Below are 72,089 nucleotides of genomic sequence, written 5' to 3' on the forward strand. Positions count from 1 at the left end.
AGTTGTCTCCCACGTCAAGTTTAAATTCCTTTGACACCCAATGATCTGAAAGAAGCCTCGTTCTCACTTTATTCCTGGACCTCACTATATTGCTGTCCTTGAGTATTTCTTTCTACCCATCCTCTGCACCTTTTACAGCCTTCTTTGACTTTTCCCATACCCAAAGTAGTAACTTTCCATCGTAGTCTTCACAATTATTCATAATTATATGTATGTGCGTGTGTATATATATATATGTATTTGCTGATCATTCATTAGACTAAGTTTCAATGTCCTGCTCAGCACTTAATACATGATCAACTGAAGTAGATTCTAATATGTAAGCACATACTAAATGAAAACTTGTGATCCCATTTCTGAGGGAGGCTGAGGCTGACAGATCTCTCAAAATCTTGAGAGTTCTATATTGAAGGAAAATATACCTATCAGGGATCCACTTGAAGTTCACCATCAGTATCACGAGCTCTAGAAAGGTAGGCCTTAACTGTCTCCTAGAGAGTAGCAAACTGACCTTGGTCAGAAACAGAACAGATCAAAGCTCCCAAGAAAATAACTACTAGGATCAGGCCTATGAGTATCCTTTTTACTTCTAGTCTGGGTAAGATGTGGAGACCCAGGCTTAACAGTTTATGATTTGACAGTCCATGGGCTATAAAGTGAAGATATCTATTTAGATGTTCCAGGAAGAGATTCAAGTCTAAAGATGTCATGTAAAATCCATTTCTTGCCACGTGAGCTTAATTTATGGCTTTATTTTCATGGGAGAAGAAAGATTTTGTTAAATGTCCCCTTGACCAAAAAGGCCTGTTTTAAAAATTAACTCCAATTAAAAACAATCATAAATCAGCTTATCTGTACAATATTGTGATAAGGCTAGAAAAGAATTATGGTGTAAGTAGTCACATTTGTTTAACGGAATGTCTCAACATCAAATAATGTTTCAAATATTTACTATTTTCTCTCAACACTAACCATGACATAGAGAAAATCACCTTCTGAGAAGCACCTTTGTAGCCTGCCAGGAATCAACAATGCAACAAGATGCAGAAGCATTTTTGCTTATATTAATAAAGTGCTAACCACTATAATTTGAAGACAGATGCTGGTCTGTAGACTCTGCTGTAAAAAAAAAAAAAAATCCCACTAACGTTTTAGTAAGAAAGATCCCTTTTTGAAAAATAAGGTATAAACACCTGAATGAATTTAAGTTCATTCAAGGAGGCTTAGCCATGGTGAGAGAAAAAAATGCAACTATAAAAACGTCATCTTGTGATATAAAAACAAGCATTAATGCTCGTATGTACAAAGTAGGCAGTTATGTACCAAGTATCAGAAGTAGAGGGAAAACCACAATGTGGCAAAAAATTTAAACACTTATTTCTTAAAATAACTTCAAAACCATTTCCAATGTTTAAAATCAACTTCATTTTTTAAAAGTTTTAGTTATTTTGGAATTTAGGTTTTGAAGAAATGCTTTTGTAATAATAGTTTAAACAATAATTCCCTGACCCCACTACCTAGGGCAGAAGCTATCACAATAAAATCAGAAAGATAGCACCACTGCTCCCCTTTCTTTAAAAAACTCCAAATTTCCTCAAATAACATAAATTGAATTACTCCTGAAAACAAGCACTACACTGAATTACAGTAATAGAGGAGAAAGGGATCTTAAATCATTGAGTCTACAACCCTCTCATTTTACAGGCAAGGAAAGGGAGGCCCAGGGAAAAGCCTCCTCCTAATACCTTAAATTGCCTTTTCCAAACTTTTGATTGGCCAAGATTACACAAGCAGTAAGAGGCAAAGCTGTGTTTTCACCCAGGGCTTCTTGTATTCCCAAATCCATTGTTTTCCCCTCACTATACTACACTGCCTCCTAACAAGCTAAAAAGAATAATCATTTGAAATATGGTACAACAAAACTTTAATGAGAACCCAATTTGAATTGTCAATCTTCTTTTCCTATACATATACAACCTTAAATAAAACAAACTAAGAGGGATTCATTTTTTAAAAAGACTACTTTTACATGAAGTTTCTGTACAAATTCAGTCCAGAATCCTACCCACAGATAAGTGATTTTCAAAATGATTGTCTTCAAAGAAAACACTCAACCATACTTACTAAAGAACCATGTAATAAATATCTAATATTTTCAAAATAAGGACTAAAAAAATTAAAGGTAATCTGGCTAACCTAGAGCTTTTGCCACTTTAACAATTTGATGCTATTTTCAAATATTTCAAGAAACGCTGGTAAAGTGGTTCTGCAGTCCACTTAAGTCCATACATTTCAGTATCTTCTTCGAATTTTCTTCCATCTATGCAATATACACTTTAAGTAGCAAGAAATCTTGCTGATTCCTTTCTGTAACTTATAATAAACCAGCTAATGGTCCATCGGGTAATATCTGTTGCAATGTATAACCACTGAATTTCTCACTTGAACAAAAAAAAAAAAAGCTCAACTGTGCATTTGTTGATTTAGATTGTCATGCGATCAGTTATCTGGACTCCAGTGTAACGACAGTTGACATTACATAATTCTTTAAGGCTAGCAAACTACATAAATGTAACCCTATTTTAAATATCCTCTCATAATTTTGAAATAGTTCCTCTATCTTTAAGAGGAAATAATCTTGGGAAGTGATAATTAAACTGCACTGAAAGTATAACAATTAGCTGTCATGAATAACAAGGCTGTTAAAGATAAGTTGTCTGCCTCCAAGAGAATGCGTAAGGTAGTAAGAGTGAAGTGTAATCTCTGGAGAAACGGTTCATGAGAACCCAAACTGTGAACAAGCTTACCTATCTTTATTCCTAATGAAGACTTAAGTCTGTTGAAAATTTTTGAGGTGATCTGAAAGACTTAAGTCAAACCATGAGAACATAATTGTGGTACTTGTGATTCTGATATTCTGGAGAAGTCAGAGGTTGCATCTGTTGGTGAAAAAATTTTAGTAGACAACTTCTTTTTCATTATTTTTGGAGGTCATAGAAGTGATCCTGGCTGTGCTCTTACTCATAGTCAATACATTTGTTGGTATTAACATGTTATACAGCCAGCAACAATAGTGTTTCTCTGCATCTATGAGATCGGGCTTTGAGACTAAGGGGGACAAATAGTCTATGACCGATTTCCTCAGTATTTCTGGAGTGGGAGCTTGAGCTAATTTATTAAGAAATTTTCCATTATTTAGTAATTTATTAAGTAACTGTAAAACAGTAAACTCCTTAACTGGCTTTGAACCTGGGCAAGGAATCAGGTAATAAGTCAATAGCAGACTGAGTGAATGGGAGGAGTAAATTGCTAAGGAACCAAACAACAGCATACTACTCCCTAGAAGCTCTGCCAAAAGCCTGGCACATGGCTATTTGTTCTGGAGATTATTTTTGATCCTCTGGTCTAATATACCTTTACAAAAATTCATACAAAGGATCAATTAAAAATAAATCTGGGTTATTAGGGGTTCAGCCTTATAAGCCTAATTCCAGTTTTTGTTGCAAACTGACACAGGAAAAAACTCACTGAAAACAGATCCATAATTTGAATCCCTTAAAGATTTTCGCAGACCATCTCTAACAGTGCATTGTGTTTACTTAAAGCAGAATAAAATTGAGTTTATAATTCTCCCCCTAAAATTAATTCTATCAAAAAGTTATTGGGAGCCATGGATGGCACAGAATATTAGTTTTCAAATTCAATATTACGCTAATTTTAAAATAGAAAAAAATTAAGTGATTCAGTAGCACTAATTACATTATACCTATTATTTAAAGTAATTTCCACTACCTTAAAAAAAATAAGGTATGTAGAAAGGCAGTTAGTGCTTAAAGATCAGGACTCCCATATTTCTACTTAAGGTGTCTTTAATGCCAACAAACAGTAGTTTAAAACTTCCGTAAAAGTTAACTATCCATCTTCTTACCCAGTAACCACAGCTAGGCTAGTCACAGTGAACATGTAACTAACAGTATTTTGCATTGTTCACTAATGCAAAAATTCAAGCAAATAAAATTTCTCCAATTAATGTTATATAGTTATTTGGTGGGTTTTTCATATTTCTTTCTTTCTGCATATTATCTTTCTAGGTGACTCTTGAGAAATAAAGCAAGATAATAGACTTTGAGAGCTAGGAGTAATCTTATTGGTCAACGTGGTTACTCCTCTTACATTACAGATGAGGAAATGGCAACATGAAATGAGTTGCCCCCAGACGGGTTTAGCATTACATCACAGACTAAAACCTAAGCATCCAGATTCCTAGTCCAGTGAACCCTCTACTCTTATCAAATGGCCTTCTAATACTAGCATCCTATACTTCCAATACTAGCAGTCCTAGTATGAAATAATCTTATTTCTGATAACAGCATATAATTTTACTTCATAAGTTTTACTATGCAATGCCAGTAGTGCATGAATTATTTATGACTTTACAAAATAATGTTACAAGAAAAACTAAAAAGGACAGACTGCAAAGTATTTATCAAAACTGTATTTTATTTTTTCAATACAAGATAAATACCATGCTTGTTACTACTGCAGTTTAAGGCCAACAAAGGCCATATAGCAAACTGCTGAACAGTCACCTAAATGCAAAAGAAAGAAAAGTAAAGATGGAAAGTGGACATTAACACAAAATTCCAACTACAAACACTTTTTAAAAAATGGAATGAGATTTCAAAGAAGCTAACCTTAAAAGTCTAGTTTCACCTGGACACGACGTTAAAATGATGTCCATTTGATCAAATACCACCTTACCTTTGCACAGATATCTTATGAAGTCACCATATATTGAATAGCTAAAGATGAATGACTTTCTTTGGCCTGCTGGTATTAACTTATTATTTACAAACTCTTATTCAGGAATTCAAATAGACACTGGTTACATGGGGTACAATTTTTCATTAGGGGCTTTCTAACACAAATCACACAAAAATTTGAGATGGTTGTACAGTACCACAAACATTTGGCTATACAACCTGGGCCAAGGTGACAATATAATGATAAACAGGTAACTTTTAAGGCTAGCCATCAACGTTAGATGTATCCCTTAAAATGATTATTTACTGCAAAAGATCCTCTCTTTATTTACCACCTGAGTACTATAGGTTTTCCTTGAAACACACCAACAAGCAAAATGAATTTACCATTATATTTTCAAACCATGTAACATGGAACGCCAAGGAGTATTATGCATATTATGCAGCAACAGTGTGACAATAAGAACCAGTGTTCAAAGACATCCTTTACACTAACTGCAGGCACCTACCTAGTTATAAAATACTTAACAGTAAGACATTAATTCAAAACGAAGTTATATGATATATCCATGTGGAAAACTTGGTCATATTTTAATACATTAAATTGCCTTTTTGGAACATTTGTGACTTCATTCAAATTGGTTCTACCTGAAGTCAGATTTTTGAAGATTTCCATTCACAAATGCCCAGTGGAATACGAAGTCCTTTAGTACTATCAGATCAACAGACTTTTATGTCTGTATCTATACCAAGTGTATTATTTCCCACATAGAAAAAATAAGCAGTTTCAATTGTTGCACACTGAAATAGCAAACGTCAACCACCCAAAGTTCTAAATAAGAAACAATGGTTAAGATAAACACTAAATCAATCCAAGTAGGATAAGTATAACACAATTACCTGAATATTTTGAATATTCATAAAAATCCACGTAGCTTCTTCCCAATGCTAGGAAAGACAAGTATAAGAATTTCCTCCCAGAAGCCTAGACAAAGTTTTTTCTTCATATTTTCTACCTCTAAGATATTTTCAACTTTTAACAATGAATATTTCAATTGGTCTATGTCAGATATTTTATATCAGAAACATAAATGCTACACTTAAGGCCACATCTCAATTTACTCCATTCTTTTGTATAATGTTCATTGTATAAGAAACTAGTCTAAGGCTTCCAAGAGTCAATTTGTATAAAAAAAATTTTAAAGGCATTATTTTTGAAAAAGTGACAAGGAAATACATTAATTATTGTAGGAATAGGAAATCAGAAATTCTTTCTGAAAGTCACTACATATACTTTTACCATAAATGGCAAATATATACAACGTATGTCTGTAGTTATCCACATACAACTGGGAAAAACATTTACAGAGGATATAGGGATGCAACTAGTCATTATAACCAATTTTTAAAATACAGTCTTCTGAAAACTGTGAGAACATCAACAACGTATTCTCAAAAATGAAATCACAACATAAATGTCCTCTTTAAATAACTTAATCTGAAGCTTAAACAGAAAAAAAGACTTCCTATCTTACAAAGTACAGAAAATGTAATGATCATTCAGGTGTGACAGCCAAAATGCTGGGAGTACTCTCAACAGAAAGGCCTATCAGCAGCATCTCTCCTTGTAAAATGATGTGTATTTTTAGGTTATTGGCACATTGAAATACACGGGGGAGAGAGGGGAGAAGCTTTCCCCTTTGAACACCCCTTCATGACAAAAGATTGTACAGCTTTCTATTAAAGCCTCCATGTTTATTCAGAAATTAGTGACCTTTATAATGGCAAGAAACATTCTCCACAGGAGACTAATTAAAAATTATAATCTTAGCTATTTCACATACCTTTTTTTGAATGGTTCTCAGAATTTGAATTAATTAAGAACCACCTTTGTAAAGGGATACAGAATGAAACACAAGTATAAATCGATGTTACCCTTTGACACATATTTTACCTAACCAAATTCCACAAGCCAATAAGCATTTGCAATTTGATGATATCGTAAAAAAACAAAACAAAAAAAAAACCTGAAAATCATATTATACACTTAAGCAAATAATGCTCAAAAAGCAAATAAAGTACCATCCAGGTGCTACAACAGCAATGGAACTGGCCAATAGCATTCTGACTGTTTAAGATTAACAAGCACTATTATTTTCAAATTAAACTAAAGCTTGAAACCGCATTCTTTACAATTATGAATCAAGAAACAATGAAAGGCTCTGGGATATTTTTCTTTTTGGTGTCTACAAAAGGGCTGACCTCTTTGGATTCTTTTTATATGCAAAAACAAGAAAACAGTTTTCAATAACATTAGAGTTGATGAAATAATTTGCCTAGCCCATAAATAGAACTGAGAGGGAGATGGAAGGAACATTGAAGAGAACATTCATTCTATACATTCATGAGAAACTAGGTAGTAAATAAGGGTCAACTGACACAGTTCAACTGTAAACCAAATTGGACTTCTTTCTAGCAACAATTACTTAGGATAATGAATTAGCATTTTGAAACAACATTTGGTACACTCTGCCCACAGCACAAAAGCCATATTAAGAGAAAGTGGGGGTGAAAACTGATTAGCAAAGATCTCTTGCCAAATATGTAATAAAGACTAAAATATGTATAAGTTTCCGTGTGAATACTTGTAAAATGTTTTGATCTTTATGATTCCATTTTAACATTAAGACAAAACTCTATTCTTATGGACACTTTAACTTACCTGTGAGTTGTCCTTTTAATATTAACTACTCCCTTGCAATAGGTATATATTCAATATTAATTTCATTATGTATTTTGAATGATATTTTAACAAAGATAAGAAAGAACATCAAAACTATTTGAAACCCCTACATACAAACTAGGAAAATAAAAATCACATAACCTTAATACATCTTCCAAGTTACATTTTTTTTTAAAAAGGAAGCATCACTTTTAAACAAAATCAAATAAACATATAAAAATTACTTCTGATAGCAAAGTTTTGACAAACATCAATGATCCCATGCATGAACATTCCAGTCACAAAAAAATTTTTTGAACAAAAATGGGAAAGAATATGTGGATAATTCCCAAAATAAAAAGCGATTTGGGAGGAAATGATCTGATGTTAAAGGATCAAAGCCAGTGGTTTGCAGCTGCACATTACACAAGTTCTCAGTAAAAACTAACTTGAATCTGTGTCATCGGAGAGTCCCTCTTTTTAAATTAAGGCCCTGAGGACTTAAAACTTATGCTAAAAACAAAAGCCAATATTCTTAGGCGGTTTTAAGAACAAGACACAATTCTATTAGTGATTTATACTGTATTCAAATGAATGACTTCCATAAACAAAAATCTAATTAAGGTGACATTCTGCTGATGCAGAACAAAGGTCATTTTTTTTTTTGCCATTTTTTCCAAATCTGATAGGTCATGAGAGCCAGTTGCTTTGTAAACATACCTTTGTTAAGTCATATAAAACAATTTAGGGTAGGCTTGTGAAAATCTCAGATGACTAATTTTGTAGCATAAACCAAAAGGCTGCATGAATGTAAAAGATGTATGTATATATTCCCTAATAACGGGAGGGAGGATGTACATATTAAAAGGAATAGGTGAGAATAAAACTTTGTATCTTAAGAAAACATATTACGGTCATGAAAAAAATCCACATTATTTGAAAAATCAAAACTAAGGCTCTCTTTACTCACATTTATCTGGTGCACAGCTGCATATATACTCTCTATGGCTTCAAAATACACCAAAAGCACCTTTTCAGATATAAATCTGCAAACAATGGCAGCACCTCAATTGCCAAGATGTTTCTTCAATGATAATAGTTTACAATTAAATGTTCCTTTATACATTCGTGTTATAATTAAGTTGCATACCATGGCAGATGATACAGGTTTTACTAAGATGTTGAACCCATAGATTTTTGACCCCTAACATTGACTGGATTACTTGGATCACAATGTTAGTCAAACTGCAGTTTTTACAATTTTACATACCATTTAGTAAATTCACAAGCCATCTAGGTAAAAATAGCTAGAAAAGCAGAATATAGAAATATTAAATACTCCGTGTAATCACCTATTCTAATATCAAAATCAAGTGCAAGAGACACTTAATTAGTATGTTTAATCCACTGAACGCAAGATTAGGTTGATGCATATCCAAAAACTATTGCGATGCTTTTTTTTAAAGAACAGTATAAATGTTGTCATAGTAACATTATCTTCAAATATTGCTGAACACAAGACTTTCCCTGAGGTGTAAACATCAAATAACTTGAACAGCTTTACACATCAGCCCCATTAAACAGTTTATTACAACACTACATCTATTGTAATCAAAGTGGTGCTGTTTACAGACATTATCATATGAACATTTTAACAAGAACAAACTACTATAAAAACAAGCATTTACTTGACTTTTTTTCCAATTGCTTGCACATTATAATGGCCAAATGTATATAACCAGTAATAAAGTTGCAAAAGCTATAACTTTTAAATCACACAGGTTTCCTTCAAATAAAACAGTTAAGCAACATAAAAAGTAAAAGTAGAGCTACTGGTTACCATTTATGCAGATTTGCTTTATTCAGATCTATTCCTGTTCATTTTATCCATGAATCCTTACAGGTTCAGTTCAATCACAAGAAGCAAACTGCTGGACAAGCGTCATTTTCCCCCATGAAGAATGTTTCTTGTCTTGCAAGGTGTTCCTCTTCCTTCAGCTGTAATGTGTCAAAATTTGTGATGTAGATTTTGCTATTCCCCATAATACACAGAAAAAAATGTTGGCTTAACTATACAGACACAAGTCGTGCATCTACTTCACCATCATATAATCTAACACAAAATAGGCATTATGGAAACAGTAGCTGTTTGTCCACTGGCAGAGAAACTCAAATCAATAGATCATCTAACCACCTGCATTTTTCTCCCACAACATATTCTTTCTCCTTCCCCCCCAAACAAAATTTTAGTGGCTTAAAAAAACCATATATGCACCAATAACAAAACAGCTACTGTCTCACTGTGATGATGGAAACATTTAGACCTTTTCCTAAAGGTATACTACAAAAGTAAATGAATGTGTGCTTGGATGATTTGACTATGTATTTTCATCCACCTACATACCAATTCTAAATTAATTCATATAACAAATGAAAAAGCTGAACTGAAAATAAAATTATTCTTTACATTAATAAATTATATTTATTTAATAACATACAGGAAGAATATCTATAATCATTATAAATCATATGCTGCTCCACATTACAAAAAGTATAAATAGAAATCAATATGGGCAATATAACTAAATATGATGACATCTAAATACAAATTTTTAGACATAATACAAATGGAAAACATTTACTTAAATTTCCACCCCATTCCACCCAGACAAATTTCTAAACCAGCATTATTGGCTAAGGATAAGACAAAATTTAATTTTTTAAAAATCTACAATGTTCACTTTAAATAACTGACTTTAAAATCTCACAAGTAAATGGCATAATTTGATGAATTTAGAAGTCAATAATAATCTATTACATAAATTTTCATATTTCAGGTAGTCACAGTTTAAACATTCAACAATTTCATAAGTATTAAAAGCAATTTTTTCCAGTGACAACATAAATTTGTAGTTTTAACACCAAATCTTTAAGAGATAATTCCATAAAAGACCATCCAAAAGTTCTTGTAAGGACTCCTTCAATAATGGAGTTGAAGGAATCATAGGAATTATATATTTAACGCTAAAAAGGTAGTCTTTGTTTTAAAATACTGTGCTGTGTGGATCTCCTTAAGTCAAAATTTAAATTTATTACTATTAATATACAAAATGGATCGAGAATTCCTGTCAATTACTTAGAAGTTTCCTAAATGGATTTTAATTACTTTTTGTCTTCCCAATTAATTTGGAAGATCTTAAAGTTAAGGACTGTTTTCTCATCTTTGGCTCACGCTTGATGATAATGATGATGATGATGATGATGAGTCTGATTATAGAAGCATATGTGTGTTTGTGTGTAGAGGGGTTGGAACTTGATAATTAGTCTGTATTTTCTTCTCTAAAACACAGTTCCCAAGTCCTCAGAGATATTTTTGTAGACTTTATATTCACTCTGCAAAAAGTTACTAAAGATTTCTAGTGTTTTATTTTATTGCATTTCTAATTATGGAACTTCTGAGAGAACTATAAATTGTCAATTATGAATTAAGTCCAAAATTGTAATTTGAAGTTTATTTCACATTTTTTCATCCTTCACATTGCATATTTTTGGTTAGGGCAAGTATTAAATGAATGCAATGCAAAGTATAAAGGTAAAGCAAATGTTTAGATCTGACATGTTAAATAACAAAAATCAATTGGGGGGGGAGGGATGGGAAAATAACATGTATTTACTACCCCTCCACACACACAACATTTTACTACATACATTGATTGGCATTTTATATTGTTTGGTATTTAAACATGATATTATTTCCTGACTTTTCTAGAAAGGCCTTTAAATGCACAGTACAAATTTCTATATATAAAACAAGGTTGATTCATCATCTTGTAAAAAAAAAAAAACCCAACCTGAACCCTTTAAAAAAAATCATACAGAACATAAAAAATTAGAACATTCCAGTATTTTTTAATCCTTGTTTCTAAACACTTCACACATTTATTAGTCACTTAGAAATACAAATTTCACAGTTATCTCAGAAGAAAGCAAATTTAAAAGTAAATTACAAATGTTTCCATTAACCCATTCAACAACTTTTCAGAAATACTTAAGTAGACATCTACATGAACAAAGAATTAGAAAAGAGCACAGAAATTCCAAATATTTTCTATGTCCGTGCTTTCAGGAAGGTCATTCTGTCTTATCAGTAATGACTATGCCATGCATGATAACTGTGTCATCGACCTTCCACAAAAGCTAGGATTATGACAGCAGTTATAATACAAAAGCTATGGGAAAAATTTGGAGTTCATCTAAATGAATAAGTGTATTAAAGTCCATACACAAAGAAACAAGATTCATTAACATTTTTTGGTAATGCAAAATCATAACAGTTCAACAATTTCATTTTTTAAATTACGAATTTCTGTTTAAAAAAATCTCAACAAATCCATCAGGTATCTTTAAACTAATAAGGCAATTTCACGTGGCTAATAAGATTTTGGTAATGCAAAAAGAAAAGCACTATAATGGTGGACTTTGTTCAACTCAGTGGACCCAAAACTCTATGACTGAACCTTTCCTTTCCCCTCTAGCTTAAAAGTGTCCTGGAGTAGGAGAGAATAACGAGGGCACTAAACAATGGGTACTTATATTTTGTTATTAACACCCTAAATAAAAAAGGACTGTAGGTCTAAATTCCTACATGTTGATGTACTTATATAATACAAACAATTCTCTGTTTATTGTAGATGTTTACAAAAAAAAATCCCATTATTAAAACAACAATTTTAAGATTTTTCCCTTTTGGCCCTTGAATAGTACTTACCTCTCCTTTAAACTAACGTCTTTTTTTATAAGGTACAGGGTGGTATTCTAAATTGCCTCACAGTGGCAGCAGATTAATTATTTGGCATTCTAATCATATTCAAAGTCAGTTCTAACACCCAAATAAGGCTCATAGCATGTAATCTCCCCCCATCCGATTGGCTAAGAATTACTGTGTAAATTTAAAATCTGCTACCCTTAAGGCAAGCTTTGAGATTATGAAAACATAAACTTTTGTTCTGAATAGTATTAACTAATCATTCAATATTAATCTGAAACACTCATTTAAACAAATCTACACTCTAGTTTACAAACTAAACAGTGAAAGTAAGTTTCACATTGAAATGAAGGTGAGGAGATGCAGCAACCCACAGTCACTGATAAATAGTATAAAAACGGGAAACTCAATGAGTTTTTAAATAAAACTATACTTATTCTCAAACCACCATAAGCAAAATATTTACAACGCATTCATGCAAATCACCATTTTACAAATAATGTACCAAGACATCTAAAAGTCCTTAAATTTAAGAGAATATTACAAATAGACATACTTTTTAACCATTATTGGTCAGAACTTTCATTTTATCTGGGGAACAAAAAGCGTATGCAATAAAATGTAAAACACTTGAAGGACAAAAGAAACAGAGGGCTAGATTATCCAGTTTTTAATATGCTTTTAAAAGTTGAAAAAACTTATTTAGCAGAGTGCTTGGTATATAGCAATTGCTTTAAAAACGTTTGTTGAATGAATTTTTAAATATTTAAGTACCAAATATAAACATACATGAGGGATCCCTTTCTCTAGCTCTTTCTTGTTTGTCAGTTCTAGTCTAACTGCAAAATAATTGTGACAAAGCATACAAAAATATTTACTTCTCCCCCTCACCCAATAAGCCAGGTCTTTTAAACTTGTTTTACAGCTGTTTCCTGGGCATTAGGTTTTTTACTATACTGCTATGTTTTTAGCAATTTTGTACAACCACAGTTCTGTACAGAATACTAGAATGAAAGAAACTTTGAAGTTCAACTATTCTAAATATTAGGAAACCAAAAAAATCTAGGATCGTAACTTTAGAACTAGAAGATACCTCAGAGGTCGTGAATATTAATCCTCTCATTTTACACATGAGGAAACTGAGACTCTCACAGTTAAAAGCATCTTGCTCAAGGTCATAGCACTAGTAAATCCTTCATGACTCAAAGTCCAATGCTCTGTTCCCTACAACATGCTGATAAGGTAACGTTCACTATGTGAACTTTACAGACGTGAAGTGACTGGAGATAAAACCAGACTGATTAGAGCAATGGGAAAAAGGGCAAAGATCAGTCAGAATTTGCCAGGTCAATAAAGAGTTGTACTTTTATTACTCTCAAGCATATAAAGCCCAAATTAACATTTAATGTTCTATAATGTAGGGATGTTACCAGAAAGAGGTCTTGTCAGAATAAGTGAAATTTGCTATCAGCATTTTTACTGTTAGAAAGCAAAAAGCACTGCTAAATCATGTGTCCACAATAAGCTACACCCCACAATCTTGTTTCTAACATGCTTGTTTTTCATAGCTAGTACAAATAAAATATAGCCCAGCTTAGAATAAATGACCCCACATTCCCAATTAGTATACTGTGAATTAGTTGAATTACTACACTATAATAGGGCTGACAAATTATTCAAACATTCAGGTTTTATTCTTTTCTTTTTAAAACAATTTCAGATCAAATTTATTTTTACTTATCTTTCAAAAGAAAAACATATCAGTAGTTCGACCTCTCTCATCCTGATAAAGCTAATCACTTCTGAGATGTTTTACAGGGAAAAGAATAGGGACAAAAAGAAAAATTAAGCGACCCACGATACTTTCCTTTACAAAAGATAAAGGAAATTCACATCCAGAAAAGAAAGGGAAGATTAGACTATTAATAACAACTCATTTTTTAAAAAACTATGTAAAGCAAGCGCTATGCTACTTATATTTTGCTTAGAGTGGTTTGAGAATATTGATGAAGAAATTACAAAAAATGAAGCACAATGCAGTTACACACCAAAATTTACAATATTAGAGGTTTTCCCCTCAAACTACTAATAGTTTTATAAAGGTAGTTACACAATTTTAAGAAATGAGTGAATGTACTTAACACGTTACCAACACTTTGAACACACAAAAAATTAAGATGGGACAGACAAATAACAACTTGTTGACATCCATCAAATTAACAATTAAGAAAGTGCCTGGCTTTTGTATCAATGTGTCACTTTTATAAAAATTCATTGCTATTTTATTTGCATACATAATTTCCACTGACATTCATTTGGCTTTCAGGCTGCTATCGATCCATCAAGTACATCTAAAATCTTACAAGAAAGCTCAAGAGGACTCATGAATTTAAAAGCTTCAAAACAGGTCAACGGCAGACCTCATTTTTAGTGGGTTAGCAATAATTTCTATCATTAAGGTTTGGGGTTTTTAAATTTTGCCAAGATTCTTTGGCTGAAATATTTTACTCTGCTCCACAACCTTTTAATTGACTTTTACAACCGTAATCAATAATTTTGGTACAGCAAAGAGCACACTCTATCTCAGAAATCCATAAGAAATGCTTTTTTCTTAGATGAAGGCACATATTACAACTCAGTTTGGATTAATGTACAAAAATAAAATGAGGGAATTTTGGTATGATACATCAGAATTTTAAGAAAAAGATTTCAATAACATGTTCCCGGTTCATAGTTAATCGCTTAATGTAACTTAACTCATTAAATACCTAGGTGATTAACGTTGGAATATAATATCAAAGTATTTTAAATTTACAATGGACTTTACATGTCAGGAATTTTTGCTGAAAAGAATGTATATTTTCAAAATGTCATTAAGCATATTTAAGAACAAAAAGAAATAACCAGGCACAAGGCCTTTAATGAGGATCAACAAATTTAACAATTAAATCCTAACAGTATTCGAGTTTTATTATGGCTATGCTTTCATTAACTAGAAGCTTGCTGATGCTAACTGACAAAATCTAAATAACAAATTAAAACACAGAACCTGTAGCTGAGCATAAATTAAATATGTGGTTACTAATATGATTCTTGAAATGAGATTGACAAAACTCAAATCATTAAGGATTACAAGCCATATGATGGTCACAACTTACTTCAATATTTAATTGGCACAGTAAATAGTAGAATTTTTCCTTGTTAGTTTGGAAAGTTCTCAAATTTGGGGCATAAAAAAACTCATACTTCTTAAGATACAGATTCACAAAATGCTACAACATTCAATTTCTACCCACATCAAAAGTAAATTTATTTTTAAAATCTCTGTATTTCTGTATATATGAGGTCTGGAATTTTTTTTTAACCCTCGGTAATTTGTTTTTACCTCCCCTTAAGGGGTTGTTTTGCCCATTATCTATACATACATACTGAATTCACGAAAATCTGCATTTTCGGTAATTACGAAACTAAAAGGCCAAGGAAGAACATTAAAACTAGGCAAAATTTAAAACCACTGATATGTTGGTTAAAGTATGTAACCACTATTCAACTTAAATGGGTCACTTTCTACAGAGCAGTAGAATTCATGAATTATTTATTTTAAAATGTGAAAACATCTGAGGGTCTAGAAAAAAAATCTATTCTAGCTGTCTATACTAGATAAAGTTTGAAACTTGAACATTAAAAATTATACCTGTATCCAGACAATAGTGATTACATTTCCTAGGTGTACCAAATTACTACTAAAAGTAAGCTATTAGAGGATAGCCCTAGATAAGAAAGGGCTTAATTTAGTTAAATATGGATCCACCATCAACACAAGGGCAAATATGCTATTGATAACAAAAAAGTAACCCTTTATGTCACATGCATAAGCCATGTAATACCTTTCCCCACTTCTCATGTTATGAATAAATGCTAGTTACAAATATAAAATCAAATTATACATGAAAATGAATTATACATAGACATTTCTTCTATTAATATCCTTAACACATACAGAAGAAATTGTTTTAAAGTACAGAAAAAAAGATAAGACAAGCAATGGTTATGGCTTATGAATGACACATTAAAGCAAATTGATTTCTGGCCAAAGGCTTTGTCTCAAACTGCTAAATAAGGATCTTCAATTTTTTTAAGTTTTATTAATCTATTGACATTCTAAACAAATCAGAATTAAGTCATTTTTATATTTATTGCATTATGAAATAGCTTTTTATGATTCTAACAAGTTCTGTGATTGTGAAATTATATGCTTTCTATCGAAAAGTATTTAATCTTGTCGTAACCATTTGCTGATCCTCAAACTAATTATGATACCAAAGTATGTGCTTACCCATGACAATAACAATTAGGGGGGTAAAACTCAAAAAAAAAATTTTAAACCTTTTTAAAGAAAATCTGGTGTGTAGGTATTTATATCTTATAGGAAATTTCAAACAATTTCTTTTAATTTACTGAAAATGAAAACTCTGAAAATGATTTAGGGGGATAACAAATTTTCAGATTTTAGTAGTGGAAAATGAGACCTCTTGATTAAAGTAGTTAAGGTATCTTCCTTTTTTCCCTAAAAAAGAATCAATCACATATCAAACAAATTAACATATTCATGCAGTAAGAATATTTAAAAGAAGGGAGAAGAAATATGGATTTTTATTTTACCTGGAATTGCTTACCTGGCATTACTGTCTTGTGTGTTTCCTGAAGAACAAATCCTGTACATGTAGCGGGACCATTTAATATGTAGGTATTTACTGTATAAACAACAGCCTTGGAGTTATATTTAATGTTAATACTACTACAGACGCTGACATACAGAAGGAACCAGCAATACCCACCTTCTTTTAACGGTGGCGATATTCTCGCTCTCTATCACGTTCTCTATCACGGTCTCGGTCACGATCCCGATGTCTTTCTCGTTCTCTGCTTCTCTCTCTATAATAATCATCATGACGATCTCTACTGCGGGATTTGTGACGTCTGCTCTTTTCTCTGGATCTACTGTGGTCCCTCTCTCTTGATCGTTCACGTCTTCTAAAAGAAATTACTAGATTAATACTCTTCTTAACTAGGTCCCTAAAAAAAATGCCGATAGACAAAAAACCCTTTCAAATATTGTTTAGATCTTCTACCTTGTCCCATCCCTTCCCTGTATTACTTGTCTTGTGTCACAAAGAGCAACATAAGATTATATTTTTATTAATGTCACACCACGAAGTACTAAGCTATATATACAATTTTTAACACAAACTAGCAAACAAATCAATTCAGCAAATGTTAAGAATTATACTTGGCTAAAACAAAGTAAAGATGCTATTATAGAGACAGATAGCTTGGGTTATCAGCAGCTCAACAGAATCCTAGAACGCTACTCTTCCAATTAATACTGTGTATAATGAAAGCCTGAGCATTTTGGGTTCTCCCTCTCAATCAACTAGGTTTATCCTATTTGAACATTCTTCAATCAGATTTTTCTGACACAGCAAACAACAAACCAAAGTTTCTAACATTATTTTAAGACAAAATTACATTTTGTAACAAGAGGTATTTTGGTTAATTTTTTTAAGTCAAGAATGAATCAGAAATATAAGAAATCGAAAACAGTCCATGAGAGGAAAACACACACACACACACACACACACACACACACACGGGTAGTTTTAGGAACGGGTACTCAGTGCTAGGGGGAACAGCATCTAGTCTTAAGAATTTGAGATTAATCCAGGGAAGAGATTCTTAAGGGATGTTTTTTTCTTTCCTCCTATTGATCTAAGGAGTATGAATCTGACCCAGGTAGAGAGCATTATAATCGTTAGATGAGTGCACGTTCACAGAAGTTGGATTTTGCTGTTGCTGTTGTTGAGTTGTTTCAGTTGTGTCTGACTCTGTGACCCCATTTGGGGTTTTCCTGGCAATCACTGGAGTGAGTGGCCATTTCCTTCTCCAGCTCATTTGACAGATGAGGAAACTAAAGCAAACAGGGTTAAGTGACTTGCCCAGGGTCACACAGCTAGTAAGTGTCTGGGGTCAGATTTGAATTCAGAAACATGAGTCTCCCTGATTCCAAGCCCAGTGCTCTCTCCACCATACCACCTAGTTACCCCTTACAAGAGTTGGATGAAGAAGCACAAAATCTTAGAGCAGGAAGGGAAGTTAGAGATTATCTACATTAGGTAATATAAAAATTGCTGGGTTCTAAACCTATTCTCCAGACATGGTTTTGGGCAGAGAGACCTACTTAATTTCTTGGTATCAGTTTCTTCCCCCATTCCTTTTCTCTCTCAAGTTCCATGGCTCTAGTGACATAGACTATAGGATGAATTACGTTCCAAAGACAAAAGGAAATCTTTGGAAATATTTTGTTGTTTCTACTCTCCCCCTTCCTTCTCTGTGATTACTTTTTCCCATTTTCCATTTTCAACAGATGTAACATGCTATCACAAATAAGACGGTGGACCTGGAGTCGGAATGATTTACAAAGAATCCAGGTGTGACACTTGGGTATGACCATGGACAAGGCACCTGACCTATACCCACTTCAATTTCCTCCCCTGTAAAATGGCTTGTCCTTGTTAGCCCCACTTCCCAAGGCTGCCGCGAGTCACAAATGAGGTAACAGAGAAATCTGCAAAGGCTTTAAAAGGTTACTACGCTTTTGTAAAGGCTCAATTTCAGGGACTTACGTTAAGTTTTTTTTTTTCCTTCTCTGCCCATTACTGTGAATGATGTTAGTTTTCTACCCCACTTGACCAAAAGATAGTAATAAAAATGGAAGTAGCAGAAAAATAAAAAGTAATTTCAAACCAGCTATTTTAAGCCTGAGAAAACAAAAGGTACAAATAGCTAACATTTATGCAGCACTTGTACATGCCAGGCGCTGTCTGGCACTTCATAATTATCATTTCATTTGATCTTCCCAATAATCCTGCAGCACAGGTGCTATCATTATGATCCTTATTTCAGAGCTGAGGGGCCTGAGGCAGCAGAGATTAAGTTGCCCAGGATCACACAGCTACTCGGTGTTGGAGACTAGATTTAAACTCAGATCTTCCTGAACCTAGGCCTAAAACCCTAATACTGGGCCACCAGCTACCTAGGTGCACAAAACACTTTAGGTTCGCAGAATGCTTTACATTTGTTACCTCATCTAACCTTCATTCATCTTATTTAGTGTACATACCTTTGGTAAAAGTATTCATCTCACTTTACCTGTAAAGAATCTGAGGTTTTAGGTGATTAGCCCAAAGTCACACAATAAATAATAGTGGAGGAACTTAAATCCAGTTGTTCCAGACTTCAAATTAAGTGCCAAACTTGGGCCAGTAGGTCAAATTGCCTCCTATTCTATTATTCCTTTTGAGCAGATGTTGACAACATTACTCCAACTAACACAGTGCTACTATTATAACAAAAAGAGGAGTGACTCAGTGGCTATTCTTCTGTGGCTTACATGGTATCCAAGATTTGTTCCCTTTAAAGCTTTTGAAGGATACCAGTTTAGTACATTCATCAAGTTTAATATTAAAATACTTCTTATTCCAAGAGTTACTTTTAGAGCTTTTCTACTACACTGCCAAAGATAGCCATAGGTAAGGTAAATCACACCTTCTAGACATATTTCATACTTGAGGACTAGAATTTCCACTAATTTGACAGTTAAATCTATGTACCGCACTTCTCCTTTGCAATTTGTAAATAAAATAACATTAAAATTATTTTCGGCAAAAATGACTTATACAAATGTCACAGTTGTTGACCAAGCACAGACTGACGATCTGAGGGAGTAAGAACAGCAAACTGGCAGTGCATAGTCTTATGTTCCTTTTTAGTCTTCCCATCTCCCAACTAAGGATTTGCTGTGGTTAAAAGAAGGACCATCATATGCCAGAGATGTATCTAAAACATTAATATTTCTACACCAGGATACAGAAGCTTCTCATCAAGCAAACTTCTAACCATTAAGAACCCTAACCAAGAGAGAAACTCTTCCTTGGAAAATGAAAAGCTAAAGAGAACAGTCATGTGAACTGCTAATCAGTGTGGTCAGTGGCTACGGCACACATAAAAACTTTAGAAAATTAATTAGCATCCATTTTCCTCAAAAATTACAATTTCTACTCTGGGCTTAAAATGTAACAATCAGTCAAAAAGCATTTGCTAAACACATACTATGTGCCAGGAACTAAGCTAAGCCCTGGGGATTCAAAGAAAGTACCCCCCGCCCCCACCAAAAAACAAAACCAGTCCTTGCTCTCAAGGAACTCCCAGTCTAATAGGGGAGACAGCATGCATACAACCAAGTTTATAGGTGTGTGTCCCAGCACCTGACACAGAGCAGGCTCTTAATTGCACTTGTTGATCAAAAGATTCCAGACCCTTCAGTAGTGGCTCAAAGAAGGTAAATAATGACTTTGCTCAAACTCATACAGATTGTGAAGAGCAGAGTCAGGGTTAGGACTCAAGGACCATGGAGCCAAAGGCAGGGCTCTATCCACTGCCACATCAAAGGTACACTACTGCTTAGGACTCACTATTCCAGAAAGAGATGATGCATCCTTTGTTAAAAGTAAAACCAAAAGCTTTATTTTAAATCCTAAAAAAAGACTGCGGTAATTTTGTATTTGTAAATCAGTAGTTTTAAACAGAACTAAAAAAGGAAAGTTTTACCTTGATCCAGAACCATAAGATTTGGACTCAATTCCATGAAGGCAATCCTGCAAGGAACTAATAAGCACTTTGCAACGATCATCAGCAGATACTTTGGATTGTTTAATTAAGGAAATAGCAGTTACCAATGTCTCAATAGCACTCCCATAATCACCTAGAACAAATAAAACATTGCAAGTCAATAAAATTCCAGTAAAACTTATTTTTCTATTATTTGTTTTAAAATACCATCTACTCATCACAGCAGCACTTTGAACGGCATATTATTTTCCAAAAGCAACCAACATAAAATGACCAAGGATTTCAATTATGCATTTTAAAAAGTTTCACGAGACGGCAAAAACCATCCTGGGTAAATAACTGGCTCACTAAAAGCAATTTTTCTGATTTTCAGGATCTTCTAAGCACCAGAACGAAGACAATTTCAAAGTCCAAGAAATAACTAACCAGCACTGGCATCAGACACAGCTCTTGAAATGGCGCTGCTCGAAATCGCCCTGTTTCTATTCATGATTTCTTCAAACTCTGCTTCACTTAATGGAGTTCTTGCAGCATCCATTTCTCTGCAACAATTAAAATAAACCTTAAATTATGCCTTTCAACTGTAGAAATCCTTTCCATTTTAAACAATCCAAACAAAAAACCTTTAGCTACTGTTTTTTCAGCCTTAGGGATAGTGGTTTATCTATTTCAGAAAGAGTGGCAATAAAGTTCTATTTTTCCTCAATAAAACAAAGTTTAAATTAATTTCACTAGATTTTATCTCATTCAGTTGAAAAACTACTTTGAATACAAGGAAAACCTTAGCTATCTTAATTTTTCATTTAAGACACCATGATGAGTACAACTGTGCTCAAATTCACACTTAAAAGTTTCTTATGACCAAAAAAAAATTACAAAACTAGAAATTGGCCAACATATAACAAAAGACCAGAATAACCTCACAACTTAATAAAGCTTTAAAATTGGACGGGACCTCCAAAGTCAACCAGTCCAACTACACCATTAAACAGATTAGAAAACCTTCAGAGAGGTTAAAAAAAAATTGCCCTAGAAATCTGACAGAAAGAAGCCAGGTTATTTGGTTCCCTTTCAAAGAAGCCATGTATGGCATTCTCAAAGTAGCATATACTCAGACATAACTGAGAGAAGCAGAAGGTAGGCAGAAAGGAGCATAAACAACTCATTCTAGTTGTCATTAAATGTAACGGGAAAAAAAATGAAATGAGTGTTAGTTCCATTGTTAAGTATTACAGTATTGAACTGCCAGCATTCCTTAACATGCTACAAAAGCATAGTCTAACCGGGTGACTAAATGTGAGGAGGAGGCTGGCAAGGAAGGGCCATTAACACGGGCTGGCTGGCTGTTTTCTAGTCCATAGGACATTGCCTGGCCGAGAGTTTCAACAACTTGCTCAGGGCTACACAGACCACATTAAGGCAAAGATGGACCTTGAACTGAGGACCTACTGATTCCGAGGCTTACTTGATGCTTTCCCTTAATGCTTTTAACATACAAATAAACAAATGTTTTCCAATAATTTGATTATACAATCATACTTTCACATAATGATAATCTCTCCAGCAACATAATCTGTACATTCCCTAAAGTGTCTAATATTTTATAGAAGTACAAGAGACCTGACAAAGCAGTTTATCAAACCTAGTCACTTATCATGCTGTTAGATACATAGAAGCATTCCAAAGACAGAAACTAATTTGAAATGAAGAATAGCTGCTTAATTAGCACACAAATTATACAAAATGCTTCATTTATGAAACAAGGAAAAATTTCAATGGCCTTAAGAGATAATTTCCTATCAACTATCTTAACAAGAAAATAAATGCATGAACAAGTAGAATGTACACTTAGACATGCCACAGTAATGAAGTCAACTCTCAAAACTGTGAATGGAATAAATGCATGCTCTTTGATATGTGATCACAGATTCAAGAAGATAGAAAGGAGCCCCGTTTAAAACCATCTAGTCTAATGCCTTCACTGTAACATCCAAAGATGTAAAGGGTTGGCTGGCACTGCACTAAGTCTCAGCCCAGCAAATCAAGGACACCTAGGACCAAGTCCTGCATCCCCTTCTCATGCCTCTCTACAAAAATGGATGTAAAATATCTGAGGCAAAAAGTTAAAGATATTTTTACAAAAAAGGCTTATGAAGCAGATTTTCTTTAAAATTAGATGAAAAGGCACAAATGGCCACTAACATCTCTTTCCCCCCACAGAACAAAACACGTTGCCCTTTGATTTCCTTCCAGCCTAACTTACCTTCCTGGGGGCCCATAGTCACCTCTATCATATGGGGGAGGTCGGCCATATGGGTCTGTGGGTGGTGGACCCCGGCTGTCTGATGTTGGCATGCCGCTGTTGGTTGGTGGGGGAAAGAAAGCTGGGTTCACGTGTGGAGCTGGTGGGGGGGCACCTGGAGGTGGTCCAGGAAGATGTGGAGGAGGAGCAAGTGTGAGGGGTGGCCCCAGAGGGCCAGGTGGGCGAGGTGGAAAAGGGCCTGGAGGCGGAGGTGGTCCCTGCTGTGGAGGTGGAGGACCAGGAGGGGGGCCATAGCCTGGCACTGGAGGTGGAGGACCAGGAGGAAGTGGACCCAGTGGAGGCTGCCCAAAAGGCTGTCCTGGAAAAAGAACTGGTGGTGGAGGGCGATCACCTCGATTAGGAGGCCCAGCTAATGGAGGAGGAAGAACCTGACCAGGAGGTGGAGGGCCTGGTGGGCCAGGAGGGCCTGGAGGACCTAAGGGTGGACGTGGTGGAGTTTGTCCAGCTATAGGATAAAGGAGAGAGAGAAAAAATTCAATAATGAGATACTTCTCACTATCATGCCAAGATTATCCCTCTTAATATATAACCCACAACTTAAATCCTATATTAACTATGAAGGCAAAGCATATTTGCATAAACTTAATTTTTTAAAACATTTTAGTTCTTAAGAGATGTTATTCAAATAAATGAAAACTTTAGTAAAAAGGATTACAATACTCAAGAGTGTCTTTTTTAAATGTCTACCTTTCAGTGTATATACACTTCTTACAGTGAAATCACCCACCTTAAATTCTATTCTGATGCCAAGCTAGAAAGTGAAACGAGGAAAAATGGTCTTGAAAGGATTTTTTTTAAAGAGGTAAGAAAATAAGACGGATGTAAATATTCTATATATAAAGTCAAGCAAGTTTGGAGAAAAATAAAGACCTTTTAGGCCAAAAATGGGTATTTCCTCTATGCTGTGCCCCATATGCCATGGAATCCTAGTTTCCAGGAACAAAGGCCGAGTTCCTTTAACAAGATGCTTGATCAAATTTCCTGGATTCCAAAAATAGCATAACAAGGAGAGTAAGTCACATTAATAATGCATAACTTGAAAAAGAGAGAAAAGGAAAAGAGGTATTGGGAAGTCAAGTTTATCCATGGTAATTTGAGAAAATTTTTACCTGGGAAAGGTGGGGGTGGCCCTCCTGGTCCAGCTGGTCCAGGAAATCTGTCCCCACCTGGAACAGCCCCTGGAAAACGGCCCCGTCCTCTACCACCTTGTGGAAATGCTGCACGTGAACTGCCTCCTGGAGGGCCAGCTTTACCTTCCCCAGACATTTGTCCTGATTGTGTAGCTGCAAATATCCAAATACTCATAAATAGCATTTATTAAATCAGTCCATTGAAATGTAACCACTGTTGTCAGGGGTAAATTCTCCCCCTCCCCATCTTCATTCACAATATACTTAAACTTGTAGATGCCTTGGGCCTGTGCAAATTGCGTGGAAGTGTTGGTTTAGTAGGTGTTCATATCCATGTGATTTCTTAAAGTCTCAGAATCCAGGTTTTAAGGTACATCCAATGAGGAAATGCAAAACCTACTTTCAAAATACCAGGTATTCTGCAGCAGCCAAGAATTTCAGTTGTACAAACCACTCAGTTTTATAAAAAGTTCTACAACATAAGAGCTTCTCAAAAAAGTGATAAAACATTTAAATTTTTTCTATTCATGTTGGCTATATATTTAGCTGTCATGTCTCCCCAATTAGATCAGGTTCACTAAGAGTGTAGAATATGCCAAGTCTTCGTTGTACCATGTGTAACAGTAGTAGTGACAGATCAATAAATATTGACTAGAAAGATTAACTTAAATCCTTTTAATTACAAAACTATTTATACTGCAGTTCCTAATGCTTCAAATACCCAAGATTGTTTCAAAATCAATTCTTTCTACATGTAAAGGACACAGAAACACTCCTTCTCTACCATTTAACAGCAGGCATGACAGGACTTTGTAACTGCATAATGTCTATCTAAAGGTGCAGTAATACCATCTTCTGTGTTAAGGGCTAGTAACAAGACTTCAAGAAGAAAGGACCAATGCTAATTATCAGTACTAAGAAAGACTTAAGTGATTATTCATTACTAAAGCCATCGTGAAGAATACATAAACTTTGCTTTCAGATTTCCCACTGACAACAACCTAAGTGTTAAGATGATTTTCATATCACCTTAAGGTCCTACAAAATATGTTACATTATTTTTTTAAAAAGGATTTGGGGAAGGGGGAATGAGGAGGGAGAGTTGTGCTTACTTTTCCTGGACTGCATTTCAAATTGACTCAGGAACTGCTTATTACAAGGAGTCACAACAGGATTCTGACCATGTAGTTCTCTTTTAGGCAACAGATCCATTAACTTTTTAGAGGATGCTTCAGATCCAACACCAACAAGGGCAAATATTCAAAAAAAAAAAAAAAAAAAAGAGAAACAAGAAGGAGAGAGGGAAGAGAATGATATTAGAAAGTAGCCTTGAGTGCAATGATAGAGGAATCTTTCTGAATGTTTTTAATTACTTAATGATCACTTGTAAATATTTCTTATATTGTTAGACAAGTTCATAGAGTTGCAGCTAGAAGGAATCTTGAAGATTATATAGTCCAACATGTTCCTTTTACAAGACGACAAAACTGAGGCCCAGAAAAGTGAAGCAAGTTACCCAAAGTCACATAGCTGGCAAATGGCAGAGTCAGGATTCCAACCCAGGTCCTCTTGACTCTGTGACTCCTTCCCTGCACACTACAATGGAAAGACCACATGCCTCTGAAGTCAGAAAATCTGGGTTCTGAACCTGCCTCTTATAATTGCTACCTTCGTGATTACTTTACCTGTAGTATTATGACCTTGGGCAGCAAGTGCCTTACCTTCCCTTGGCATAAAATGAAGGAAGATGGCCCAGATGATCCCTTCTGGCTCTAGATCTATGATCCTTTCAACAGTGCCTCTCTTCATTTGCATTTCAGGTATTAAATAGCTAAAACATATTTCTTAAAATAGGCTTATGGCTATTATAGTATACTTCTAGGCTCCAGTCACACATAACGAATCAGAAAAGCAAAACAGCATCAAGCTCAAGAGCTATTAAATTTTTGCTTTTTTTAAATCCTCAATCTACCACACAGTAAAGAATGTCAACAAGATCCTTGTTCAACTTCCAGACTTTTTCACTATCATTATTAAGAAATTATTTAAATATATAGCTACTTTTCAAAAGTGTTGTAGCCATTCCTTCGTAAGTTAGACAAATCAATCTTCTTTAATGAAATATGGAAAGGCCTGGAAATAATTTTTAACTGCCAAGTATCAATTTTCCTAAGCACTATTTGAATTTGTCCAGCAGAAACAATAACTAAAAGATGCTAGCACAATTCTTTTTGTCAGGTAAAATGGTGGAATTTAAGCATGTAACATTAGGTCATCTCCTTGATTCCAGACCCTTTATTTAATTTCAGTAGTATTTACTTCCAGACCGCCCCACCTGCCCTACTTCAGTAGGAAGCTAAATATTGCTAAAGGATAATCCTGTTTAACCTACTAGAACTTATTCTCTACTAACATAACCTTCAAGAACCCAGGTTTACCTCCCTACCACAACAATGTCTTTGAATAGACTTTAGTGGAGGTTGTTCATGTGTTAGCAAAAGAGTACCCCATTTATATAGTGTTTTCTAAGTTTACAAAGCACCTTCCATATGACAACCCTGCCAGATGGCATCTCCATTTAAAGAAAGAGTTAACCAAACATAAGTGGCAAAGCTTGGAATCCAAATCCAAGTTTTCTGCCTCTGAGTCAAATGCTTCTTCTCCTAGAGCACTCCGGCTCCCGGGTAGAATGGTCACAAAATCTGTTTCTAAGAACACAGATTAAGACTCTTCTCCTACTACTACGGGCAAGTATCAGAAGACCTCACTCAGTCACCTCCTCTGCTATTTATAGTATAAGAAAGTTGCCTAGCACAGACACACAACTAGTATGTCAAGAGAAGGAACTTGAAAGCAGGTCTTCCCAGCTTCAAAATCAGCTATCTATCCACTACACCAGGGCTGTCCAACCTTAGGTTTTTATTGAAACAACAGACAATATATTTTGATTTGCCACTTTAGTGAGAGCTCTGCGGTAGCTCGGCTTCATTTACCAGCATTTATGTAAATTTCTATGCTTGTAGGCGGGCCGCCTAAATCGCACTGCTGGCCGCATGTGGCCCGTGGGTCACATTTTAGACAGCCCTGCACTACACCAAGGTACATTTTCATTTTGCAAAAAGCTGCTTATGAAGTATAAATTTAGGTATTAATCCTGTTTTCTCATAGCTTTTGAAGATAAATCAGATGTTCCTTTATAGAAAAGAGACCATAAAAAATAAAATTTTATCACATTTCAGAATATTTTGTACTTAAAATGACAGTTTTCTCACATTTTTTCTTATGTTGTTTTTACATGAAATATCAAAAAGCACAGTAATTTATCACATGAAAAGTATAGCAAAAATAGTAGAGTTCCTGCAGGTAGGCACTAACACTCTCATTTTTGTACTGATATCCTCAGCACCCAGCACAGTGACTGGCACGTGGTGGATGCTTCATAAAGGTTCACATGATTTTGTCTGATGAATTGGTAAGGGGAAGAAATCACAGTGGCATGATGTTGGAAGGCAGGTAACAATAAGGATCAATAGTAGAACGGCAATTAGAAGAGAGGATGGATGTGACACAAATCTGAAATAGTTGGTGATTCACTGCAGAAGAAAGGTGAAAAGGAAGAATCAGAGGTGAAAACATTGCCAAGAAATATGGAGAGGGAGAAGATGGCCAAGGACAGAGTGTTAAGATGAATGAGCAATGGAAACAAAACATCTCATTTAAGAAGTAGGAGGAGGAGTGGTATATTATCTCTGAAGCCAAAGAAAGAATACCTAACGGGACAAGATGTTCAATAGTATCAAAAGGTGCAGAGAAGCCAAGGAAGATAAGGACTAAAAAAGACCATAGAGTTTGACAGTTAGGTCATTGATAACTAGTTTTATTATAGTGGTTAGAAGTTGAACTACAAGGATTTGTTAAAGAACAGGCAGTAATGAAGTAGAAAACTGTAAAAGGTTAGGGAAAGGTAGTAGGAATGTAGCTGTCTGGTCTAGAAGAATAAAGGGAAGTCTTCTCTTATGGACCTATGTTCTTTTTTGTAGTCTTGTTACACACACACACACACACACACACACACACACTCTCTCTCTCTCTCTCTCTCTCTCTCTCTCTCTTTCTCTCTCTCTCTCTCCCCGCCCCATTACTATACTACAATGTAAGCTTCATGAGAAGCATGGCCCTTGTCTTCATCTAGGCACCTCCAGTACCTCACACCAAGTTTTACACACCCAATACTCAAATATTTGGAGGGAATTTAATTGAATGCTATGCTTTTCCCCACACAAGTACATACTTGGCAAGTACTCCCCAGTGAAGGAGTTTCTATACCATTCCTTGGTACCTTTGGTGAGAGTGAAACAGAAAATGAAAACTCAAATCATTTAAAAAATTGACCCTTGAAACTGCTTAGAGTAAGAATGACACTGAAGAAAACAACAAAAAAAAAAAGTAGCTGTATTAGACCAAGTGTAAGTATAGGAAATCCTTGATAGAGATGACAATTGTGAAGGTGTTGAAAGGCTAAAATACAAGGTACCTCAAAGGGGAATATGCAAAGGCATGGAAAAAAACTTGAGCCTTTTTAATGCAGGATAGTGTGACCAAGAGAATAATAATCACAAACCCATGTTTACTCTCCTACCGTGAGACGAGTCTATTAGTAGAGAACGAGGTTTCTGTGGGCTTTTTTTAAGTGATATTCAAAAGACATCTTTACCATTTCACAATTAACAAAGATATACACAGAAAAACCATAGGATCCTCAAAATCAGGTTTCTGTTTCATTTTTTTCATTGTATTTAGAGTACATAGTTGGTGCTTAATAAATGTTTTTGGCTTATTTACAATACTTCACTTACTTGTCAATATGATTCAGTATTAACATCACTAGCTCAATGAAATATCATTAATACTATAGCAGGAAAAAGGCCAAAAAAATTCTTACCCCTTTGACTGGCCATTAGCACGGTTTTCAAAAAACTTAATCTCCAAAATATCATTTACTCCCAAAGAATGGACTGCTTCAGTTAAATCTTCATCAGTTGTCCACTGCAAGACATTAAATTTAAAATTCAGCCACAAAAATATATTCAAAGTTCCACTGCTTGTTGTAAAGAGTATTCTAAAACTTTATGTAAAAATAAATATTTACACTGATATTATTCTTTTACCACATGAAATTGTTTCTCTTCATGTATTTCACAAATATTAGTGAACTAAAGGACAAGAATGAGAAATTGCAAATAAACACAATTTTTTAGAATAGCATAAGCTCTACATTACATGGTAAACAGACTGACAAATACGATACTACTGTCAACAATGCTATGTTTTATACATATTAGTTGTGTGGGACAAGCCACACAAGCAGTATCATTTTTAAACATCCTCTTTCCTAATTGGTTAAAATACAGATTATACAAGTTTCCCCTTGCCCCCAAAGCATATAGCCTTTGAGTACAATCCTACAGACACATCATCTCTGTTTTTTAAGGACCATCCCAGCTAAGCAGAGATTTTGCGCCAATAAGCAATTAATAGATTCTTCATCGACAGCAACCTATGAAACGTAAATGTACTAGAGCTCCTGTGCAGTGACAGAGAAAGAGGGCAGTGGATGCTAACAATCAGTTTTCAGACAGCCTATCAACAGTAAGAGATTCTAAATATGAAATCATATATTAAATATGTCTACAAAACTGAAAGAATTGAATATTAATCTTGACATTCTTGCTAAAAATATAATGAAAAAATAGGCTGAAAAGATTGCTCACAGGTTCAGTTTGGAGAGGCAACTAAACGATGTGGCTTTGCTATGTAGCTAAAGACAAGAAGTATCATTTCACGAGACACTAGGCCATCTCATGCTGCAGTGCTGAACAAAAACCCTACTATGAAGTTAAAATTATAGCTTATGAACCATCAGAAGAGGAGTAAAAAAAATTCTATGAAAAATTCAAAAAGATACTCAAAATTATACTGATACAAGTACACGATTTAGATATAAAGGGTGTTACCGTAAGCAAATTATGGGAGCATATAATAGTTTACCTCTCAAATCTATGGATAAGGAAAGAATTTAGGACTAATCTAGGACTGAACAATTTGCCAGAAAAAACTGACAAACCTAAGCATACTCTTTTTTTTCCTCTTCCTTCCTTTTCAAGTTTTCTTCCACAAAATGACTAATATGGAAATGTTTTACATGACTGCATATGAATAACCTGTGTCAGATTACTTACTATCTAAGGGAGGGGGGAAGGGAGGAAAGGAGGGATAAAATTTGGAACTCAAAAATTAAAAATTGTTTTTACATGTAATTAAGGAAAAATATTATTTTTAAAAATTACATCAACACACACTTTGATACAAAGGTGGACCACAGAGAAAGAAGGTAAAAATGGTAGAAGATAGGACCAAGGAACACGAAATGATAGTACCTATTAGGTCATATCAAAGCCTCATGCCTATATAACATGCACCTATTTCAAGGGTCAGGAGGTAAAAGACATGGTCAGCATTAAATAGCACAAAAAAAAAATTCTATCTTAACAGAGAGAAAACAAATGATTAACCTGAGGCTCACTTCAAATTGGCTATCTGTATTTTGTTGTTCAATTGTTTCAATTGTGTCAAGACTCTTCATGACTCCGTTTGGGATTTTCTTGGCAAAGATACAGAAGTGGTTTACCATTTCCTTCTCCAGCTCATTTTACAGATGAGGAAACTGAGGCAAAGAGGGTTAAGTGACTTAGCCAGGGCCACACAGCTAGGAAATATCTGAGGCCAGACTTGAACTCAGGAAGGTAAGTCTTCCTGACTCCAGGCCAGGGACTCTATCCACTGTGCCACCTAGCTATCTATATATCCAGACTATTAACATTTTAGACTAATGATTAAAATTTCAAATAAAAATGAGAACACATGGCACATAACGGAAAAAAAATTTCAAGTTGATGTATTTAAATAAACTGCTGAGGCTGAAAAAGTGAAAATGGATAAGGAAACAGACACTGACCCAGACTATCACTATTTCCTACAAAAGATTAATCAATGTGTAAACAAACGTGAAAAATGAGGAGACCAAAAGCCTAGACAGCAATTCCCCCATTATCAGCTGATGTCCTTAAATATATCTTCCCCCACCCCCTTTTTGGAAAGGCAAAAAACTATGGGTATAAAACACTGCACCTCTTGTCATATGTAGCATAAGTATCCATTAGTTTCATTGAATTGGGTTTTTTTCAGTCATTATCTTTGTTACAAGGGAAGACTCAATGGCTTGGGATTATATTCAGAAATGAATATAACATAAAAGCAAAAAAAGACATAAATGAAAGTTTAACACACGACCTCCTTGACAAGAAGAGAATGGCTGTCGAGGATAACATCAATTTAGAACAACCTCATTTGTAAAAATCTTTTGAAGGAAGATGATGGAACAGTATAAGCTGGAACACTTCATAAAACACTAAGTGTTGAAAGGAAAAAGGATTTTACAGAAAGTTTGATTTGAGACCCAAATAAGCCAAATCAATCATTCCAAATGCAGTTAAGGATAAAACTGGAAGAACAAACTGATGAAAATTGAAAAAGATCTGTCACAATTCCTGTAAGAAATTTCTTATTCCATCAGTAACAATGGAAATACCATATATTGATTCCATTATAATCCTTGGGGGAAAAAAGATGGAACTCGAGAAAACAAAAAAGAAGCTGGATCAGATGAAGTATGCACAGAGGAAGTATAAAAAAAAGTGGCACAATTATGATCACAATTAGGTATGATCTGAAAATATCTTCAATATTGGAAGACTTTACAGCTTTGGGGACGGGGGAATCAAACATTACTACTACTATCACTACAAAAATCCTGAGCATATCAATAACTCCTGACTTATATGACTATTCATGTCTTAAAACATTTTTTATGACATTCCAAACATATATCAAGGTGTGAGAAACTAGACAGAAACAGGAAAGCTTTTGCAAATTATATTCTATAGCAGACCACATCTTTATATTCACTAAAATGTGGCAAATTTAAGATTCCTGTTTTCTTTTTTTAAGATCTAACAGTTATAATCATCTAATTATAAATATAAAGCACAGAATCAAATGCAAATATTTATTCATGTCATGGAATCTATCTACCACAGAATCGATTTTGAAGAAGGGTTCCCTTTGGATAGTGAGAATGCTCTAGGTGCTATTAGAGGACATTGTACAGGACATTTCAGAGATTCCTAAATGAGATCCCTAGTCCTAACTACCCACATAGAAAGAAAAGTGGATTAATAATGCCTGTTATCCAGATAGCCACAGAACTGGTCCACAAACATACATTCTGGGTGGCCAACACAGATGGACAATTAACTGGGCCCAGAACTGAACAGAAAGAACACAAGCTGGAATGAACTACAAAACCAGGTAACTTTCAATTACCCTAAATTTCTCCTCAAAATATTAATCGCACAATTTTTAACACCAACATTACAGCAACATTGACAATCATGGAATAAATGCTACAATCTCAGACAAATCGAAATTGCAGGTCACCCAAAGGACAACTGAGAGATTTACAGTGGGTATAGATAGGCAAGAGCAAACTACCATGACAAATAGAATGCACAAAGCAGAATACAGTTATTTAAAGAATTGTAACTAGCAAAAGAGTTGGGCCAGTCATATAATAAAAGACAAATACAGACTGATAATCTGAGTGGAGGCAATGCTACCCACTTGATATAAAGCATCTAGGTGGAAGGTCTCCAGAGCACTGGATGGACCCATATAGTGGATTTAAAGGACCTGAACAGAAGTCACCCAAAATGAGAAAGCAAGGGTGGGCTATAATTTGCACAAATAGAGGGAGTAATCATATCAATGAGATAAAGCTATTCACTTAAGTACACATATCTATATTTTTCCTTTTAAAAAAGAAAAAAATTAGAGGTATGGCTTATTTGAACCTACATGGAATTTCTAAAATGAAAGTAATCAGATATGAGGAAGGAAGTGGGAAGAAAACAGTATTCTAATCCTGATGCTTCCACTAACTAATCTTGGGCAAAACATTCAACGTGTCTGGACCTGTTTCCTCATCAGATGACTAGACTAGATGATGTCCTAAATCACTTTCGGTCATAAAGTTCCATAATTATACATTTTCAGACCTGGAAAATATAAAGCTTATTTAAAAGGCACAGCACACAATTTGGTTTATCAACAAAAATGTTTTATGAAACAAATGAATTATCTTATGAAACATTTTTTTCGTATCCTTAAAGTACAATAAGGTGAATCCAAATTAATAAAAACTAAGTGGAATATTTTTAAAACGAAATGCAGTTTTATAGAAATACATACCAATACAATATTTCTAATTAAAACATCCCAAGAACCTGCCTTTAGTTAAGTCTCTTCTACGATACCCAGTTGCACTTAAGAAAATGAAATGTAGTTTTATTATTTAAAAACATCCCTTTTAAACATGTTTATCAGAATCCCAGAGAACATCCAAATTTGGCAGCAAAACCTATGTCACTAGTGTATAATGACAATATTCCAATCAATAAAGAACTAGAAATCAAAGCCTCTCGGCCTGATTTTAAAATATACTTTGAAATCAGAAAGCCAAAAAAATATCATACCCTTTCCCTTCCTCTAAAGTTCCAAATCCTAAGAAATGAAGTGGATTTTTCAGAGTAGGAACGGAGTATTTGAGGTAAATTAAGAAGATATGAGAGGAGTAAAAAGGTAATTGCTTCATCTTTTAATTAAAAAAAAAAACACACACATACTCAAAATTCCTTGACCTGCACTTACATGAAGTCTCCTCTGGCTCAGGTTTAATTATCACAAATTAGTGGGAGTCTGAATTTATAAGCTTTTATCATGTATAGCAGTAATATCTCTCTACTCCTTCCCCCACCACTCTATTCACGAACAAAAAGCAGGGAAAAAAATTTAAGTAATTTCACATTTGTATTTTTAAAAAACTAAGAAATTGCAAGAAAATTTGAATGACACAAATTCAGAATCAATAAATAGCTGGTGTAGCAAGTACTTACCCATGTAAGATTTCCAATGTACAATGCAATTCTCTTTCCAGTATATGTATAGACAACATTTGGTGCTGATCCTTTACCCACATCATCGCCAACAGATGGTGGAAGGGCATCCATGTAATCGCGATCCTCTGGGGCATCTCCATTATTTGCAGATGGGGAGATGACATCATCATACAAATCTATCTGATCATGCCCACCATATTCAGCTTCCTGAGACACAGAAACAATGCTCTAGATTACATAATACTCAGAATACTACTAAAAAAGGTTGAAATACAAGGATATTGTATTTTTTTTTAATCTCACAGAAGACAGTCAAGGATCCAAATTTCTCAATACAAATGTTACCTCAACTTTATGGAATATAGATGTATTCATGAAAGATGCCTGTAAAGCAAAGTTCTGTATAATCAATCTTATTTTCCCATTGACTTCTATTATAAAATTGGAGATAAGTTCCTCTGGAAAAATTTGACATGAAAACAATAAAATACAAAAATAAAATTTTGGTACAATCATAGTCTAAAAAGTCGCAACACATGAATACAAAACAGATAAGCTAATTTAACATTTGAAACAATACATTGAAAGGGAAAACCCAACAATTGCAACCTCATACATCACTAAGATCCAGAACTCACAGCTTTTTTCAAACCCTCCTTAATGTTCTAAATAATTTCCTTTGCTGCTCAAATTCAGTCTCTTAGCTCTTTATGAAATTGCTGACTTCTACAAAAGAAAGGAAGGGAAGGGAAGAGATGTGGAAAAATTGGAAAGAAAATGATTTAAAATGTAGTAGTAGATGAAAAACTGGAGAAAGTAAACATGAAGTATAAGTAAAATTCTGTCACAATTGCCACAGATTAAACAAATGGTTATGAATGTGCCACTATAAGACTCATTTCCCAGTCAATAGAGAATTGATCTCTCTCTCTCTCACTGAAGTGGCAAAAGAGGAGTTGTGAACATAGACTACAGTAGTGGTTTAAGGCCACAGAGTAACCTGTTTACTGAGTACTTGGGGTTCATCTACCAGAGGCAGGAAAAAAATTCTGAGTTGGAAGAAACCATAGTCTAGTCTTGTTCCTTCATATTTTTCAAGTGAAGAAAGGTAGGAAAAAAATAATTTTAGTACTGAAAATCATGGGGAAAGGGCAAACATGTTCTTACAGAGGGGGAATAAAGAAAAAAATGCCACCAATAATTCTGTATTTGAAAGGGACTTGCAGTAAGTGCTAGCTAACCTCTGGCACTCACTATAAGTAATCAACCTCACTGAAATGGAAATAAAGTACCATAAATGCCCATTTTTCCTCACCCCTTCCTTCCTCTAAGATGCTAGAGTTTATGTATTTTTGTTTTTGTGGCAGTCAGATGCATTTTTTGAGATGGCAAGAAATCAGAGGAGATTAAAAGACAAATGCTGAACAAGAGAGCTGTAAAGATCTGAAGACACAGCTAACTTTTTCACTATTCTCCTACAGTGAAAACTACTCTGAGAAAAGCACATATAGTTACCAGTTCTAGAACACACAGCTACATGAAAAACTCCCAGAGAAACTTTTGGTACAGTGGTAGCCAAATCAACAAAACACTGCTAATATGGGTCTCCCAAAACATGGAAATGTCATTCAGAAATGTCACTGTAATGTCATTATAATAGGATTTTATCTTTAATGCAGAATATATTATGCACAACAAAGTGTCAAGTTAATCTTTATGTTAATATACCAAATCAGTTAACTGATAAATAGGAATTTTATGTAGTTTCTACATTTATGGGGCATACCTATAAATCCCTAATAAGGATCCTCTGAGCTCAATGGCATCCAGAGAATAAAGTGGCAGAAACTAAGACCCTAAATCACTGAATGATGTCACAATTTTATTTTGCTTGTACAGTAGCATAACAAAAAGACCACCCCAATAAAGTCTATATTTCTGCTATGCTGATAACTTGTAAATAAACAAAATAACATGCTCATATTTTTATCTATAGTAATAACAAAATTTGTGGGAATTTTGTTTTGAAGTTTCAGCACGAGCTGAAGCTTCCCATTTTGTAGTTGCAGCACAAGGGTTCCACACATGGAACAGGAAAGTGGGTCACAAGTTCGAACCTTCATTTTCAGATCATAAGAGGTTGAGGGCACTTTAAACTCTCTTGCAATCCGGCTCTTAACAGCAAGCAGAATTATTATTATTCAAAAGAAGTTGTGTCCCCATCCTCCTCTGCAGAAAGTATAACCACAACATAGGTCTAAGGGAGAGTAAAAAAGAATGCAATAGTTAATAGCAGGGGTAAAAATAAAGATATTTATGTTAATACTTTCACTTACAAAAAAATAGATTAACATGCCAAGCCACTTCTCTTTCATAAGTAATCATTGTCTATGAAAAAAGTAACAATGAGTAAACAGCAATTTGTAAACAAAACCACATTCTACACTAACCTGGTATTTTACAAGCCACTTACTATTTTTGTCCATCCTTGAATTTCTATGTTGACACCAACCCATCCTTCCATATTGATATGGTTCTACCAATACTAGGATCAGCCATTTTGTCTGGTAGTTGTACTGCTTCCAATTGGATGAAGCATGACGCTAATGAGACCACGGTCCTGGGTTTGATCTCCATGTAGCTAGAGCTTCATTTTGTTCCAAAGCCATAGATTGTACTCCTAGCCATGGCCAGCTGTTTCACAAATGTATGTCACTTGGATTCGTTGAGAAAATACGGATGAATGTGAACAAATTTATCACCATTACTGGAAAAGAACTCAAAGCATATGCCCTACTATAGCGTCAATTTTGTCAATCTTAAGGTCAGCCCGTACCACCTACCCAAACATCTATAGTATCCAACTTTCTATTACCATCTTGATGAATGCCGTTTCAGAAAAGCTTACATTCACACTCAAAAAAACTGTAAACTTACTCCTGGGTACAAAATGAGCCCTAAAACTTAGTTTAAAAATAACACAAAAGTTTTTCCAAATAAAAAGTGACAAGGCTCTACTACTCAACAGGTCTTATTTCTAATTATTATCCTTTAAGAATATTTTGTGACATTCAAAAACAAGCAAATATCACCATTTCTGTTCTCTAATAAAGGATTCAGACAATAAAATACTGGCCCATCTTAAATGCCTTTGTATATAAATGGAAACTGACATAGAAGCACCAACTATAAATTTAAGCTATTATTTCGTTGCTAGTAAGAATCAAGTGCATTTTTCTACTCTTCCATACTTGATGCTAATGTGTAAAGACCGGAAAATTTATTAAAGCACTACAAATCACTGATAAGACAAGTGTACACTCTGCAAGATCTAACAAGATTTGTTCCTATACTGGTAGATCTACACAATGCAAAGTTAGCGGAAACCCTTTAGAAAATAAAATGTAAAATATCACATACAAGTTTCCATGGGATATTGCTTTTGTGGACAGTTCATCCATTACAGTCAGCAAAAAGTAATGTAATTTTACATATAGAGCCATACAGAGCCAAGGTAGGGGTTGTACAATCCAACACTATTCTTGGTGGTCCTGCCACTCTGGTTAATGCTCGCTCTTCTATTTTTCTCTGATCTTTCATTCAGCCACCCACAAACCAACTGTCCCAAGGACATACAAACTACTATAACTGACCTTCAGCTAAAAAAAAATTTTTAATTAAGAAAAGGAAAATCAGGAAATTCTAAAGTAAAAGAACTTAATGTAGTCACTAGATTAGAAAGAATTATTTTAATAGCTAACATTTATATGACATTTTATAGTTAAAAGCAAGTTCTAGCCAGTTCTCATCTGATCAATCCTATGAGTTTGGTTAGAGATGGGAAAACCAGGCTCAGAGAGATTTAGTAACTTGCCCAAGGTCATACTACTTCTAAATAAATGGTGAAGCCAGAGCTTGAACCCAGGTCTTCTGGTATAGTGCTCTTCTACTATACTAGGGGTACACTGTTCTTTATCCCCTAAAACACATGACAGGATGGATAACTTAAAATATTCAGTAAAAGAATCATTTGTATTTAGCTTTAGAATACATTATGACTTTTACCTTCCCAACTATGCTCTCACTAGAAAAACTGAAATCCATTTTTAATCACTGCAAACATACCAACTTAATGGCAAGAAGTAATGAGTCTGTTACTAAAAATTTGCCAGAAAAAAACTAGACAAATCAGCAATGATAGAGATATACTTTGAAAAAAAAAATTAAGTACACGAACAGGAAAGAATTAGTAACAGTTTTTGTGTACAAGCTCTCCTAGACAGTTTTCAATGCATAAACCTTAGCCCAAGTAACATTGTCATTCTTATAAATTGAGCTGAAATCCTCATTTTATCTTCTAGGAACAATAAGCTCAGCAAGAATAAATTTATATCATGCAATAAAAATATTAAGAACAAGCAATTTAACTGAAGAACAGTAATAGTTTAAAAACATAATAGAAAACTTCCTTAACTTCCGTCAGCTAAACAAATAACATGAGCTGTTGGGTAAATGGAAGATGCAAAGTAGTCCCACATTGTAAAATAAAAGTGAGGAAGATAATTTGTCTAATCACTAGCTAAATGATGATTTTCTTTTTAAAGCTGGAAGTTGGGGCCCTAAGATCACAGAACTCAGACAGTCCCATGTAAACAAACAAAAAGAAACTAGTTTCACATTAGAACCTATTGAAGTCAGAAGATCCAGGTTCAAATCCTACTTGAGACACTTAATATTTGTCGACTTTTCTGTGCTTTAGCTTCCTCCTCTGTAAAATGAGGGTGTTGGACTCTGATCTCCAAGGTCTTTTCCAACTCCAAGTCTATGATCCTGTGACTCCATACTACACATAACATCAAGATGTCACACATCTACCAGGGTTGATTTTTACGTAGTTGAGGAAGAAGAATTGAGTCAAGATGCTCAATTATAAAATTAAAAATAAGTAAGTATAAATCCTGGCATGGACTGAAACTGCTTTAGCAGCTAGGATTCTAATGCTGTTCTCTTCCCGAAACCAAACACAGTGCATGTGTATGGTGGAGGGGGGTGGGGGCAGAGGATGTACTTGCCTCGAAAAAAGAAAAGTCCAAACGATTGCCTTCAAAAGAGTAACTGTTTCCAATTTGGTGGAACCTAGGAACCTCCAATTAAAAACACCAAGGGTGTTTTTGTTTTTGTTTTTTAAAGAAAGGTTTGTTTAGAAGGTGGGATTTCAGTTGAAACTTAGAAGCCAGGAGATGGATAATGTATTTTGTTCCATAGCACTTAATTGGGGAAGGGGGTAGGAGCTTGGGTTTTTGGGAGGTGGGGGTGTTTTTTTTTCCTTGGATTTTTTTTTAAGGATTTCTACAAAACAAAACAGCAGGGTCCCTTGTGCTTCCCTCCCCCTACCCCCATCTTTCCTCACTACTCTTAAATTCATCTGGTCAGTGAAGGAATTCTCTTCATCCTACACCCAAAGTACATTATATTAATAAGAAACTATCTAGCTTAACTTCTAATATATGCGCGATTATTCATCTTTTAAATATATGTAAAAGTTCACTTAAATTTTAACAGAATATAATTATATAGCAAATACAGAATTATCTCTCTGTACATTCAAACACTATACACTTTAAACGTACAGAAGCACACAGAAAGGGGAGGAGGGGGTAAAAATAGCAGAGGTCAGTGACATCCAGATTATAAAATCAAGGCTATCATTTAACCAAACTACAAACAAAAACAGTACCATCTGATTTCATCATTTTGAATCTCTAAAAATGACATTAGTAAAGTCATTTGAATGTAGGCTATCTGGTAGATGTTAAAAAAAAATTCTGAATCAAAAAAAAAAGTTGTCTGTAAAAGTAGTCAATGAAACCCATGAAATTTCTCTCACCCAGGCTGCAGGAAGATAATGAACATAATTACAGTACCAACTGGCATTACAAACAAAGGAAACATCCCTCCAGGATCAAGTCTGCAACAGCCTTGAAGTATTTCTGAGAAGTGAAGAAAACTGACAAAAGACTTGGCCACTAAATGATGCCCCAAGTATAGCTCCTCTGTGGGGAGGGAGCTCAAAGCCAAGGACAGAAACTCCTGTAAGGAAAAGTGAATAAAGATTATATTCATCCTGGCCTCCAGTCCTAAAGTATACCCAGGACTCAGAAAATACAGAACATTGCTCTTTTGGAAGAAACTGTCTGCTAGTAGTAGTTGTGCATCTAAAATCCTAAAAAAAAAAAAAAAAAAAAAAAGCTTTCACAGGTAGTTTTTGTGTGGTACTTAAAAGATGGTGTATTCTTATTAATAGCTTATTTTTTAATTAGATTTTTTTTTAATTTTTACAACACTTAGTTCTACATGTTCTTGAGTTTCAAATTTTCTTCCCTTCCTAAGAATAGTTTAGAGACACTTGGCATAAGCTTTAAGCAGAATGGATTTGCAATATAAACACTGCAAATATGCAAGTAAAAAGAACTATAGGTTCCCCCCCCCAAAAAGCTTTGGTATTCTATTTTTATATGATACTCCAATGTTGTGTACTCGCTAAAAATTTAAAGACATTTAAGTGGCATAACCGTAAGTACAACAAACTTTTAATAGAAACACTACAAACATCAATGGAGTCTATGACACAAAAAAAGGTTAAGAACCCTTGAAATAGAGTATTCCCTCCCCCAAAAAAGTTTGGTATCCTATTTTTTTATGGTACTCAAATATTATATTCTTATTAATAGTTCACAGACATTTAGTTGGCATAACCTTTAAGGACAACTTGCCATATTAATATTACACATTTTTAAAATCATTACGTTTGTGTGCATGTAAAAAGAATTAGAGGATCCAAAAAAGCTTTGGCATCCTATTTTTTGTGGTACTAGAAAGCTGTATTCTTACTAACAGCTTAAAGACACTTAACTGGTACAAACTTTGAGTATGTGCTTGAAATACAAACCACAAATAGCTAAAATATTTTTCGTCTTAAGGCGCTTTACAGCTTAATATTTGAAACATTTTTTGAAGCTTAAAATAGGAACACGTGGTGATTTTTGTCTTTCCTGGAACACTACCACAAGGTACACAAAAAATAAATCTTTAAGGAAAAACAAATTGATTTGTGTCAATTAACACAATCAATCATCCAGATTAAGAAAAAAAGAAATCAGCAAACACGGAAGGGTGAAAGTTTATAAAGTTCCTTTTTCCCAGGGAGAGAAAAAAAACAAACCCATCAGGTATGAAATTTCTTTGGAGTTTGGGATTAAAAGCAACCACCCTCAACGACAACCTCCCTCCCCCAATACAAGTTATCGAGCAAAATACATTATACAACTCCTGGCTTCTTCCGAATTTCAACTAAAACCCCACCTTCTACGAGAAATCCTTAAAAAAATATCCAAGGAAAAAAAAACACCCCCACCTCCCAAAAATCCAAGCTCCTACCCCCTTCCCCAATTAAGTGCTATGGAACAAAATACATTATCCATCTCCTGGCTTCTAAGTTTCAACTGAAATCCCACCTTCTAAACAAACCTTTCTTTAAAAAACAAAAACAAAACAAATAAAAAACCCACCACCACCCCCAAACATGTGCTATTGAGCAAAACACATTGAATCCACCTCCTGGCTTCTTTGAAGTTCCAATTAAAATCCCATCTTCCACCAAAAAAAATATATTTTTTTAAAAGAAACAAATCAAAAATCCTCATCTTAATATGGGTTATTGAACAAAACACAGCATCTACTTCATAGCTTCTTCTAAATTTCAACTAAAATCCCACCTATTTCCAAAGGAAGACTTTAAAAAAAAAACAAACACCCCCACCCCCACCCCCAACAAGTGTCACGAAGTAAAGCACCCCCTCTCCCTCCTGGCTTCTGCCCAGTCTCATCTAAAGCCCCACCTTCTACTGAAGCTTCCCGGGCCCCTCCAGCCTAAACTGGCCAGGGCCTTCCCGGGCGATGCTCTGCCTGCATCTCGTCTGCTCACAGTGTTTGCGTGGTATCTCCCGTTTAGACCGCAAGCTCCTCGAGGGCAGGGGCTGGGTTTAGCCCCCTTTGGGGGTATTTCCTTCAATAAGCATTTATGAAGCCGGGCACTAGAGGCAAAAGACGGCCCCCTCCCCCCAGGAGCTCCGAGCCTAAGCGGAGAGAGACCCTGGGCAGTCCCCGAAGTGGGCGCTTCCTTACCGGGGGCATCCTCCCGGCTCCCCGCACCAACAGCAAGGACAGACGTTTTGCAAAAGAATGTCCAACCCTCGGAATCAGAATCTCGGTTCTTCCCGAGACTCGGGGCCGGGGGGGATTGCGGGTCCCCCCTCGAGGCCAGGAACCTCCCCCCGCCCCCCTCGGCCTTTCTTTGTATTCCGCCACCCCCGCGCTAAGCCACAAAGCCCGCGGATCCGGGGCAGGCGCTTAATAAATGCGCAAGAAAATGAAATAAAATGAGTATTTTTTTAAGTAAATGCTCCCCGCCCCCCCTCTCCTCCAGGGGGGCGCCCACCCGCCACTCCAACGCTGGAAGAACCCGGGTCCGAAGCGGGGTGGTGGGGATTGGCGACCACAAAGCCTCCCAGGACCGAGCGGCGTCAATGGACGCGGTGCATTCAGACCCCGGGAGGTCGGGGTGGACATTTTAATTTCGAATTACGGCGTTACGTTGGGGTGTATATCGAGGGAGATGCAGAGGCTCTCTTTTCACTCTGCGTCCGATTGGCGCGCCCGGTCCTTCAGGTGTGAAGAAGGCATTCCCGCCCGGAGGCCGCCGCCTCCACCTCCCTGGCCAGGCCCCAGCTCGGCGGCGGCGGCGGCCAGGCCTCGGGGCCTGGGGAGGCGGCGCTGACGGAGCGGCCCGCGGCCCAAGCAGCAGGCGGGTTCTGGGGAGAGCGAGGCGCGAGGAGGGCACAAAGGGCCGCGAAACGGAGGCTTCCATGAGGCGAGGGGAGAGGAAGCGGGTGCCGGGGCGGGAGAGGAGCTGGTCCCCCCTCAAGGCCGAGCCGGGCAGGAGGGCGGGCCACGGCCGTCCAGCCCCTGCCCCCGCCCCCGGCGCACACGAGGCCCGGCCCCGCCGCCGCAGCAGCCGCCGCCGCTCGGGGCCTACGCCGAGGCGGGAAGCACCGGGACCCGGCCGTCGCCCACAATGGGGAGGTGGGGAAGGAGGAGCCGGAGCCGAGCAAGCCTAGAGGGCGACGCGGGGAGAAGGGAAGGGTGGGCAGAGAGCGGGAGAGGGAGGCCGGGAGCGGGGCGGCCCGAGAAGCTGGCCAAGGTGCAGCCCCCACAGCGGGCGGGCCCGGCCCCGCTGGCCTGCGCGCAGCCCGCTTCGGCCGCGCGGGCCTCGGGGGGAGGGGGTGGGCCGCACGTACCTGGTTGAACTCCTCGCCCACATCCGCGTAAATGTCTATGTGATCCACACCGTCCGCCATTTTCCCTCGGCTGCCGCTGCCGCCGCCGCCGCGGCCACCTACAAGCAGCTCGGTCCGCAGCAGCAGCAGCAGCAGCAAAAGCAGCAGCGGATCTAGCGGAGGGGGGAGGGGGGACCCATTGCGTCACTTCCGAGTGGGGAGGCGGGAGGGGTGGGCGCTGTGGGCGGCGGGAGCTGCAGCTATGGAGGCGCGCTGTGCGTGGGCCTGGGCTGCTGCTGCACAGAACAGGATGGGCGGGGGGGGGAGACCTTTTTTTTTTAATCCCTCTCCCCCCCCAAATAAGGCTCGAGCTTCTGGCCCCGCCGCCGGCGATACAGAGTGTGCTCCACACTAAGGCCTGTGAAAAGGATGACGGTCCGACACGTGGCACAGCCTTCGCTTCCTAATTATTTGCAATTAGAAGATGAATGTTTACGTTTATAATTTGGGAATCTCGTAGCATCTGAGGCCCCTTTCGCTTAACACCCACGTATCTACGTTTCCCTCCTAGTCCCACACCCGCTGCAGTTAATGCAGCTCCAGAAAAAGAAAGTGGTTGGAGTATTTGCATGCATACCGCATTCGGTTTTGCAGGCTGCATTTGCCTTTGCATCCTGCACGCCTTGCCTCGCCACTGTTTCCTCATTGCTTGACCCCTCCCCATCCCCCTTGCCTTACTCCTCATTCTTCCTCGTTTATGCTAACAATTGGCTGTTACATCTTCTCTACGGGGAAAAAAAAAAAAAACCGTGTACATGCTAACGTAAACGTGTTTAAAAGAAAAAAAAAAGTCTGCCAAGCCTTGAGCACTGCCCACATCTTCTAATTCTATAAAAACTGATGTCAAGGAACCTTCTTTCTTCTGTCTCTAATTATGTTCCCTTAAAGACTTGCTTTCCCTCCGCTATTCCTCTAGGAAGGTGAGATCTGGCAGAGCCTGCGAGGAAACTTTGGAAGAGAGGAAAACCATTTAGGAATTCATTTGGATTGAAAAAAGAAATCTATGAAAGACCTATTATTTGCTGTTGCGGTAGTCCAGGGTTGAGAGAAAAAAAGGAAAGATTCAAGATGGGTGAGATTTTGAAAACGTAATCGACACGGCTTAGAAATGTGGAGAAAGAAAAAGGAATAAAATACGTAGTTGTACCCACAGGATTGACGTTTATGATAATACCATTCTATGCATCATTTCCTAAAACAGGGAAGAAATTAATCTAGCCTTTCTCCAAATTTTGTTCTCTCTGTTGGAAAAAAAAACTGTATGAATATGTTAAGAAAGCTCACGAGATCCTACAAGAATTCTAGGAAAGGATATTAGGAATTAACCTAATCTAGCTGGTCATGATCATGACTTTGATTTAAATTTCAGTATGAGTTTTTAAATTTCCAGACTAAAGTGTGTTGTGTGTTCTTTAATTTGTGGGATTCTTATAATACTGTTGATGATTAGGGCAGGTTTAATTCTACCCCATTCATCCCTCTCCAACCCATCCATGCCCTCTGCACCTTGGGAGATTTTTTTTGTGCATAACCTCCTGTGAATCCTCCAGAGGGCCTCTATCCAAGGCAAGGGTTTGTTTGTTTGATTTTCTACATGTGCTATGTGCTGTTCAGACAGACCTTGATCTTCATCATGAGACCAACCCAGCTTCCTACCACTTTGCCAGATGCCATCTTTCATGCCCCTTCTTTCCATATGGGTACCAAGCATTGTCAACAGAGTATTACCTGGGCTCAAGTCTTGTCTCTGATACATACTATCTATGTGATCGGGTTTTTTTTACAAGCCATTTAACCTCTTGTTGTCCTATGTACCCTCATTTCACTTAAGCCTCTCTGTGACCAAAGAAACTCTTTAAGGAGACATTGGTAGAAGTAGTTTGGCTGGCAGGAACTGCTGATAGGAATGAATTATTTGTCATAATGAAATAATTTGTTGTGACTAAGAAAGAAGTACCTGTGCTATCCCTCTGTACTCCAAATTTTTATGCTTTTGAGATTAGGGTCTGATTCTAAACCATAGGGCATTCCCAGAGAGAGAGCATAAAACAGATGGGGTGGGGGGGGGGGGAACTCAACTTTTTTTAGAACATGGATTCCTTAGACCAGAGGTGGGGAACCTGTGGCCTTAAGGCTACATGTGACCCTCTAGGTCCTCAAGTGTGGCCCTTTGACTAAATCTAAACTTCACAGAACAAACCCTTTTATTAATGTAATGGGATTATTTATAATAATACTAACACTACTAATAAAAAAACATTATTATTTATTAAGGAGTTTTGTTCTATGAAGTTTGGATTCGGTCAAAGGGCCACACTTGAGGACCTAGAGTACATGTAGAGGACATGTAAAATTGAGGCTGCAGGTTCCCCATCCCTGCCTTAGATGTGTTTGTTGCCTTATGCCCATAACAAAAGAAAATGCTAAATTTCAATGAGAGGTTAATGAAAATAAAAATGTAGTTTTTGTTTCCCATCCACATCACAAGTACCCTGAAATTGATCAACCAACTCCTTGGCTGAGAGAGTGTATGTGTGTGAACATCGGGCTAAGAATCCTCGTGCAGAGGGAGAAGAGATAGTCCTCGACAGAATCCTTGGGTACAAATTTGGATGGATAAATGCTTTAAAAAAATTTTTTAATTCTGAATTTAACAAACACCAAAAAAGAGAATGTTTCCATCTATAATCAACCAGCAAACATTTTTTCTCAAGAACACATTGTAATGGCATAGGCAAAAGACACTATGTACATACAAGATACAGACACTGTAAACGAGAGAGAATCCCAGAAAAAAGGCACTAGTACTAGGCAGGGCACCCAAAAAAGGCCTCTTGAGGAAAGTGGAATTTAAGTTAAGTCTGGAAGGAAAGAAGGCAAATGAAGAGGAAGAGGAAGAGTTGGAGGTAAAGAGGAAGAGGAGGTGAAATGGAAGTAGAGCATTCCAGGCCTGGGGACGTATACCAGGAACAGCCAGGGTTACTGGATCACAGGGGACATGGAGGGGAGTAAAGTCTAAGAAGGCTGGAGAAGTAGGAAGAGGTCAGGCTGTGAAAGGTTTTAAAAGCCAAACAGGAGATTTTTTTTTTATTATTTGATCCTGGAGGTAATAGGGAGGTACTAGACTTTGTTAAATAGTGGAGAGGGAAGTAACACGGTCAGACCTATGCTTTAAGATCAGTTTGGCCACTGGGTAGAAAATGGGATGGAGTGGGGACAGAGGAGGCAGGAAGACTAACTACAAGGCTATTGCGATAGCCGAAACATAATTGAGGAAAAGTCGTATAAATGCAGAGAAGTAGACATATACGAGAGATGTCCTGAAAGTAGAAAAGACTTGGCGACAGATGTGGAGTAAGTACACGGGTGGATTTGAGGATGACACCAAAGTTGAGACCTTGGGTGAGTGGGCAGAGAATGGTGGTGCTCTCAAAAGTTGGGAGGAAGAGAGGGTTTTAGGGGAATAGAATGAGTTCAGTTTTGGACATGTCAAGTTGGATATATCTTTAGGATATCGATGTCGGGATGTCAAAAGCAATTGATAATTTGAGAGTGAAGTTCAGGAGAAAGTTTAGAGCTAAATATATAGATCTACAAATCAGTATAAAGATAATGATTGAACCCATGGGAGCTGATGAGATCACCCAGGTAAATCATACAGAGGGAGAAGAGGTCCCCAGACAGAGCCTTGGGGAAGGGACACCCATGATTAGTAGATGTGAGCAGAATGAAGATCCATCAAAGGAGCCTGAGAAGGAACAATCCCCATCTCCCACCAACTATGCTACTTTTAAACTTCATCATGCATTCATGCCCCTGGAAACTCATCTTTGAGAACTGTCATTATCTTGAAAGACAGAATCAGACCTTCTGACCTTAAGGCAGACCATGAGCTTCAAAACCTCCATTTAAGGAGGAAGCTTAGTCTTCTCTCCACTTCCCAGCAGCTGAACTGCTCTTGGACTTGTATGGGGTGGATAATTGTGAAGACTTCACAGGCTATGTCTAGTGGAGAGGTTCTGGGATCTGGCCTTGTAATTTTGGGAAGGCATGCCCTTCCCCCTCTCTCTCTCAGATGTTAGAAGATAATGAACTTCCTGTGAGCTGCTTGTTCTCTGATCCAGGAAGGGTCTGTCCTAGACTTTCAGACGCCACCCTGGCACTTGAGTTCTGATAGGGAAAAACCTGAACGAACCGGATCAATCTTGGTCCTCTGTGTAGTTTTCCCGCCTAGACTGTAAGCCCACCCACCCCAGCCAATGGTGAGAAGGGATAGAGGTGGGTGGGAATCTTTTTCATTAAGAGTATAAATTAAGGCAGGTTCTCTTTTACCTCGCTTCCTCCCTTATGGAGGTGTGCCCGAGTCTTGCAAGGTTTGTAGAATAAATTTACTTTGTTTCTCTTAAAGATGTCTCTCCTATTATTTAAAAATTCTGTCCCGTACAGACTTCTCCATCATGCCTTTGAGCCAGATACCTTCCCTTACCTTGCTGCTTTTCAAATTCTTTTTGTGTGTTGCCTTCTTCCATTAGATTTTAAGCTCCTTTAGGGCTGGAACTATCTTTTTATTTGTATCTCCAGCACTTAGCACAGTTTCTGGCTCATAGGAGGCACTCAATAAACGTTTATTGACTGATAGGTAGGAGAAGAACCAAGACAGTGGTGTCAAAACGTTCAGAAGAGAAAAAATTTCTTGAGGGTGATTAATAGTGTCATAGGCTGCAGAGGGGTCACTGAGAAAAGGCCATTACATCTGGCAGTTAAGAGGTCATTGATCACTTGGGAGAGAGGAGTTTCAGTTGAATGATGAAGTTGGAAGCTAGACCACAGAGGGTTTAAAAGAGGAGAAAAGAGAAAATGGATGTACCAGTTGCAGATAGTTTTCTCAAGGTTATTAGCTAAAAAAGAGAGGAGATAGGGTGAGAGGTAACAGAGGTGTTAGAATAAAGTAGGATAAACTTTGAGTTTTAAATTCTCTTCCTCTCTCCTACCTCTTCCCCATTCTTGAGAAGGTTAGCAATTTTGTCCTTCATTGTTGGGTTTGGGTTTTTGTTTGTTTGTTTGTTTTTTAAATGGGGGAGATGAGAGCAAGTTTGTAGGCAGCTAGGGAATATTCAATAGATAGTGAGAGATTGAAGATTTGGGATTAGAGAGGGGCCTATCTACAGGAGAACACAGGAAGGGATGGTATCAGGGATGCACATAGAGGGATTTGTTTTCCTTGACCGTATTTATTAACTATTAAGACTGTGTTTTCCCCTTTTTTTGAGGAGGGGAAGGGTTGGGGAAGAAAGGAAAACTTGTGATACTATTGTTAAAAAAAGCATAAAGCATGTTTTAAAACATAGAGAATAGAAGGAAGGTCAGAGGACGACACAAAAAAGCAATGAAAGTGATATGTTGAATTAATTATATAATTTTTTTAAAAAGTAATTTGGGTATAATGCTGTGTCATTTCCCATACAGTCTTCTTTTTATGCACTTAAATCCCTTGGCCTCTTGTTCTATCACAGTTCTATCTAAACAGGAGTGGGCTACCTCTTCATGAAAAATTGGGGTGAGGAGGCATATATCTGAGTAATGCGAGGTGAGGGAAGAAGATGGGGCTCTCATCAAATGAAGGATGAGTTGAGTTCCTCAGCTGAGAGGGTTAGGGAAAGAGGGTCCTTGGGAGATTTGAGGAGGGATGAGAAGGTTTGGGGCATGTAAAAAGATTGCCTCACTGCAGTGAGGGTCCAGTCAAGATTATATAAAATAAATTTGTGGTAGACTGAGTCACCATAATTTTCTATCTCTAGATCCATTCCATGAATAACAGTGACGGTAGTGGAAGGTGGGAGTAATCCAAAATTAGGGTTTGGCAAAGCATTATAGGTGATAGGACAAGAGGCCAAGGGATTTAAGTGTATAAAAAGAAGATTGTAATGGAAATGACATAGTATTATATGCAAATTACTTCTAAAAATTATATAATTACATCAACATGTCACCTTCATTGCTTTTTTGTTATGTTGTCTTCTAACCTTCCTTCTATTCTCTATGTTTTAAAACATGCTTTATGTTTTTTTTAAACAACAGTATCACAAGTTTTCCCTTCTTTCCCAACCCTTCCCCCGCCTCAAAAAAGGGAAACACACAGTCTTAATAGTAAATAAATACAGTCAAGGAAAACAAATCCACACATGTGTCCAAAAATATATGTCTCATTTTGCACCTTGAGTCCATCATTGGTCCTCTAGAGTCATAGTTGGTTATTGCATTATCAGAGAGCTTAAGTCTTTCCAAGTTATTTTTTTTACAGGGTTTTTTATTGTATAAATTGTTCTGTTTCTACTCACTTCACTTTCCCATCAGTTCATACATGTCTTCCAAGTTTTACAGTATATGTATATACAGTGTATGTATGTGTCTATGTGTAACTGATGACAAAAGGGACCTTTTCATAGAAAACACACACATACACACACACATCTTGGGTATTAGAGAAACTTGATGCAAAGTTGTTTTTTCTTTTTACTGGAAAACGATTACTTTTCTCAATTTAACTATAGATTTTGTCTGTGCAAAAACTTTTTCATTTTTATATAATAAAAATAGTCTATTGTATCTTTTATGATCCTCTCTTGACTCGTCATGAATTTTTCCCCCATCCATAACTGTTAAAGGACATAGGCTTTTTAATCTTTTAAATATATTTTTTATTTATGTAATTAAATGTAAAAAAATTTCAACAATCATTTCTACTTTCTTTGGGGGGGGGGGAAGCAGGGCAATTGGGATTAAGTGACTTACCCAAGGTCACACAACTAATAAGTGTGTCAAGTGTCTGAGGCTGGATTTGAACTCAGGTCCTCCTGCCTCCAGGGCTGGTGCTCTACTCACTGCACCACCTAGCTGCCCCAACAATCATTTCTTAAAATTTCGAGTTCCAAATTCTCTCCCACTTCTCCCTCCTTGAAAGGCAAGCAATTTGATATTGATTGCACATGAGAAGTCATGCAAAACATTTTCATATTAGCTGACATAGGCTAATAAGGAAAAACAAACTTTCTCAAAAACTGTATCTAACATCAAATGGACTGCATAATATAAATTTGCTTACAGAATTGCTAACTATAAAAAAAGCTTCATTTGATAAGAACGACATGCTGTGACAGGCAGCTCATTGATATGGCCAATCGTATACAAAGCAGCTTTGAATGGTTCAATTTACAGATGATTCAAAGGAAAAAATTGCTAATTTGTCTGAAGATCTTTTTCAATTAATTAACTGAGAAATTTCAATTTTGCTATTTTGCATTGGAAGTGGATGAAGCAATAGATGGAGTTAAAGATGCTCTGTTGATTACAGATATAAGATATTCTCTTGAAACTGATATTAAAGAAGATTTGTTACTTTGCAAACCTTTTGGTAGAAATGCTACATTGAGATATTTTTAATATAATTAATGGATTTTTAAAAAATGAATGTAATGTAGGAAAATTGATTCATTTCTCAATTTAAAAAAATTTCTGCCTTGCAAGAAATATAAGAAAGTAAATACCTACTTATTAATCATTCAACCAGTCTACAGAAGCCATTCTCGTTTTATTTTAAAGACCTAGATATTTTAAAATATGAATGCATGAGGAATCTATATCAAAGAAAATATCAGTACTGATAATGTACTCTGTTTTTCAGCTTGACTACCAGAAACAATTTAACATTAATCTAATATCCAAGCATTTCTAGTTTAGAGAGATGTCCAAATTGCCATAGTCCCCCATGCCATCCAACAAGACTGCCCCAAAATGATTTCAGGAAATACAGGAATCTTGAACAAGGAAAAGATCCAAAACATGCAAAAATGCAGTTTTGAGTTAACATTCTAGAATAGTCAGTACTTAATTCCTTCTTGGACCACTCCACTTAAAGATTGAAAAATAATTCCTTATTATTATCAGTATCTGAACTATCAGTATCTGAACTATGTATTATCAGTATCTTCAAGTAAGAAGATACCACCTTTAGGTGGGTCATGGAACCAGTAACTCCGGGGGAGTAGGGATACAGTATAAGGATATTATAACCTTTAATTCTTTTTCCTATGAAAGAACTCAGTTTAAATTCTACCCATTTTCCTAAAGGGAAAAAAATTTAGGCTGGAGAAAATATTACTTCTTAATATTTTCAGCCGAACTAAAAGGTTTTAAATGTGCTTCTCTGCCTGTTTGCCTTGGGGGTGGGGCAAGAGGGTGGAATGATACATTTGGTCTTATTTTATCTTAATGTGAATGGTTAGCAGACTTGTCTTGTGATAGTGAGTTTTCTGGTTTATCAAGCAAAACAATACAATTTTTAAAATTATTTTAATGTTTTACTTGTATGAAATGTTTTTCTGCTAGAGCTGCTACAAAAACAATATCTCAATATCCATTACTGATTGAAAAAGAATTACAAGTAGCAACACCATTGATGAGAGAACTCCATGTTTATAGAAACTTGGCACTGAAAAAATATCACATTAATAATAGTTATCAATTTATGTTATAAAATATGAAAATTATAAAGAATTTAACAATAAGTATATATGTCATTCTTTTGAATGTTTAAAGTTTTTTGAATTATAAAGTTGTAATAAATTCTTATTTATTTTAATAAAATATACACGCTAAAATTATTACTTGGGTTGTTTTATTAAAAGTGTCAGGAGGTGGGGGAAAAGGTATGAAAAGGAGGCAATTACTAGTGTTTAAATATGGAAACCACTGCCTTAAGGCACAATTAGATCTAAATACAGGAGAAAATCCTCTGCCCTGGGATTTGTAGAGCCCGGCACAGATTCTAATAAACATATCAGGAACATAAATGCTTCTACATAAAATGACAACTGCCCTCTTTTAGAGTAATTGAAAAGTCCATACCTAGATTACAATCTGTACTTCAGCTAGGTATTTGGACTCAAGATTTTCACATAGCATTGAGAGACCTATAATTTTCATTGGTCACACCCTTCAGTTAAAAATAAAAGTGACTTTGAAAGCCATGTTATAATTGCCCTAGGCCATATTTCATTTAGTTTTATGGCACTTGTTCCTATGTTTTGTTATTTTCACTCTCATTCTTCTTGCTCTATATATTTGCATTTGAAATTTGAAAAAAAAATCCTTCTAGTCATTTGTCATAATTATTATTTTTATGTCCTACTCTCTGTAATATATGTAAGTTTTTACTTTAAAAGAATTTTTAACAGTCATTCCAAATTCTCTCCCTTGCTCCAGCCCTCCCCCGCCCCCGCATTGAGAAGGCAAGCAATATGATATCAATTATATATGTGAAATCATGCAAAACTTTTCAGTATTAGCCATGTTGTGGGGGGAGGAGAAGCAAGAAAAATAAAATGGAAAAGAATCGTACTTCCACTTGCACTGAGTTTATTAGTTCTCTCTCTGGATAACTTTATTCATTATGACTCCTTTGGAATTGTAACATTTTATTGATCAGCTTAGCTAAGTCTTTCACAGTTGATACAATCCTTACAATATTGCTATTACTGTGTACAGTGTTCTGGTTCTGCTCACTTCACTTTGCATCAGTTCATATAAGTCTTCCCAGGTTTTTCTGAAGCTGTACTGCTCATCATTTCTTTATAGCACAATAGAATTCCATCAAAATCATATACCACATTTTGTTCAGCTATTCCCCAGTTGATGGGCATTCACTCAACTTCCAATTCTTTACCACCACAAAAAGAGCTTCTATAAGTACATTTAGATCCTTTTCCTTGTCTTTTGATCTCTTTGGGATACAGACCTAGTCAGGATATTGCTGTGTGAAAGGGTGTGCTCAATTTTATAGACCTTTCAATATGGTTCCAAATTATTCTCTAAAATAGTTAGACCAGTTCACAACTCCACCAACAGTGCATTAGTGTACTAATTTTTCCATATCCCATCCAATATTTGTCATTTTTCTCTTCTGTCACATTAGCCAATCTGAAAGGTATGAGATGATACCTCAGAGATGTTTTAATTTGCATTTATCTAATCAATAGTGAGAGCATTTTTTTCCCCAAATGACTATAGATAGCTTCGATTTCTTCTTCTGAAAACTGCCTGTTTTTCACCTTTGACCATTTGTTAATTGGGGAATGGTTTTTATTTTTATGAATTTGGATCAGTTCCCTACGTGTTTGAGAAATTGCAGTAAAATGTTTTCCCTCAGTTTCCTGCTTTTCTTCTCATTTGGGCTACATTGGTTTTGTTTGTGCAAAATTTTTAATTTCACATAATCAAAGTCACCTATTTTACTTCCCATAATCCCCTCTATCTCTTGTTTGGTCATACATTCTTTTCTTATCCATAGATCTAAGAGAAAAATTTTCCATGGTCCCCAAATTTACTTGTGATATCACCCTTTATGTCTAAATCATTTATCCATTTTGACCTTAACTTGGTACTCAGTGTGAGATGTTGGTCTATGCCTAGTTTTTGCCAAACTACTTTCCAGTTTTCCTAGCAATTTTTGTCAAATACTGAGTTCTTGCCCCCAAAGCTTGGATCTTTGAGTTTATCAAACACTAGATTACTATGTATTGTGTACCTAATGTCTTCCACTGATCCACCACTCTATTTCTTAGCCAGTACCAGATTGTTTTGATGATTACTACTTTGTAACATAGTTTGAAATCTGGTACTGCTGGCTGCCTTCTTTTATAATTTTTTTCAGTGATTTCCTTAATGTTCTTGACTTTTTGGTTTTCCAGGTGAGTTTTATAATTTTATCTGGCTTTATAAAATAATTCTTTGTTAGTTTGGTTGGTATGGCACCGAATAAGTAAATTAATTTAGTTAGAATTGTCATTTTTATTATATTGACTTGACTTCCCCATGAGCAATTGATACTTCTCCATTTGTTTAGATCTGTCTTTATTTGTATGAAGAGTGTTTCACAGTTGTGTTCTTGTAGTTCCTGTGTGTGTCTTGGCAGGTAGACTCCCAAGTATTTTATACTGTCTGCAGTTATTTTAAATGGAATATCTCTTTCTTGCTCCTGGGTTTTTTTTTTTGTAATATATAGAAATGCTAATATTTATATGAATTTATTTTATATCCTCCAACTTTCCTGAAGTTGTTAGTTATCAACTAGCTTCTCAGTTGATTTTCTAAGGTCCTCTAAATATGTCATCGTATCATCTGCTAAGAGTAATAGTTTTGTTTTTCTACTGCCTATTCTTATTTCTTCAATTTCTCTTTCTTGTCTAGTATAGAACACTATCAAATAATAGTGGTGATAATGGACATCCTTGCTTCACCCCTTATTGGGAAGACTTCTAGTTTATCCTCATTAAAGATAGTTCTTGCTCTTGGTTTTAGATATTTATTACTTATCTTTTTTAAGGTCAATTTATTCCTATACTTTCTAGCATTTTTAATAGGAATGGGTATTGTATTTTGTCAAAAGGTTTTTTTGTTATATCTTGATTTTTGTTGCTTTTGTTATTGATAAGCTCAACTGCACTTATAGCTTTCTTAATATTAAATCAGCCTGCATTCCTGGTATCAATCCCACCTAATCATAGTATATAATATAGTTTTTGTCACAAAAGTGACATATTGATATAATCATCTTGATAGTATTTTATTTTAAATTTTTACACCAGTATTCATTAGGGAAACTGGCCTATAGTTTTCTTTTTCTGTTTTTGCTGTCTATGGTTTAGGTATCAAAACAATATTCTTGTCATAGAAAAAAATTGGTGGGACTTTTACCAATTTTTTTTCTAAATAGTTTATATAGTATGGGGATTAATTCTTCTTCACATGTTTGGTAGAATTTGCTTGTAAATCCATCTGGTACTGGGGATTTTTTCTTAGGGAGCTCATTTATGGCTTGTTCAATTTCTTCTTCTACGATAGGGTTAAGTATTCCATTTCCTCCTCTGTCTGGGCAATTTTTATTTTTGTAGATATTCACCCATCTTCATTTAGATTGTCAGTTTTATTGGCACATAATTGGGCAAAATAACTCCTAATAATTGCTTTATTTTCATCTTCATTGGTGGCACATTCACTCTTTTCATTTTAATACTGGTTATCTGATTTTCTTTTTTTTAAAATCAAATTAACCAATGGTTTATCTATTTTATTGCTTCCCCCAGCTCTTAGATTTATTTATTAGTTCAATGGGTTTTTTACTTTCAATTTTAAAAATCTTTCCTTTGATTTTCAGGATTTTCATTTTGGTGTTTACTTGAAGATTTTTAAATTTGTTCTTCTTTTAGTTTCTTTTTTAGTTGTATGCCCAATTCATTAATTTTCTCTTTTTTTAATTGATAAAGGCTTTTAGCAATATAAATTTTCCCCTAATACTTTGACTACATCAACACAAGTTTTGTCATGTTGTCTCACTGTTGTCATTATCTTTAATGAAATTATTGATTGTTTCTATGATTTGTTCTTTGATCCACTCGTTCTTTGGGTTAGATTATTTACTTCCTAATTAATTTTTAATCTATGCTTCCAAGGCTGTTTATTGAATGTAATTTTTATTACTTTATGGTGAAAGGGAGTGCGTTTAATATTTCTGCTTTTCTGCATTAGTTTGTGAAGTTTTTATGCCAAGGACTGGGAAGAAAAATATATACTGCTTTCTTTTCCCATTTAGTTTTCTCTAGAGGTCTATCATATACACTTTTCTAAAATTCTATTTATCTCCTTAACTTCTTTCTTATTTGGTTTGTTTTTGTTTATTATAGATTTATATGGTTTTGAGAGGGGAAAGTTGAGGTCCTCCTCAAGTTTTACTGTCAATTTCCTCCTGTAACTCATTTAACTTTTCATTTATTAATTTGGATGCTCTGCCAAATGTTGCATGTATGTTTAGTTTTATATTACTCCATTGTCTATGGTACCTTTTAGTAAAATGCTCTTTCCCTGATTATCTATTTTAACAAGGTCTATTTTTGTTTTTGCTTTGTCTCAGATCATGATTGCTGCCCCTGCCTTTTTTTTTTTTTAGCCTCAGCTGAAGCATAATAGACTCTGCTCCTGCCCCTTATTTTAACTCTGCATGTGATTTTCTGTTTCAAGTGTGTTTCTTGTAAACAACATAATGTTGAATTTTGGTTTCTAACTCATCCGGCTATCTGTTTCTTTTTTAAGGATGAGTTCATTTTATTCACATTCACAGTTATGACTACTTACTGTGTTTCCCTTCATCTTATTTTATTCTGTTTATCTCTCTCTCTCTCATCCTGTCCCTCTTCAAAAGTCCTTTTTGCTTCTGATCATTGCTTCCCTTAATCTGCCCCCACCCTTTATCACACACACTTTTCTCTTATCCCCTTTCTTTCCTACTTCCTTTTTGGGTAAGATGGATTTCTATGCCCAACTCTGTGTGTGTGTGTGTGTGTGTGTGTGCGGGCGCGCGGGCGTGTGTGTGTGTGCGTGTGTTTGCGTGTGTGTTTATTCTTCCCTCTTCGAATCAATTACAATGAAAGTAAGTTTTAAGCATTGCCTGCTATGCCCCCCATTCTACCCTCCACTGTAAAAGCTCTTCCTTGCATGCCTCTTTTATATGAGATATTTCCCCCATTCTTCCTTTCCCTTCCCCCTGTGCATCCTTCTCTCACATTCTATTTTTTATCATCCCAAGGTAATTGACTTAAACTCTGTCTGTGTAAATGCCTTCTAACTGTCCTAATAATTATAAAGTTCTTAAGAGTTACATATATTATCTTCCCATATAAAATATAGACAGATTAATTTTATTAAGTCCCTTATGAGTCCTCTTTCACATTTACTTTTTTATGTTTCTCTTGTGTCTTGTTTTTTAATTTCTATTCATCTCTGATCTTTTCATCAGGAATGCTTGAAAGTCCTCTATTTTATCAAATATCTACTTCTTTCACCTGGAGGAGTTTACTCAGTTTTGCTGGATAGGTTATTCTTGGTTGTAATCCCAGCTCTTTTGCTTTCCAGAATATCATATTCCAAGCCCTCTGTTCTTTTAATATAGAAACTGCTAAATCTTATATGGTTGTGACTGTGACTCCATAATATTTAAATGCTTTCTTTCTGCTGCTTGCAATATTTTCTTATTGACCAGGCAGCTCTAGAATTTGGCAATTATATTTCTGGGAGTTTTCATTTTGGGATCTCTTTCAGAAGGTGATTGGTGAATTCTTTCAATTTCTATTTTACCCTCTGCTTCTAAGATATTGAGGCAATTTTCCTTTATAATTTCTTGAAATATGATGTCTAAGGTTGGGGGGGGGTGGAATCATGAATTTCAGGTAGTCCAATAATTCTTAAATTATCTTTCCTTGGTCTAGTTTTCAGACTAGCTATTTTTCTAATATTTCGCATTTTCTTCTATTTTTTCATTCTTTTGACTGAAATGACTCAATATCAACAATAACAAAAAATAGCCAATGAAAGGTGGGGCGAGACATTTTTCCAGCCCCATGTTTGGAGAGAAATGTTGGGAGAACAAGGGTAGGTTGCTACTTTTATTCCACCATCTTGGTTTATTTTTGCCCCAGGTTTTTACAATTTTAAAGATTCAGGTTCTAGGAATTACTGAAAGTGAGATTCATTGAATATTTAGGAATTACTGAAAGTGAGATTCATTGAATATTTATGTAGTTCATACATTGGTAACACTGATAAGTAGGTAGTATTGCTATAACCAAGCTCAGAACAAATATCTTTATTCCTCAATATGTAAATAATTGGCGATCTCATTGGTGCAAATCATGACTCATTTATGCTTTCTTATCCTGTGAAGTTCTTGTCCAGGTTCTTCCAAAGATCTTCCACAGAGGATTCATTCAACATGCTAGGTACCTTTCAAAGGTCTTTTTACCTTTTGTTGTCCTTTTTACATTTTGTTGGGCTGTCCATATAACATTTCTTGCTCTCGCTACATTTCCTGAATGGTGTCCATTATGTCAATTTCTTGTGCATAGGTCACCCCTAGAAATATGGTGTAGCTTGTTTGAGCTTATTTAGCATCTGTCTGTTGACTTTCAGGTCACCCGTTAGTCAGTCAACAAGGATTTATTAAGTGCCTTCTCTGTGCCAGGCACTATGCTAAGCTCTGAGGATACAAAGAAAGGCCAAGATAAAAAGAGATCATGTTCTAATGAAGGAAACAACAGTCAAACAACTATGTAAACAAGATATTTATATTTATATATATGTATATACACACACATACATATATATGTATGTATGTAAGTATATGTGTGTAACATTATATATACATACATCTATTTATCAGTTCTTTCTCTGAATGCAGACAGCATCTTTCATATGTCTTTTATAGTTAATTTGAGTATTTATAATAGTCAAAATGACTTCTTTGCTAAGTCGTTTTTAGAACAATATTGCTGCTACTATATACGATGTTCTCTTGGTTCTGCTCATTTCACTCTTAATTATTTCATGCAAATCTCCCCATGTTTTTCTAACATTATTGACCTCATCATTTATTATAGCACAGTAGTATTCCATCACAATCATATATCAAAACTTGTTCAGTCATTCACCAATTGATGGGCATCCCTGAAATTTCCAATTCTTTGCTACTCTAAAGAGAGCTGCTATAAACATTTTAGAGTATATAGGGTTTTTTTCCTTCTTCCCTAATCATCTCTGGAAATAAACCTAGTGGTAGTATTACTGGGTCAAAAGGTATAGGCAGTTTAATAATTCTTTGGGGCATAATTACAGATTGTTCTCCAAAATGGTTGGATCAGTTCACAATTCCACCAACCATGAATTAGTGTCCCAATTTTTCTACAATTCTTCCAATATTTGTCATTCTCCCCTTCAGTCATTTTAGCCAATCTGGTAAATGTAAAATGATATCTCAAGGTTGTTTTAATTTGCCTTTCTCTAATCAATAATGATTTAGAGCATTTTTTTTCATATGACTATAAATTGTTTTGATTTCTTCATTGGAAAACTGCTGTTCGCTTACTTTGACCATTTATCAGTTGAGTGGGTGGCAGGACAAAGGGAGAAGAAAAAGAAAAAAAAGAAATTTACATGATAATTTAATATATATTTAAAGGGAATAGCAAGTTGTACATAATAGATCTGCAGTTTCATGTGCAATCATCTTTTTTATTATATTGTGCTATGGAAATGCCTGTTTTATTCCATAAATTAACATTTAATTAATTAATTAAAAAGCCAAGATATATCCAGGGTAAATTGAAAATAATCTCAGAAGTAAGGCACTAGCATTAAGAGGGACTGGGAAAAACTTCTTGCTTAAGATGGGATTGTAGCTGACTTGAAGAAAGTCTAGGGAAGCCAGGAAGCAGAAAGCTCAGGAGGGAGAGAATTCTACTGCATTTTTATTTATTTTAAAAATATTTCCCAATTACATTTTAATCTGGTTCAGGTGCGTGAGGCTGAGTGTTTGACACCCCTGGTCTAGTCAATGCTATGTAATTGGAAGACCAGTCAGTTCCCTGAGTTAGTATATTACCACATACAATAAATCTGGGTCAGGCACTCCAGATGGATAGTGATTTGGGCCCAGAACTGAATAGGAGAAAGAAAGCAGGATGTATTGTGTCCGGGAAATTGTACAGCACTTAAAAAAAACCCAAGCTGCTCCCTGGCACAAAATTCCAACCTTTAAACATGAACATTCTCTCAGTGATGCTGTGTGGTTTTGAACCTTGGAGCCGTATAATCTCTGAAGAACAGATTTCTACTGTAATTTTAAAGATTGATATTGCTACTTGGTAAATATCTCAAAGTATCTGCAATACTATAGTGGGGGAAAACAGCAAACTAATGACAGATACTAGTTGTGAAAATTGGAGAAAGAACTCTAGTATTACTTCTACTAATAGCTACCATTTATAGAGAGCTTCCTATGTGCCAGGCACTGTGCTAAGCACTTTTGAATTATTATCACATTTGATCCTCACAACAATCTTGGGAAATAAGTGCTATTATTATCCCTATTTTACAGATAAGGATACTGAGGCAAACAGAGATTAAGTGACTTGTGCAGGGTCACACAGCTAGTAAGTATCTGAGGCTGGATTTGAACTCAGGGAGATGGCTCTTCCTGACCTCAGGCCCAGCACTCTATCACCACCTAGCTGGACAAGCGTTCCAAAAACTAACACATCCTATTAATTGTTACTATGGACTGGATGCTCCATGAAAACCACTAGCTAAAGGGAGAAAAATGGCTTCAATATATGTAAGCTAGAGTTAATGGGACAAAGGAGAAATTGGTGGCACAGATAAGGGTTCTTGACACTTAGTCAAAGTCTCATTGCGTTTCACCCTGCTGTTATTATCTCCCACATCATTTCATGTAGTTTAAATGTCAGAATTTCTGAATCATCCTTTCCTAGAGTTCATGATCCTTTCAGAACTGAGGAGCCCAATTATAAAGCTCTTAAGTGTTAATAGCTTTCAGTCCCATTCTGATTCACTCTCATACTAAAAAGATAAAGCAGAAAAATTTAAAACCCAAAACGCTTGGGACCCAATCTTCATTTTATTTATGGAGCATAGGTTTCTGTGTGAATAGATGGTTACCTTATATGATATCTGTATAATATTCTATGTAGTATTTTGTAATTTACTTAAAGTTATCAAAGATATTTAATGAAAAAGTGACTTTTCTAATTACTAAGCGATAATCCAAATCCTTCCTTATCTCAGTAAGCTAGTGCTGAATTTGAAGTCAGGAAGATCTGAGTTCAAGTCTAGCCTCAGGTACTTACTAATTGGGTGACCCTGCACAAGTCACTTAACCTCTATCTGCCTCAGTTTTCTCATCTGGAAAACTGGGAATAATAAAAGTACCTATCTCCCAGGTTTGTTGTGAGAATTAAATGAGATACTACTGGCACATAGTAAGTGCTATATAAGTGTTAGCTACTATTACTATTTTTGTCATAATTCTCTTTTGTTTTGCACAGACTCTTTTAGGATTTAGCTGTTTCTCTCTGACTTGGGCGTGTTTCAAACTGGCTCTTTAAAAAAATGAAATCTTTCCCCTTTCTTTGTGATTGTAAGGCACGCTCTACTTATCTGTGAATTATGGATAATTGATGGGATAATAGAATACTTCTCTTCACTAGGAAACTGAAAAACTGTCAGAAAAGCTCTGTTGAAAATCATGCAGTACCGTAGTTTAATGATTTATTTTCAGGAAGTGTTCTTTCTTCATTGACTTAGCTCCCATATTTGTATGTATCTCTTTCATCTTAAGTAGGCCTTTCTACCTATCACCTCCACCACCACTTTATGAAGTACTGGTGCTCCCTATTCAACATAAATAGCACAGTTTAGTGGGACAATGGACTGAGGGAAACAGACCATGAAGTCTCTGTTTTGGCCAGGTTGAGTCTGAGATTCCAATCTGACATCCAAATAGATATATGATCCAGTGGGCATTTGTGGATGTGGGTCTAGAACTCAGTAGAGATATTAAGTCTGAATTATACAATTGTGTAGAGATGGTAATTAAGCCCATAGGAAAAAATGAGATCACTAAGGGAGGTGGGGAGTATAGACGGAAAGAAAAGAGGGTCCAGGAAAGAGCATGGGGGGCACCCTTGCTTAAAGGGAAGGGGATAGATAACGATCCAGTAAAAGAGACAGACAAGAATTCATCCTAAGGCACGTAGGAGTTAACAAGTAAAGAGTAATAATAGAGAGGTGCAGGGAAGACAGATTTTCTGGGAGGATGGAAGTTAGTTGACAAGGTCAGAAGGTTCAAAGATGTCAGATAGGAAAATAACTGAGAAAAAGGCCACTGGAGTCACCAGTTACCTAGTGCTAGTACCTAGTTACTAGTACCCAGTTACTAGTAACCTTGGAGAGAGTAGATTCAGTGAAATGATGGGACTGGAAGTCAGATTTTTAAGGGAATGAGAAGTGAGTGGGAGGTGAGGAAGTAGAAGCATTTTTGGGTGTGAAAGAAAGAAGAGATAGGATGATAGCTTGAGGAGATGGCAGAGTGTCAAGTGAAAGGTTTTTAAGGATGGGGTAGATCTGGGAATGTTTTAGGTAGCTGAGAAGGAGCCAGTTGATAGAGAGAGATTAGAGTAGAAGAGGGGATAATCAAAATAATTTCAGAGGAGAAAGGAGGGGGACACAAGTAGAGGAGTTGACCTTGGCAAGGAGAATGGCCACCTCTTTCTGAGAGGGAGGAGCAAAGGAGGAGAGAATAGGAGAGGATATAGAGGGATTGTGATGTGTAGAGTTGAAGAGGCTTATAATGGATACCCCTTGTTTTTCCTCAGCAAAGTAGGAGGCAAGGTTTTACTTTGCAAGGCTTAGGAATATTTCAGAAGTAACCTACCAGATCTTCCTGTAGTTATCATAATTTCAGTTTCCTGTGTCAGTAAAAAAAAATAGAATCATAAATTAAATCTCCCCCTCACTTTATGACTTTATACCTCATACAATTTCTTGATATTTCTTAAGTCGCTTTTTCAAAAGAAATAATTGTTGGTAATATCTTAGAACCTCTTTATGTTTTCCATTACCCCTTGAGTAATCTCAAATTTTATTTTTTCAGAGATCATGGTATTCAGTGATTCAAAGACATAGAGAAAAAGTATAATACTATCAGTGGTTTTTTTAAAGTGTTTTGGTTTTTTTGTTTTGTTTTTGTTTTTAGGAAGGAACAGCTTGGGTGAATTGAAACCATTGAAGGTTGGGTTGTGCCTGTGAAAAAGTTAATGACTTGAAAAAGAAATCATAAACCTAAGACCATTGACTGAGTCTGCAGTGATGTGAACATACATATCCAACAGCTAGTTTTCTGTATTCCTATGGGAATTAGCCAAAAGAGCTAGAAATCAAGAATAACTGAGGACTGAAGAGTTAAATCTCACTTCCAGAAAATATAGAGAACAAATAGAATTTTTCAAGGACTCGGAAAGATTATGTCATTTTAAAATTGTTGCCATAGTAAAATAACTTTTCTCTCTGCTCAAAAGGTAGGCTGGTTTCCCTCCTGGAAGAAAAATGCAAAAGAGGCTCAAAGAATGTTTCTCCACTCCCCACTCCTTCAGTTGGCACAGCTGCACAACTGTTTGTCCTTCATTCTTGAAGAGGACCATGTCATCAGGGAGATGATGCCATGACTTGCAAGTGGGTTGGTTTTAAGTAAGAGAGGGCTGTGCAAAGTCACCAGCCTCACTTTCTCCTCTGAAGTCATCTGGGTCCAGATATCAATCAGGGGAACTGGGATGGCCCCAGGTGCAGTGGGAGATGAATTAGAAATGTTTTAGGGAAGGCGAGAACTTCCCACAAAGATCTCATAAGCTTGGTACCATAGAGAGTGGCTACTACAACATAGGAAGAACAGCAGTGGAGAAGATCAGTAGTTGATGGGCATCAATGTTCATTCAAGAAGAAAGCCAACAATAAAATCTATGGCCTTGGGTGACAAAGTAAAATGAATAAGCCAGCTGAACTAGAGAGCCTAAGGCAAGGAGGCAAAACTGATTTCAAAGGAATCATTAAGCCTTGGTAGGATGGGATTCATGACAGCAATTTGACTTGGCAGAGTATACCTTATTTGAAAGAAACATAGATAAAAGTGTCTTCCTAACTCCTCTGTTTCTGTCAAGGATACCACCATCTTTCTAGTCTTCTGGGTTTGAAATCTCAGTCATGCTCAACTCATCCCTTTCTCTCATCCATTATATCCAAATCAGGTTGCATGTCTTGCCAGCATATATCACATTTGTACTCTTGATTTTATAATTTTTTTAAAAAAACTAGTTTTATTTAGGAATTTAACAGAGGTTTTGTTTTGAGTTTTGTTTAGCTTATTTTCAAAATTTCTGTTTGGGGGGGCTTCTTGTTACTCTGGTTTAGAAAACATTTTTAATTGTATTTTTTCAATAAGCACGAATTCGTTTTTCCTCTCTCCCACCTATACTCTGCCCCCCAACTGAGAATGAAAAAAAATAAAACCTCTGTTATAAAATGTTATTGTTCAGCCATATCAACTCTTCATGACCCTGTGAACCATAACATGCTAACACTGTTCATGGGGTTTTCTTGGCAAAGATATTAGCTTGCCTTTTCCTACTCCAGTGGATTAAGGCGAACAGAAGTTAAGTGACTTGCCCAGGGTCACACAGCTAGTAAGTGTCTGAGACTGGATTTGAACTCAGGTTTTCCTGACTCCAGGCCCAGCACTCCATCCACTGAGCCACCTAGTCCAGAGACTAAAGATCAAACGTGCTACCCACTTCCTTGTAGAGAGATAAAGGACTCAACATGCAGAATGACTTTTTTTTGGAGGGGGGAAGGCAGGGCAATTGGGGTTAAGTGACTTGCCCAAGGTCACACAGCCAGTAAGCATCAAGTGTCTGAGGCTGGATTTGAACTCAAGTCCTCCTGACTCCAGGGCCCGTGCTCTACTCACTGCGCCACCTAGCTGCCCAAGAATGACTTTTTTTGTACATGGCTAATGCAGAAATTTGTTTTGCCTGAGTGTACATGTTTATAAGCAAAATAAATTTCTGTAATAGCCATGTGCAAAATAAAGGTCTCATTCTGCATGCCGAGTTCTTTACCTCTCTATAAGGAAGTAGATAGCGTGTTTTATCATTAGTCGTCTGGAACTGTTGTTAGCTGTTATTCTGATCAGAGTCCCTAATTCTTTCAAAGTTTTTTGCATTTACCATATGGTTGTCATTGTATAAATTATTCTTGCGGGGGGGGGGGGGCACAGCCAAGATGGCGCTGTGAAAGGAGGGAACTACTAGAGCTCTCTCACAAATTCTGTCAGAAACATCTAAAAAAGTGAATCTGAGCAGATTTGAGAGAGTTAGAAGCCACCAGTAGACTGAGTGGGGTCCTGAGCACAGGGCTCCTGGAATGGGCACCAGACCACACCAACTGGGAACAGCAGAGGAACCCAGCCAGTGTGCTGTTCTGGGAGAGGTCTGGGAGAGCACTGAGCTCATGAAACACCAGAGAAGGAGCAGGCCCAGGGCAGAAGTACCAGCCACGGTGGTGATCGATTCCCAGACCTCTCTGCCCAAGATAGGAGTCTGTTGGAGCTACAGGAGACACCAGCACAGAGCCCGCGTGGAACCAGCTACCCCTGAGGCCTCCGATCCATAGTCTAAAGGTTTGAAACTCGCCTTTTTGAACTTCCAGGAGCCATGATGTCCAAAGGGCTATCATCCCTCCCTTCCTAAACTAGATAATACTCCCTTGGGAGAAACTCTGAAATAGAGGAGCCAGAAGTGGGGCTTCAGTAGCCTTTTAGCAAGAGAAGTTGGGGAGAGAGCCCTTCCTGTGGTGGCTTAAGGAGACTATTGCCAGAAGAGAGGTGTCCCCACAGGCCCCACCTCAGCAGAACAGTGGGAGTTTCTGAGCCCCAGGGGAGTGGAGTTAGCAAACATCAATGCCAGGACCCCAGACATGCCTTCACACAGCCAGGGGAAGTGGCAGACACCAGCATAGACAACGGCTGAGACCACCCATGCTATATAGTGCAGCCACAGGGAAAGAGGAGACTTCCAGCAGCCACACCACCCCTCCCCCACACCTCATGAAACCAGAAGCCACAGCACACAAAGCCAGTGAGCTCCAGAAACAGAGACCCACTTTAGAAGCTGGGGGGAAAAAAACAAACACCACGAAAAAATAAACTAGAAAACCAAAGACAATTGATTCCTATTATGGAGACAGGGAAGATCAAAATACCAATTCAGAAGAGGACAGCATTGACACTATACCCACATCTGAAACCTCAAAAGGGAATGTGAACTGGTCTCCAGCCTAAAAAGCATTCCTGGAAGAACACAAGGAGGACTTTAAAAACTAAATTAGAGAGGTAAAAGAAAAAATGAAAAAAATTCACTGATGAAAACAAATTTTTTAAAAAAATAAAATTGATGAAATGATTAAGGAGGTTCAGAATATAAATGGAGAAAATATCTCATTGAAAAGTAAAATTAACCAAAGGGAAAAGGAAGTAGAGAAGCTAAATGAAGAAAACAATACATTAAAAATTAGGATTGGGCAAGTAGAAGCTAATGACTCTATGAGACATTAAGAATCAGTCAAACAAAATCTAAAGAATGAAAAATAAAAGAAAACGTGAAATATCTGGTTGCAAAAACAACTAACCTGGAAAATAGATCCAGGAGAGATAATCTAAAAATTATTGGTCTACCTGAAAGCCATGATGAAAAAAGAGCCTGGACAGTATCTTCCAAGAAATCATCAAGGAAAACTTCCCTAAGGTCCTAGAACCAGAGGGTAAAATAGTCATCGAAAGAATCCACTGATCACCCCCGAAAGAGATCCCAAATTGAAAACTCCAAGGAATATTGCGGCCAAATTCCAGAATTATCAGATCAAGGAGAAAATACTGCAAGCAACCAGAAAGAAACAATTCAAATATCGTGGAATTACAGTCAGGATCACACAGGATCTTGCAACTTCTACAATAAAAGAAAGGGGGAATTGGAATACAATATTCTGAAAGGCAAAGGAGATTGGACTACAACCAAGAATCAACTACCTAGCAAAATTGTGCATAATTTTTCAGGCAAGGAGATGGACATTCAATGAAATAAGGGAATTCCAGACTTTCCTGATGAAGGGGCCAGAGCTCAATGGAAAATTTGATCTTCAAATACAAAACTCAAGAGAGACATAAAAAGGTAGATGGGGGAAAAACCAGCCATGTTATTCAATAATGGGAAGAAATTATTTACATTCTTATATGGGATTACATTGATTTATATAGGTTACATATATGTCAATCTTGAGAATGGTACAGTAATTATGACAATTGAAAGGGATATACATAGACTGAGGGTGTCAGTATAAAGTAACTGATGTGATGATAAAAAACGTAAGAGGTGCAAAGGGATTGTTCTGGGAGAAGAGGTAAGGAGGAGGTAGAAAAGAGTAAATTCTGCCACATGAAGAGGCACAAAAACATAGAGGGAAAGAAGGGAGGGAGAAAAGCAGTGTTTGAGCTTTATTCTCATCAGATTTGGTTCAAGGAGGGAATAACATACTCTGATAAGTACAGAAGTCATATTTTACAGGCAGTAGGAGGGGAAAGGGGAAAGAAAAGGGGGGTGAATAGAAGAGAGAGAAGAAGTTGCAAGGGTAAGAGGTTAAGATAAGGGAGGAGTGTCATTAGGGAGGGAAAATTGAGGAAGACAGTGGTCTCTTGAGGAGTAGAAGAGAAAAGGGAGAAATAAAGAATTGAACAGGTGGGGAAATAGGATGGAGAAAAAGACACAGATACTAATCATAACTGTGAATGGGATGAACTCTCCCATAAAACAGAAGTGGATAGCAGAATGGATTAAAAACCATAATCCTACAATATGTTGTTTACAAGAAACACATTTGAAACAAGGCGATACACACAGGGTAAAGGTAAAAGGCTGGAGTAGAATATATTATGGTTCAGCTAAAGTAAAGAAAGCAGGGGTAGCAATCCTAATCTCAGACAAAGCAAAAGCAAAGATAGGTCTAACTAAAAGAGACAAGAAAGGACACTACATCCTGCTTAAGGCACCATCGACAATGAAGCAATATCGACACCAAATTCTTTTTATGACACAAATATGGTACTAATACCTAAACCAAGAAGAGTCAAAACAGAGAAATAAAATTATAGACCAATTTCCCTAATGAATATTGATGCAAAAATTTTAAATAAAATATTAGCAAAAAGATTGCAGCAACTTATCACAAGAATAATACACTATGGCCAGGTAGGATTTATTCCAGGAATGGAAGGCTGGTTCAATATTAGGAAAACTATCAGCATAATTGATCATATCAACAACAAAACTAGCAGAAACCATATGATTATCTCAATAGATGAAGAAAAAACTTTTGACAAAATACAATATCCATCCCTATTAAAAACACTACAAAGCATAGGAATAAATGGAATCTTCCTTAAAATTATAAGTAGCATCTACCTAAAACCATCAGCAAGCATTATATGTAATGGGGATAAGCTAGATCCATTCCCAGTAAGATCAGGGGTAAAACAAGGATGTCCATTATTATTCCTATTATTCAGTTTGGTAGTAGAAATGTTAGTATAAGAGAAGAAAAAGAAATTGAAGGAATTAGAATAGGCAAAGAAGAAACTAAGTTATCACTCTTTGCAGATGATATGATGACTTACTTAGAGAATCCTAGAGAATCAAGTAAAAACTACTTGAAATAACAAAAAACAACTTTAGCAAAGTTGCAGGATATAAAATAAACCCACATAAATCCTCGGCATTCCTATATATTACTACCAAAGCCCAACAGCAAGAGATAGAAAGAGAAATTCCATTTAATGTTACTGTAGACACTATAAAATATTTGGGAGTCTACCTGCCAATACAAACCCAGGGCCTATATGAACATAATTACAAAACGCTTTTCACACAAATAAAGTCAGATCAAAATAAATGGAAAAAACATCAGTTGCTCATGACTAGGCTCAGCTAATATAATAAAAATGACAATTTTACCTGAATTAATTTACTTATTCAGTGCCATACCAATCAGACTACCAAAAAATTATTTTACAGGGCTGAATAAAGTAATAGCAAAATTCATCTGGAAGAACAAAAAGTCCAGAATATCAAGGGAATTAATGAAAAGAAATGCCAGGGATATGCTAGCCATACCACATATTAAACTGTACTATGAAGCAGCAGTCATCAAACTACTTGGTACTAGCTAAGAAAGAGAGTGGTGGATCAGTGGAATAGGTTAGGTACACAAGATGCAGTGGTCAATGACTATAGTAATCTACTCTTTGATAAACCCAAACAATCCATCTTCTAGGCTAAGAATTCACTATTTCACAAAAACTGTTGGGAAAATTCGAAAACGATATGGAAGAAACTGGGCATAGACCAATATTTTACACCGTATACCAGAATAAAGTCAAAATGGGTTCACAATTTAAGAATAAAGGCTGATACTATAAGCAATTTGGGAGAGCAAAGAATAGTTTACCTGTCAGCTTTATGGGAAAGGAAAGAATTCATGATCCAACAAGAGACAGAGAACATTACAAAATGCAAAATGGATAATTTTGATTATGTTAAATTGAAAAGTTTTTGTATAAACAAAACCAATGCAACAAAGATTAGGAGGAAAGCAGAAAATTTGGAGAAAATCTTTACAGCCAGCATCTTTGATAAAGGCCTCATCTCTAAAATATATAGGGAACTGAGCCAAATTTATAGGAATACAAGTCATTCCCCAATTGAGAAATGGTCAAAGGATATGAACAGGCAGTTTTCAGAGGAAGAAATTAAAGATATCTATAGGCATATGAAAAAATGCTCTAAATCACTATTGATTAGAGAAATGCAAATCAAAACAGCTCTTAGGTGCCACATCTCTCCTGTCAGATTGGCTAACATGATGAAACAGGAAAATGATAAATGCTGGAGAGGATGTGGGAAAATTGGAACACTGTTACATTGTTGGTAGGCTTGTGAATGGATCCAGCCATTCTGGAGAGCAATTTGGAACTATGCCCAAAGGGCCATAAAAATGTGCATACCCTTTGACCCAGAAATACCACTTCTAGAGCTGGATCCCAAAGAGATCACAGAAGTGGGAAAGTGACCCGTAAGTACAAAAATATTTATAGCAGCTCTTTTTGTGGTAGCAAAGAATTGGAAATCAAGGGGATGCCCATCAACTGGGGAATGGCTAAACAAGTTGTGGTATACGAATGTAATGGAATACTATTGTGCTATAAGAAATGGGGAAGATACGGACTTCATAATAACCTGTAAAGAGCTACATGATATGATGCTGAGTGAGGGGAGCAGAACCAAGAGAACATTGTGCACAACCACAGACATATTGCTTCTGTGATGACTAACTTTGATAGACTTGGCTCTTCTCAGCAATACAAGGTACAAAGACAGCTCTAAAGGACTCATGGTGGAAAGAGCTATCTACATCTAGAGAAAGAACTATGGAGTCTGAATGCAGATTGAGGCATACTATTTACTCTCTTTTTTGGTTTTGTTTCTTCTTTCTCATGATTCATTCCATTGGTTGTAACTGTTCTTTACAACTTCGCTATTGTGTAAATAAGTTTAATGCAAAGGTATATGTAGAACATATATTGGATACCATACTGTCTTGGGGGAGATAGGAGAGGGGAGAGAGGGGAAGAAAATTTGGAACTCAAAAACTTGTGAAACAGTTGTAAACTAAAGATAAAAAAATCTAATAAAAATACTTAGGGGAAAAAACAACTGAAACAAGAACAGCTGAATAAGATCATTCTTCTGCTTTAAAAAAAATAATTCTTTTGGTTCTGTTCACTTCACTTTGCATCAGTTCATATAATTCTTCCAAGTTTCCTCTAAAACTATCTCCTTTATCATTTCTCTTTTTTCTTTTGAGGGGGAAGGCAGGACAATTGGGGTTAAGTGACTTGCCCAAGGTCACACAGCTGGTAAGTGTGTCAAGTGTCTGAGGCCAGATTTGAACTCAGGTCCTCCAGACTCCAGGGCCAGTGCTCTACTCACTGTGCCACTTAGCTGCCCCTCCTTTATCATTTCTCACAACATAATAGTATTCAGTCACATTTATATGCCATGACTTGTTTATCCATTCTCCAATTTATGGGAACCCCTTCAGATTCCCATTCTTTGCCATCTCAGAAAGAGCTATAAATATTTTTGCACATGCTTAGTTAGAATTTAGTTTGTGTAAGACTAATCCCTCCCTTAACCTGCCTTTCTTCTAATTTCCCTTTTTCTCTTCTCCCCTTTGCCTCCTATTTTCCTGTTGAATGAAATGTATTTCTGTACCCAAATGTATGTGCATATATTCTTCCCTCCTTTCACCAGTTCAGATAAGTGAGGTTCAAGTCACTTCTCCTCCCCACTCCCTTCTCCTTGTCAATTTATGCACCCTGATGATATGAGTTAGTTTTCCCTAATCTTTTCCCCTTCATCCTTCCCCCATAGAGTATTCCTCTTTCTCTCTCTTTCCATTCAAATCTTTTTAAGATCATCAAGACATAAGAGGACTACTCCTAGGCCTTGTCTAATTAGATTCCAGATGATGACAGGGTTCAGAAGGGCTCAGATAATATATGTTGTCATCTCCCTGTATTTGAATATGTCATTTATCCTTGTTTAATCTCTCATGACTATTTATTGGTGTCTACCTTTTTATCTTTCTCTTAATTCCTATATTTGAACTTCA

General features: G+C 36.3%; 1 protein-coding gene across 4 annotated transcripts; it reads right to left on the minus strand.

Annotated features, from left to right (window-relative positions):
* Positions 1-9,056: 9,056 nt before the first annotated feature.
* CPSF6 (cleavage and polyadenylation specific factor 6) lies at positions 9,057-43,960 on the minus strand. 4 transcript variants are annotated; one of them, XM_036759739.1, is made up of 11 exons: positions 43,821-43,960; positions 34,462-34,671; positions 29,334-29,437; positions 25,504-25,649; positions 24,371-24,544; positions 24,132-24,242; positions 23,202-23,706; positions 21,365-21,480; positions 20,918-21,071; positions 17,089-17,281; positions 9,057-9,483 (listed from the first exon to the last, which is right to left on the minus strand). In XM_036759739.1, the coding sequence occupies exons 1-10, from the start codon at positions 43,878-43,880 to the stop codon at positions 17,095-17,097; spliced, it is 1,767 nt and encodes a 588-aa protein (XP_036615634.1). In that variant the 5' UTR covers positions 43,881-43,960; the 3' UTR covers positions 9,057-9,483; positions 17,089-17,094. The 4 variants fall into 4 exon arrangements, with proteins under 4 accessions (XP_036615634.1, XP_036615633.1, XP_036615636.1 ...); XM_036759738.1 differs by having other exon boundaries at positions 17,089-17,284; XM_036759741.1 differs by lacking the exon at positions 24,132-24,242.
* Positions 43,961-72,089: the final 28,129 nt, after the last annotated feature.

The sequence above is a fragment of the Trichosurus vulpecula genome, chromosome 5, assembly GCF_011100635.1.
Source record: "Trichosurus vulpecula isolate mTriVul1 chromosome 5, mTriVul1.pri, whole genome shotgun sequence".
In the NCBI taxonomy this organism is placed as follows: Eukaryota; Metazoa; Chordata; class Mammalia; order Diprotodontia; family Phalangeridae; genus Trichosurus; species Trichosurus vulpecula.

Coding starts and splice junctions, on each gene's coding strand:
- CPSF6 (XM_036759738.1), bottom strand. CDS start 43,880: ATGGCGGACGGTGTGGATCACATAGACATTTACGCGGATGTGGGCGAG. Junction 29,438..34,461: donor ACATTGGAAATCTTACATGG/GTAAGTACTTGC, acceptor AATGTCTTGCAG/TGGACAACTGATGAAGATTT. Junction 23,707..24,131: donor ACCCATTTTTGGCCTAAAAG/GTCTTTATTTTT, acceptor TTTATCCTATAG/CTGGACAAACTCCACCACGT.